Below are 60948 nucleotides of genomic sequence, written 5' to 3' on the forward strand. Positions count from 1 at the left end.
CTCACTGCAAGCTCTGCCTCCCCAGTTTACGCCATTCTCCTGCCTCAGCCTCCCGAGTAGCTGAGACTACAGGCGCCCGCCACCTCGCCCAGCTAATTGTTTGAATTTTTAGTAGAGACAGGGTTTCACCGTGTTAGCCAGGATGGTCTCGATCTCCTGACCTCGTGATCCGCCCGCCTCAGCCTCCCAGAGTGCTGGGATTACAGGCTCGAGCCACCGCCCCGGCCCCATCTCTTTTCTCTAAGTGGGAGAGTCTGTGCCTTTTAGTTGTATTTTGGCAACAGAAGTGTGTGGTCTGAGCCACACCCTATTTCTTTTTCTATTTACTGTCTCCCATTTCTTCTCTTTCTTTCGGGACAGCCCTCGTAAGTCTCGGCCTGTGTGTGCTGTGCTGCTTGTCACCTTTAATCATTCCGGATGCTCCACTCTTGTTACATTCAGTTAAAAACTAACTTGTGTTCAAGACACTGCTGTGAGCCCTGCTGGCTTTGAGAGCGTTCTCTGCTCCAAACATTAAGGATGCGAAATTACATAAAGAAAGTGAGAATGGAAAATACATGTGTGCTGCAAACATCCCTGGCCAACAGGAAACACGCAGCCCTCCGTGGGCTGCAGCAGACAGATGCTCAGTGCTGAACGAGGGCCAAGGTGGGGCCCAGGGTCTGGACGTGGTCAGGAACCGCCCCGGAGGGGAGGGGCCATGTCCACTGCCGCAGGGGCCACGCTAGGTTACACCTAAAACTAGAGCCCTGTGGAGCAATTCCACTTTCTAAAAGAACCTGAAACCTGGTGAAACTGCCCCTGAGTGTGGGTTATTTGCTTTTTAAGGCTGTGCTGCTTGGGGCAGGAGAGAGGGGATACATTGCACAGCAGGGCATGGGCAGGTGCCTGCTGTTTGCACGGCTGCAGACAGAAGGCCCGGGTATTGTCCCAGGGTCCTTCGTCCCTGGAGCTTCAAGAACCTCAGGTCAAGGGACCACTGTGAGCCCCACCAGGCCAACACCCCTCACCTGCCCTTCTCGCTCTTGACTTCCATCACCCGGGACCAGGGTGGCTGCTTGCATTCCTGCCTCCGATCCTCCAACAGCTTCTTCTCCACCAGCTCCCCCGAGGCTTTCCCCTTAGGTGCTGCCTAGAAGGAAGAAACTTGCAGCCAAGACCCTGTGCTGAGGCTGGGCTCTGCGGGGGCTCGGCCCCTGCCCAGTGATCCCAGAGGAGAGGGTGGCTGGCTCCATGTCTGCAGGACACTTTCTCCCTGAAGGGGGAACCACACCGGGGGATTCAGCCGCATCGAGTGGAGATGTGTTTGTGGTTCAGTCAGGGAGTGATGGGTAATATCTTGCCAGCCACATGGAGCTTGGTGCATGTCAGTGTAGGCAACACGGGTGCATCACGTATTTTCATATTGAAGAGAGGAAGGCGCATGGCTTTTTCCAGTCTGAAAGAGATCTTTTCAGACTATGCCCTGGAAATAGGGTGCTCACCAGCTACTTTATCTCGGTGTTGCAGTAACTCTGCAAGGCCATGGCCTCGGTAAAGAACACTCCTCTTGATATATTTAGGTTTGAATTTCAACACTCAAGTCATTTTAAGTTCTCAGTTGCTTTCTTCCTGTAAAGGGAGGACTGCAAAGATGTTGTTTAAATGCATGCGGTCATTTCTGCTTTGGGAACTCCAGAAGCACTCTGAAAAGATAATGGTGATTTTTAAAACGAACTCTCTGTTGGCTGTAGAATGATGCTTCAGTTTGTGCTTCCTGTTGCCTTGGATACTGCCAGGAAAAGCTCCAACTACCCCAGGGCTATGTGTCTGTCTCCATCCACAAAATAGCTGCTGAAAACTCCCAGATGGGGGCTTGCTGCCAGGACACAGCTTTCCGGGGGCAGCAGCAACTTTCTCTGCCCTTCTGAACAAAGGAAACCCGGGGGTGTGTCTTCCCAGGGGGTTCAACCCAGGTGAGAATCTGGACAGTCACCCGACTTATACTGAATCTACCCAGGAATGAGGCCTAGAAGTCGGCTCCAGGAATAAGTACCTACCTTCTCCTACTGCCATGCTTTGTCTGCATGCAAATTCTGCACATGTCTGTTGGATGGATGACTGGGTGAATGGGTAGATGGATGGGTGAGTGGAGGATGGATGGATGGAGGGATGGGTTTATGGGTGTATGAAAGGATGGATAAATGAGTGGGTGGATGGATGGATTGACAGATGAATAATGGATTGATGGATAGATGGAGTGATGAATGAAGGAGGGATGGATGGGTAGATGGATGGATGGAGAGATTAAGGGATGGAGGGATGAGTGAGTGGATGAATGGATGGATAGATGGATGGGTGGATGAATGGGTGGATAGATGGATGGGTGGATGAATGGGTGGATGGATGGATGGACAGATGGATAGGTGGATGGATGAATGGGTGAATGGATGGATGGATGGATGGATGGGTAGATGGGTGCATAGATGAGTGGATGGAGGGATGGATGGATGGGATGGGCATGGTTGGATGGATAGGTGGATGGATGAATGGGTGGATGAATGGATGGATGGATGGATGGATAGGTGAGGGGATGGGTGTATAGATGAGTAGACGGATGGGTGGATGGATGGGTGGCTGGGCATGTTGGATGGATGGGTGGATGAATGGATGGATAAATGGATTTATGGGTTCATGCTTAGCTCAATGGATGGATGGATGAGTGGATGATTGGATGGATGGATGGATGGGTAGCTGGATAAATGGATGGATGGGTAAATTGGTCCATGGTTGGATGGGTAGGTGGATGGATGAATGGGTGAATGAATGGATGGATGGATGGATGGATGGGTAGAAGGGCATGGTTGGATGGGTGGATGAATGGATGGATAAATGGATTTATGGGTGAAAAGTTAGATCAATGGATGGATGGATGGATGAGTGGATGATTGGATGGATGGATGAGTGGTTGAATAAATGGATGGATGGATGGTTAGATGGGTGCATGGTTGGATGGATGGGTGGATGGATGGATGGATAGGTGAATGAATGGATGTATGGATGGCTAGATGGGTGCATGGTTGGATGGATAGGTGGATGGATGTATGGGTGAATGAATGGATGAATGGATGGGTGGGTGGGTGAATGGATGAGTGGATGGATGGATGAATAGTGAATTGATGGATGGGGGGATAAACTGGTGGATGACCCACATCGTCTTGGGCTGGAAAGCCAAAGCATGTATTGAGATCTCTCCCTTTGCCTGCAGTGAGTTTTCTCTCTTGGAATTCCATCTTGCCCCCCATGCCAACCCTAAGGATATTTCTGTGTTGCCCGTTGCTTGCTGTGCAGACACTATCCCCTAGTAAGGAAGAGGAAGGCAGAGCTAGCCTTCATCCCAGAAGTCAGCATTGACTTTCAAAAGTAAGATTTTTTAGTCAAAGCAGGTACAGCAGCCTGAAATCCATAGTGCTTTTGATTTGCCAAGGCCAATCATTGGAAGGAGATAATTTCTTTTTAAGTTATCCGAAAGTTTGCTTACAATGTAAGAACAGCTTCTCCATCCTCCTCATCCTTCCAGGCAAGCCTGTGGAATTTCGGAAAAGGGAGAGTCATCAGAAGAGAGAGGACTAGGTAGGTGCTGGTGAGCATCCTGGAAAGTGTCCAGTACTACTCATGCCTGGCTAAGAGCCTGCATATGTGTGTGGGGGTTGTGTGTATATCTGATGTGTGTGTGGTGTTTGAGTATATGGTGTGGTGTATGTGGGAGGGGTGTGTGTTGTGTGTATGGTGTGTGTGTGGTACGTGTTTTTTTGTGTGTGTGGTATATGGTGTATGTGTGATGTGTGTGTGGTCTGAGTATATGGTGTGGTGTGTGTGGGAGGGGGAGTGTGGGGTGTGTGTGTTTTGAGTGTGTTGTGTGTGTGTATGGTGTATATGTGGTGTTTGAGTATATGGTGTAGTATGTGTGGGAGGGGAGTGTGGTATGTGTGGTGTGTGTGGTATGAGTGTGTTGTGGTGTGTGTGTGGTGTATGTGTGAGGTGTGTGTGGTGTTTGAGTATATGGTGTGGTATGTGTGGGATGGGGAGTGTGTTGTGTGCATGGCGTGTGTGAGGTATGCGTGTGTTGTGTGTGTGGTGTTCGAGGATATGGTGGGGTGTGTGGTGTGTGTGTGGTATGAGTGTGTTGTGCATGTGTGTGGTGTGTATGGTGTGTGTGTGGTATGAGTGTGTTGTGTATGTGTGTGGTGTATGTGTGATGTATGTGTGGTGTTTGCATATATGGTGTGGTGTGTGTGGGAGGGGGAGTGTGGTGTGGTGTATGGTGTATGTGTGATGAGAGTGTGTCTGTGTGTGTTGTGTGTGTGGTGTTTGAGTATATGTTGTGGTGTATGTGAGAGGGGGTGTGTGGTGTGTGTGTATGCGATGTGTGTGTGGTGTTTGAGTATATGGTGTGGGGTGTGTGTGTGGGTGTGTGGTGTGGGTATGGTGTATGTGTGGTATGAATGTGTTGTGTGGTGTGTGTGTAATCTCCCAGTTAGGTTTGAATATCTAGGGAAAAACAAAGGCTGACATACTGTTGTAGTTAAGGAGGATTTAACAGGAATTCAAGGCTGGTTCAACATTGAATAATTGACCAGTGTAACTTACCATAACAAAAAGCATATGATCATCTCAATTCATAAAGAAAATGCATTTGAGAAAATTTGATATTCATTTATAAATTGAAAAAAAAAACCAAAACACTCAGAAAAATAGGAATAGAAGGAAACTTCCTTAAACTACTAATGGCCATTGTGTTAGTCTGCTCAGACTGACAGAAGCCACAGATTGGGTGGATTAAACAACAGAAATTTTCTCACAATTCTGGAGGCTGTAAGCCAAGATCAAGGCTCCGGTACAAGACTCGTTTCTGCTGAGGGCTCTCCTCCTGGCTTGTAGGTTGCTGTCTTCTTCTTCTCTTCTTCTTCCTTTTTTTTTTGGAGTCTCACTCTGTCACCAGACTGGAGTGCAGTGGTGCAATCTGGGCTCACTGTAACCTCTGCCTCCCAGGTTTAAGCGATTCTCCTGCCTCAACCTCCCAAGTAGCTGTGACTACAGGTACGCACCACTACACTTGGCTAATTTTTGTATTTTTTAGTAGAGATGGAGTTTCACTGTGTTGGCCAGGCTGGTCTCGAACTGCTGACCTCGTGATCCACCAGTCTCAGCCTCCCAAAGTGCTGGGATTACAGGCGTGCACCACTGCGCCTGGCCAGGTGGCTGTCTTCTTGAAGTGTCTTCATGTGGTATTTCCTGTGTGTGTGTGTGTGTGTGTAGAAAAAGAGAGAAATTCTTTTGTGCCTCTCCCTCTTCTTATAAGGGTCCCAGTGCTACTAGATCAGGGCTCCATGCTTACAACCTCCTGTAACCTTAATACAGTAATGTTCGGGGTTAGAGTTTCAATATGTGGGTTTTGGGGGGACATAATTCAGCCTGTAACAGGTATTTATAAAAAATCTCTGGTTATCATGGTCTACAATGGTGAGAGAATAAATGCTTATCTTAAAGATGGAAAACAAGGCAAGGATGTTCCCAGATACGGTTTGGCTCGGTGTCCCCACCCAAATCTCATGTTCAGTTGGAATCTCCAGTGCTGGGGGAGGGACTGGGTGAGAGGTGATTGGATCATGGGGGCAGATTTCCCCATTCTGTTCTCGTGACAGTGAGTGAGTTCTCATGAGATCTGATGGTTTAAATGTTGAAGCTCTCCCCACTTTGATCTCTCTCTCTTGCCACCATAATGAAGATGTGCTCACTTCTCTTTGCCTCTGCCATGATTTCTCAGGTAGTTCTTTACAGCAGTGTGAGAATGAACTAGTATATACCACAAGCATCCTACATCCTGCTGGAAATTTTAGCAGTGAAAAACGTAATGGAAAGAAATAAAAATATATGTATTTTGGAAAGGAAGGAACAAAATTATCTCTATTCTCAGAAATAACTGGTCTTAGACAAATAAGTGCATTAAGCAAGATTGCAAAATACAAAGTCCGTGTATAAAAATGACTCGTACATCTGTATACCAGCAACGCATAATTGCAAGTCAAAAATTTAAAAATACACGACTATTTACAATAACCTAAAAGAGGGGTATGTATGTCTAAATCTCACAAAATATATGCAGGATCTGGAAGATGAAAACTATCAAACACTGGTGAAAAAATTAAGAAGACATCAGCATGTGAAGAAGTGAGCCACGTTAATGAATCAGAAGATGGAGCCTGGGAAGATGTTGGCCTCCTGAAACTTCTCTAACACAACCCCAGTTAAAATTTCAGTTATTGTAGAAATCAATGAGTGGATTGTGACATAATGTTACAATTGTAAACAAAACAATGAGTGGATTGTAACAAATGTAATGTAACAATGTAACATAATGTTACAAATGTAAACATAAAGGTGTGAGAACTCCCACAGTCAAAACAATTTTGTGAAGGAGAGCTACTGGGAGAGTCAAACCGCTTGTTTCCAGACTTACTCTAAAACTACAATAAGAAATGTAATGGTATTGGTAAAAGAAGAGAGACGCAGATCGATTGATTAGAGCAGAGATTCCATATATAGACCCACACAGGGATGGTCAATTGTTTCATGCAAAGGTACAAGAGCAATTCAAGGAAAAAAGGACGGTGTTTTCTGCAGTGATGCTCATGGCACTGAATGTCCATAGACAAAAAAATGAACCTGGACCCATACCTTGCACCCCCCAAAAGTCGACTCGAGAGGTTCCTGTTGGCCGTATTTGTTCCCAAGCTGGTCTTGAGGCCCCTCTCTGGAGAGTGGCTATAAACTCTAGTCCTGCCCTGACGGGGCCCAGGGGAGGGGGCTGTGGGTATTTACAGTCTGTCTCTCGGGGGTTCGTCTTTATCCTCAGAAGCAGAAGGCCTGATGCTCAAGTGCCCAACCTGTGACCCTCTCCCAGGACACTCGTTTATCCTGCGGATGCCCTGGGGGCTCCTGTGGGACCTGTGTCCAGTTTATCCCCATAGGACAAGACAGCTGCTCCATGGGAGAGCACTGGCTGGGAGGAGGGTTCTGTGGTGTCAGTCAGGTGAGGCACGTGGGAGCCGGTGCAGCACGGCACAGCACGTGGAATCACAGAGGAGAGGGCAGCGTGGCTCACAGGGCAGGGGAGCTGGGAGTTGTCAGAGCCATCAGGACCCATTCAGTCAGGGCATGGGGACAGAGGGACTGTGCGCCAAGGCCTTTGCTGGGGCCTGGGGCGTTACCCAGGCTGTGGGGACAGAGGGACTGTGCACCAAGGCCTTTGCTGGGGCCTGGGGCATTACCCAGGCTGTGGGGACAGAGGGACTGTGGGCCAAGGCCTTTGCTGGGGCCTGGGGCATTACCCAGGCTGTGGGGACAGAGGGACTGTGGGCCAAGGCCTTTGCTGGGGCTTGGGGGGGATGTGTGAGCAGGCTCTCAGCTCCTGAGTTAACCAGGGCAGTGCAGGGCTAGCCTGTGAGGAGGCATCATCCCACTGAAGGCCCAGCGGACACTCAGCAAGGACAGCCCTGTGCTGCCCACGGGACAGGAGTGGCCACAGCCACAGAGGGAAACACATTGTCATCAGCTGGTGAAGTAAGAGGTCCGAAGATCCCCTGACTCCTGGAGGTGTGTGCACGGCGACTCGCAGGTCTGCGCGGGAAGGCGTGTACGGGGCTGGTCATGGCAGCACCATTCGTGATAGCAGATGCTGGACACAACCTCAGTGTCCAGCGACCAGAAAATAAGCGTGAGAACATTGTGTGACTGCACCATGCAATGGCTCTCAGTAAACTCGGCTGTGTAGATGGATGTGGCCAGCACTCAGGGACTTGTGGCTGGGTGGAGAGAGGGGTGTGCAGTGTGCACACGGCTTAGACGGCATTCCAAGAATCAGATACCTGAAGCCAATGGCTTGGGGTGCATGCATGTGTGCTGGGTGATTCCCTGCAGCTCCAGTTGTGGTTTGAGCGCTTCCTGGCTCTTCCCAGGACGACCGTCTGGGCCTCTGGGATGAGCTTGTCCCCAAAATCTGCTCCATTCAGCTTCATCCAGGCCTTTGCCTCTGAAGATGAGTCCGAATCCCCCTTCACACCACAGCCTGGCTGAGCAGAGTCTTGGTGTCCCTGGCAGTTGTTCATCCCCAGCGCTGGCCATTTCCCTTCCAGGGCACTCCCTTCTGCCCGGATCCTGTGACAGTCCTTGATGTGACTCCGAGGCACTGCCTGAGGCTCATTTCACAGCAGTCTTGGGCCCTGCCATGCAGACTGCAGCCGCAGTCAGCTTGGCGTCCCGGACCCTTGGCATGGGTCATTGCTGTCCTGGCTGCGGGGAGATGAGCCCGCAGAAGGAAGTTTGGGAGAGTTACATTTGCGCTGGTCACCCTGCGTGGGCGCACGGGGCAGGCTGGCGACTTCCATGGTCTAGGGAGACACACTCGCCCCACACACTCCCTGGCTGATGGCCTCGCAGAGCCCAACCCCGCAGCTGTGCGCAAGCTGTCCTCTTGGTCACGTCCGTCGATCACCTTGCCTGATTCCGCTGTTCCGGTGAAAGAGTCTTCTAAATCTGGATGCCCTGGTGCTAATTATAGCACAGATTGCGTGGGGAATTCGGCGGCCTGCACTGTGGCAATCCAGATTAAGCAATTAACCTTGATGTCACTGTAATTATTAAGATGCGTTAGCAAAATGAACTAATTTCCCCACAGGATGTTGAACCGAAATCAACTTCCACTCTCTTTAAGATGCCAAAATAGGAAATGTTAATGGAAAATTACTTGCGAATGTTTAATAAATCTCCCAGGCCCGTGGCTCCTTGTGAGTGTGGGTTGTGGCCCGGTTCTCAGGTGCTCACAGGTGAGGACTGAGTGGCCGGGGCAGGCACCTGTGTGGGGAGGGGATGCCACATCCACGGACTCCAGGGGCCAGGAGGAGGATCCTTCAGCGACCTGCCTGGGAGCCTGGAAGCTTCCATGGGGCAGGAGGGTGCATTCTGCAAACTGTATTGTGAGACCATGAGAGTGGCTTCTTCCCAGCCCCCTGCACGTCCCAAGGCTCCTGTGCTCCATCCGCACCTTCCTGGCTTCCCTCCCACAGGCTCAAGGGCAAGAGTGTGCACCATGCGGACACCATGTCCACCCGCTGGCCGTGGGTACTCCAGCCTCTGGAGAGCATCTCACGTGCCCCGGGAGCCATCACTCACCAGTTTTCTCTCCAAAGGTTCGTGATGATGCCGTGACTGAACTTAGAGACTTTCTGTTATCTGCACCAAATGCTTGGAGGTTTTCTGTCCCCTTCACTTCACTCCTGGAAAGGACAAGGCTCAGGCCAATCTGCGGGTGTCTCTCTTCTTCTGAAGCCAAGAGCCACTTTTGGGTTTGTTTGTTTGTTTGTTTCTTTGTTTGGATGCAGTTTCGCTTTGTTGCCCAGGCTGGAGTGCAGTGGTACGATCTCGGCTCACTGCAACTTTCGCCTCCCGGGTTCAAGCGATTCTCCTGCCTCAGCCTCCTGAGTAGCTGGGATTACAGACATGTGCCACCATGTCCAGCTAATTTTTGTATTTGTTTGTAGAGATGGGGTCTCCTTATGTTGCCCAGGCTGGTCTATAACTTCTGGGCTCAAGCAATCTGCCCGCCTCGGCCTCCCAAAGTGCTAGGATTACAGGTGTCAGCCACCGCGCCAGGTCAAGAACCATTTTCTAAAGTAAACTTTGGATATGCTGCCCCCCCTCTCCCAGGCCCTGGGTCCCCTCCCAGCTCCTGGGGCTCCTCCACCTTACAGGGCTCTCCCGAGGAGGCCTGGCCTGCCCACCCCACTCTCTGCATGGACGGGCAGAGGCTCTCTCCCTGCCCACTCTGGACCTGCTGACGCCCAGGACTCGCCTCCGTGTCCCAGGTGAACCTGGCCTCTCTGGCCTTCAGAATCACACGCTAGTAGGTCCCAAGCTAGCGGCACAGAGCTCTTCCTCCTGCCTCAACACCACTCACCTTTCTCAGCAGAAGACACAGCACATCCTGCCCCTGCTCCTCCCACAGGGCTCCAGAGAGAGCTGCCCCGTGATCCATGCACACACTGGTGCCCAGGGGTCCACACCGCCAGGCGACAGCATGCTGGGTGCAGTGTCTGCTCGCTCTGCCTCCTGCCTCGGGACCTGGGCCCCCCAGACACCTAGCTGCTCCCTCCTGGAGGCTCGGAAGCCAACAAAGGAAGGGATAACCTTCCCGAGGCTGTGGGGCACACAGGCTTTGGGCGTAGCCTCTGCCCCTCCTCCTGCCCGTGTCCACACAGCTTCCTGTGCTGCTGCAAAACGCTCCTCCCTCAATCTCACACCCCTCGCTGCTCCACTCCATGGTGCCAGCATTAGGTAGCGTAGTCAGCCCTCTGTATCCGTGGGTTCCATATCCGTGGATTCGACCAACTGTGGATAGAAAATATGACGAAAAACTGGCTGGGCACAGTGTGGCTGACTCCTGTAATCCCAGCACTTTGGGAGGCTGAGGTGAGCGGATCACAAGGTCAGGAGTTCGAGACCAGCCTGGCCACCACGGTGAAACCCCAACTGATTGAGTGAGGCCCACCTACATTTTGGAGAACCACCTGCTTCCCCAAAGTTCACTGACTGAAATGATAATCTCAGCCTCCCAGAAACATGAGAACCAGAATTAACACTTGACCAAATATCTGGGCACCGTGGCCCAGCCAAGTTCACACAATTGCCCATCACACTGCTAGCGCCAGGGAAGAGAAGGAAAAGCTTTTCCCTGTGAGCTGGTGACCTGGGGTCCTGGGCTGGGACAGCTCAGCAGGAAGTGAATCTTCCTCTCCAGAGACAGCCCCTCCTGTGTCTGTCTGCAGGTGTCCTGATGTAACATGTCTTTTTTTTTTTTTTTTTTTTTTTGAGGCGGAGTCTCGCTCTGCCGCCCAGGCTGGAGTGCTGTGGCCGGATCTCGGCTCACTGCAAGCTCCGCCTCCCGGGTTCACGCCATTCTCCTGCCTCAGCCTCCTGAGTAGCTGGGACTACAGGCGCCCGCAACCGCGCCCGGCTAATTTTTTTGTATTTTTAGTAGAGACGGGGTTTCACCATGGTCTCGATCTCCTGACCTTGTGATCCGCCCGCCTCGGCCTCCCAAAGTGCTGGGATTACAGGCGTGAGCCACCGCGCCCGGCAACATGTCTTTTAAAATGAGGATTTGTTCATGAAATTTTTTTTCTTAACCAATAAAATGAATTAAATAGAATGCATAGTTTAAATGTTCAGTTCTTTAGTTATGAGTAATATTGAGTATCTTTCTATCCCTTATCAGCCATTTGTATTTCTTTTTTACTTTGTTGCCTATTCATACTGCTTTCCCAGTTTTCATGGGCACAACATTATTTAATAAATACATTTTTTAAATTAATAATTAAAAATGACTTCCATTCCCCAAGTAAGGCTGTACACTAAAGAAAAAGTGAAAAATTGCAGAAAATCAGCACATGCTTTCGGCTGTAGCTGGTGGAGTCTGATTTTTGGTGGTTTGTACCATTAGGGTATTTATTATCTTCCTGGTGGGATTTTCGGGGATGGGTGGTCCCAGCATTGGTTGGGGGCTCAAAGATGCCACTGGGACACAGACGGTGCCCCTCCTGTGTGACTGCGCTCAGCTTGCGGCCTGAGTCCTGCCCCACTCACCTCTGGGCATTCATCCCTACACGACAGCAGTATCCAGGGCAGGAAGGGCCGGCCGTGGGGAACAGGCCTGAAATGTTTTTGATCCTCCTGGCCTGGGTTTCATCTGGGATGACCCAGGGAGGTTCCAGAATGCTCTCTTGGGTCTCCAAGAACAGCCACTGGGGCTAAACTCCGGATCGATCGTGAAACAGGCGTCCACCGGAAGGCCTGGCGCCTCTAATTCACACAGGCTCGCCTGTTCCCCTGACCTCAGCCACCTGCCTTGGGGTCGCCGGTGGAGCCCAGAGCTTGTCCTCAGGGTTAGGCTTATGTGGGAGGTGGACTGTGAACCTTTGCACCTGTGAAAACATCCGCCTGCTGCGTCGGGCGCACTCCAGGGCCCTGCAGTTTGCGTTTCTAAGTCCCTTCTCGTCAGGGTCCGCGCCATCCACCCTCCTGCTTTTAAAAGTCCTGCTTTCACATCAAGGAGGCTTTCCGGGAACTGGCGGCTCCGTGGCGGGTCTTGGGCCACAGCCTGGGGTGTGTGAAGTTCTGAGTCACTTTTCCTTTGCCACCAGCAGCTGAAGAAAGAGCAGTCCCGACCGTTCAGATTTGACAACCCACGTCCGTCTTCGCTGCTCAGCTCCTGGGGTCTGTTGGAAAGGGTTAACAAGCTCAAGTAGTGGGTTTGAAATCACCTTCATCACAGTAACTGGCAGTAAACTGCAGATGTTACTGCACTCGCTGTGGATGCCTGCAGGACGCGGAGGGAAGGGGTCTGCTCATTGCGGCTTCCACAGACGCTTGGGTGAGGCGGGCAGGTAGGAGGGTGGCCTGTGAGGTGTGAGGGGAGGAGGGCCTCTGCTGTGGGAAGTCCTCCTGGTCACAGGGCTCAAGTGCTTGCAGGAAGCCAGAGGCTGGTGGTGGGGGTGGTGGCCATGGGGGTGTGGGGGCAGTCAGGCCCAGCAGAACCTGGAATTCCTGCCTTTAATGACCTTATTCCCCATTTTCAAGATGTCATTCCAAGGCCTGCAACTCCACCATGCCAGGGCTTCCCAAAGGCGGCCAGGAGGGGAACCCGGGGCTCACATGTGCCTTTGGAGGACGCTCTTGGAGAAGCAGGAGACAGACCTCACGGCCCATGTACCCTTGCAGAGAGAGGTTCGGCCGCCCTGCCTCTGCTCGGGCCCTCACGGTTGCACTGAGCCAAGCCCAGTTTTCAGCAGCCACCAGGAGAGAGGATCACTCCGCGCTGCTCCCCAGAGTCAGGGGTGGCTCGGCCGGGCGGCGCGAGTGAGTGGTCCCTTGTTGGAGCTTAGGAAATGCAGGGGGTGTGGCCCCGGGTGTGCTCAGTGAGCACCTGGCGTCCCCGACTCCCCTTGGAGAATTGCACGATAGGGGTTGGGGCATAGCCACAGAGGAGGTTTTCCAACAGCATCTCCCGGAAACATGGTGGTGTGGGGAGCCCTGAGCGGCTGCATGGGGGACCTGGGGGTTAAGGGGCAGGGCTGGTGCCTCGTCCCCTGCAGAGCAGCCCTGGAGGGACGCCTCATTGGGGCTGTGACGCCGCTTCCTACACCGAACACGTTTCTGCCGCTCCCTGAGGACGGAGTCTGAGGCCCTCCTGCTGTCTCTCCAGGACCCTGGGGCACTCGGGCCTCTGAGGCTGACTCCTGGCCCCTGCCTGCTCTGCCTGCTCTGCCTGCTCTGAGCCGGGCCGCTGGGCCAGGTGCACAGCACGCGTTTGCGTTCAGGCTGTTCCTGCGCGTCGGATGCCTCCAGCCCGCAGTCCCGGCAGATCGTCCTGGGTGGGCCTCACCTAATCAGGTGAAAACACTTACAAGCAGGGAGGGCCCTGGAGATGCTCCCTTCCCTTGCCAGCCTGGAAGAGGCAGACAGCCATGCCATGGGGAGGGAGGGCTCGGAAGCCAGGGCCTTGGTCCTGCAGCCACAAGGAACCAAATTCTGCCAATGCCCCAAGGGAGTTTCAGCAGAGACCCCAAGTTTTAGATGCAGCCCCAGCCCCGACAGACACCTGGATTTCAGCCTGGTGAGACCTGCACGGCCCCCCGCGGCGATCTGTGCAGGTGAGCACCCACCGGCCTACGTCTACCACACCAGCTGAGTCAGGGCCTGAGCCCTACATGTCGGGGGTCACAGAAAACTGCAGGGAGGAAAACCCGGAAGCAAAGCTAACTTACATTCCAGGGGAGGATGGGAGCATTCAGGCCGGAGAGACTCAGGACCCATGGGGCGTTCAGAGGGCAGTGGGTGGAGAGGCCCGCAGGGCTGGCATGGGGAGCTGCCAGGAACCAGGTCCCGTAGGCTCTAAGAGCCAGCGTCTCCCAGGAGTTCAGGCTTTGGCTGACATGTGACTGGTTTTAGGCACAGAAAGCTGAACTCTGCTGGTCCACCACGGCCTGAGTTAGAGCTGAGGTGCAGGAGGAGCGAGGCCTCAGGATGCTGTTCTCTAGGGGAAGGCAGCCTGAAGGTGAGGGCTGGAAACTGTGGCTCCTGGACGTTGCTTTTCCGAAGCCCAGAAGAGTCTGAAGCACCCTCAGCATGAGACGAATGTCCTCTGCTCAGAGGAGAAATTCCTTGGCCGTGGCCCATGCAGCGACCTCTCTGCAAGGCCACACAGAGGGAGGTGACTGCAGGGGGTTGCTGCATCTTGCTGAAAGCGCTGATGTAGATGACTGGGCCCCCGACAGGCTGGCACAGAAGCAGATGGCGTCGACAGCTGGGCCCTGGGAAGGACTCCGAGGCCTGTGGCACAAAACCCTCGAGAAGGGCAGAGGCACAGGGTTGAGGAGACATGGTGCCCAGAACTCTCCTGTCTGCTGGGAGTCTGCCCTGGGCCTGAGACAGGGTTAAGGGGACATGGTGCCCAGAGCTCTTCTGTCCACTGGGAGTCTGCCCTGGGCCTGGCACAGGGTTAAGGGGACATGGTGCCCAGAACTCTCCTGTCTGCTGGGAGTCTGCCCTGGGTCCAGGACATGCTGCTGTGTGCTTTGTGGCTGAGGCTGTTGGAATCTTAACACAGATGAGAGCTGGGCAGCACCGTCTGGCCCCACTGCTGCAGAGAGTGCTGGGCCCACTGTGCTGGGGAAGGAGGGGCCTCCAGCCATTGAGGGGCACAGACAGGAGGGTGCAGACTCAGAGGTGGGTGTGTGCAGCCTGACTAGCATGAGGGCCATAGGCAGGCCAAGGAAGCTTCCCTTCACCATCCCGACGGGTCAGGGGGCTGCCGGCACCACCCAGGACGCAGTGGTGATGTCAACCAGGCTACTGCCTGGACAGGGAAAAAGTGGCCTGAGCGTTGGAGAGGGAGACGCATCAGGACCGGGTGGCTGGTGAGATGTGGCTGACAGAGCAAGGGGTGTGGGAAGATGGCTCGTGAGCTTCCAGTCCCATGGCGGAAACAGGCAGCTCTGTGTCAAGTCCTTCAGCTCTCCACAGCCACAGCCTTTGTCCATCCTCGGGCACCGGGCAAGGATCAGGCATGGAGTGACGCTGGCTGTTGGTGTCCATGATGTCGCTGTCACTGTGTCCGTGATCTGGCAGAGCTCTCCAGCACACGGCCTCCCCGTCCTGGGGACCGAAATACTGCAATGGGCTTGTCTAGTTTAGTAGAAATAGAAAAGAAAATCCCGTAAAATCCTACCTACAGTTCAAATTGCTGAGTGTCCAACTAGCTGCAGGCATCCTTGGGGAAAGGTAAAACCAGCTAAGGGTGCTGTGGGCTGCTACTCTTATGATATATTGAAATGCATTTTAAAATTTACTATTACAAATTGTCGACTGAGCGTGGTGGTTCCTGTCTGTAATCCTAGCATTTTAGGAGGCCGAGGCAGGTGGATCATTTGAGGTCAGGAGTTTGAGACCAGCCTGACCAACATGGTGAAACTCCATCTCTGTTAAAAATGTAAAAACATTAGCTGGGCCTGATGGCGGATGCCTGTAGTCCCAGCTACTTGGGAGGCTGAGGCAGGAGAATAGCTTGAACCCAGGAGGCGGAGGTTGCAGTGCGCTGAGATTGCACCACTGGACTCCAGCCTGGGCAATAGATCTTAAAAATACCAACAACAACAAAATAGTCATGAATCTTTTTTAGCCAACCCCAAATGGGTGGCCTGCAAAGGCTCTGCATGCCTGGAAATGGGCGTGAGTGCTGAATGGTTGACACCTGCTGCCTCCTACGGCATGGGGACTTGGGAGGTGAGGAGAGTCCAACAAAGCCCTGGGAACATGGTGCCAGGCATACGAGGCTCAGAGGTGATGTGGCCGTAAGGACCGAGGCCGAGTCTGCGAGTTCACTGGTGAGGGGCTCTGTGGCTGCACAGTTCCTTTTCTTTGGGAAGGACAGAGAACAATGGAATGAGATGAGCACGTCACACACATGTGTTTCCCGGCTCCTACTCCACCGTGAGCTGCTGGAGGGGCGCTGGTCCTAGGCCGTTTATTCCTGGTAATAGAGCCTGGGCACTGGCATGCATTCAACCCCTGATGGGCACTGGCTCAGGCTTTATATGCCTTGCATGGCTGCAGCCCCGGGAAGCAGGGCTTACCATCATTGCCTGCAGTTTACCGATAAGGAGATGGGGACCTGGAGCAACAGACTGGCTTGCCCAGGCTTGGCCACTGCAGAGGGCGGGGCTATGATCAGCCTGGGGTATCGGGACCAGCGACCCTGTGCTCAGGGCTTCTCTCCACATCTGTTATCCCTCATGACCGGCCCTAGGCCACACTGCTCGTGGGATGTGGGTGGTGCCTCCACAACTAGCTTGTCCGAGTTTGAAAACCCACAGATGCCGACGTGCATTTTCACTTCTGCAAAAACTGCTTTATTGCTCCATATATCCCCCAAACAACTGGCTGGAGTGCTCAGGGAGGGCTGGAGGCCATCTGTGTGGGGTGTGTCTGACAATACACACAGTGACTCAGGAGTCACCACCCAGCAGTGGGATGTGGGGTCCTGGGAGCTGCTTACAGGGCTGGGTTTGCACCAAAGGAAAAAAGACACAGGGAGACCTTTGCATGTAGCACACTCACATGCCCGCAGGCAGGTGCAGCTGTGCACCCAGGGCTCCTGGGAGTGACCTCTGCATGTGCTGCTGGTCAGGAGGCACTGGGGGCTCCTCTGAACTTGGTCCTCTGCCTTAGCTGGGTGACCTCACTCAACCTGCTGCCCACTACACAGCAGGTGCCTCAGTAGGGCTGGGGGCCATAAGGGTGAAATGCTAGCCAGCAGCACACTCCTGGTTCCTCCACCGAGGGTTTCATTCATAATGAGTTCTGGCCACACCACCTGCTCGCCATGTCTCTCTGCGGCACCGAGAATCCAGGGCGGTTTTTTTTTTTTTTTGAGACGGAGTCTCGCTCTGTCACCTGGGCTGGAGTGCAGTGGCCGGATCTCAGCTCACTGCAAGCTCCGCCTCCCGGGTTCACGCCATTCTCCTGTCTCAGCCTCCGGAGTAGCTGGGACTACAGGCGCCGCCACCTCGCCCGGCTAGTTTTTTGTATTTTTAGTAGAGACGGGGTTTCACCGTGTTAGCCAGGATGGTCTTGATCTCCTGACCTCGTGATCTGCCCGTCTCAGCCTCCCAAAGTGCTGGGATTACAGGCTTGAGCCACCGCGCCCGGCTCCAGGGCGGTTTTACAATCCCAATTTATTAGCTTGCCATGCATCGCTTTTGACCTCAGGAGCTTATTTTTTTTATTGAAACTTTAAATAATTTCTCAGAGCTTAAATCAAAGGAGAACGTAGTCCATAAAATTTAAGGAAGAAGCACATTTATCAGCTCATGTTGGTCACAGTGACCTCAACACTCTTTTCCGACGATCCTGGTGGCCTTGAGGTCTCATGAGGAGGCTGCCTTGGGGGTGGCTTGGCAGCTGGTACACCCACCGCGTTCAGTAATGATCTTCCTGCCCAGCATTTGTGCTTTTCTGTCCTGGAGCAGATCTGCAGTTATGGTCTTTGTGTGGTCCTGACCTGTCCTCCCCAGGACCCTTCTGTAGAGGATGAAGGGAGGGCCTTGGGCCTTACCCTGTTACCTCTAACCCGGGTGACCAGTGTCACCTGCCTGTCCCCATGTGAATACCGGGAATCCTGCCCGGGCAGCTCCAAGTCCTCAGTGCCTAGAGTAGCACTGGATACACAGTTGGTGCCTAATAAGTGTCTCATGGATCCCACTCAGAGAAGCAGTGAAGAGTGGACCTGTTCCCTACTGGACCGTCCTTATTCCCTCTGTAGCATGTGTATCAGCTCAGAGACGCTTCTCAGCCCAGAGACTCTCCACTGCAGACCACCGACGGCTCACAGGGCCACTCTTGGGCGCGGTGACGTCCGGGCCTCTGTGCCAGGCACCTTGTCTGTTGTGGCCCCTGCTTTCCCTCTGGAGGGGACGTGCCACAGGCGTAGGACCTGGATCCTGGGCTCTCCCGGGGGATTCCAGCATTGATGGTGGCTGGGACACAGGCACATGGGGGACCTGGGAGATATGGAGCCTTGCTGCAGAGGTGGCCGTGCCCTCCTGACCTCACCACAGGCTTCCACGGTTGGGCTGTGCATCAGACAGGGGCCTGGATGCTGCTGGGCTGTGGTGCTGTCCTCTCACACACACAGGCCACTGGGGGGTGAGGACTTCCTGGGGCCACTGTCCCTGCCCCTGCACCAGTGTGTCCTCACCACACTTGCTCCTTGTTCACATGGGGTCTTCCCCACTCTGGGCAGGCGGCAGGAGAAACGGGGGCGGTGGTTCCACGGAGGATGCTGAGGGACAAGGCCTGGGAGGATCACACCTGCCCAGCCCCTCCGAGTAGCACCGCCTTCTCTGGCTTCCTCGCTGTGTGCACGTCCATGGTGAAGACAGAGCCTGGCGTTAAGAATCTCCAGTCCCCGAGTGAAACAAGAAAGGAGAGCAGTGTGTGGCCCGCACGTGGGGCGGTGACAGGGCGAGGGGGCTTGCTCAGAAGTGAGTGGGTGGGCTCCTGAATCGGGGCCAGGATAAATGACAGCTTACCCAGGGTGACTGTCACATGGTGGCCGTGGATGCTGCCACCACCCAGCACAAATTCACAGCCTCTGCCCTGGGCTTCTCCTGCGGTTCTCTTGTGGTGGTTAAATTTTCATGCAGGGATGTCTTATTTCACCAACCAAATTATAAAAGTCCTCAGGGCAGGACTGTGCCTTGCATCTCTTGCCCTCTACCTCTGATGGAACTTGACATGCATGTTGCTCTCAGGGGTGCCTGATAAATCTGTGGGATTGAACTGAAGAGAAGCCAGATGGTGACTGAGACCCCAAGGGACCTCCATGGAGGTGGGACTTTGGAGCCGGGGGAGACCACACATAGCTGGGGTTGGTGAGCAGTCTTGGGTACTGAACTGTCTCTGCCGGAGATGGCTCATGTCCCCACGTCCCCACTTTTTTCAGCTTTGGCAAAACTCAGTTGGGAGAGCTGAACTTTCAGATGCCCTCCAGCTTGAAGCTTCTTGCTGGGGGAGATTCTGACGGGGGTGGGCAGGAGTGTCCGGCAGAACTGTGTCTAGTGCTTAGTGACTGTTAGCCCATGACTAGTGAATAAATTAGTGGACAGTCAAGGGAATGGTGTGTGCTTTAAATGAGGGAGAAACTGGTAGAAGGCATGCTTGATTTCCTTCATAATTTTAGCTTCCAAGTCTCCCCAGGCCTAGGGACTTATAACAAAAGCTTTTATAGCTGAGGCTACTGTGTCCCAGGTACCTCATACATGCTATCCGACTGATGGAGTTTGCATATCTACTCCTGCCCAAATCTCATGTTGAACTGTAATCCCCAGTGTTGGAGGTGGGGGCCTGGTGGGAGACGCTTGGATCCTGGGGTCGGATCCCTCATGAATGGCTCAGCACCATCCCCTTGGTGATGAGTGAGTCCTTGCTCTGTGTTCATATGAGTTGTGGTCGTTTCAAAGTGTGTGGCCCCTCTCGCCTCCCCCTCTCTTCCTTGTTTCTGCTTTCGCCATGTGAGGCACCTGCTCCCACTTCACCGTCTTCCACGAGTCAAAGCTCCCTGAGGCCTCCCCAGAAGCAGATACTGCTGTGCTTCCTGTACAGCCTGCAGAAACTGTGAGCCAATTAAACCTCTTTTCTTATAAATTACCCAGTCTCAGATATTTATAGCAATGCAACAATGAACTAACACACCTACTAATCCTCATTCTCCAGCATCCCAACTGTGCCCTGTGTGCAGGTTAAATGATATTACGTGGGAAAGCTCCAGGCAAGATCTCTAGTAAGAGGAGCCATTATTACTATTATTATCATCGTACAATGGTGAGAAAGAGGAAGGGGATGAGGGCATCGACAGTGATGATAATGGAGATGGCGATGATGATGGTGGAAATGAGGGTGATGGTGATGGTGATGGTAATCTTGATGGAGGTGATGATGGTGGTAATTTTTTAAGACTTTATAATGCAGTAGTAAAATTTCTGCTCTGGGCTAAAATATCATGGATCAAGATGTCAGCCCAGGAGCTAACAATGTTATAATGATGATAGGCATGATAGAGATGGCGATAATGGTAATAATGATAGAGATGGTGGTAATGATAATAATGATAGTGATGATGGTGATGACACTGATGGGGGGATGATGATGACAGACATGATGGAGATGATGATGGTGGTGATGATGGAAACTGTGTTGACAATCAAAGTGATGATGGAGATGATGGAATAATGGTGGAGATGATGGTGATGGTGGAGATAATGGTGATTGTGGTGGTGATGGTAGTAACTATGATGATGACGATTATGGTAGACATGGTGAGGATGAGGATGGTGATGGTGGTGACTATGATGATTATGGTAGACACGGTGATGATGAGGATGGTGATGGTGAAAACTATGGTGATAATCATAGTGATGATGGAGATGAAACAATAGTGGAAATGATGGTGATGGTGGAGATAATGGTGATGGTGGTGGTGGTGATGATGATGGTGGCAACTGTGGTGATAATCATAGTGATGATGGAGATGATGGAATAACAGTGGAGATGACGGTGATGGTGGAGATAATGGTGACAGTGGTGATGGTGATGGTGGTGACTATGATGATGATTATGATAGAAATGATGACGATGGTGATAGTGGCAACTGTGGTGATAATCAAAGTGATGGAGATGATGGTGATGATGCCGGAAATCATATTATGGACAGCAGGAAAAAGATTTCCTTGAGGAAACTGGAGATCTGTAGGGGCCACAGAGGAGAGACATAAATACTTCCCCAAACTTCAAAATAATGGGCTCCCGATTCCACATGAATGAGACCCAGTAAATTTCAATTCCATTTAAGATCAGATTAAAGACATTTCCAACTCTCATAGGATGTTGAGGGAGCATTTCAGTTCCCCTCATTGGTCTAGAAACACATTTGAGCAATTCACTTCCTCATTATGGACATTATGGACATGCCACCCCAGATATCTGGCATTCCTGAGCACAGAAGCACTACCAAGACCACAACTGATGCTAACAGCGAACAGGGTAAGAGTTCAAGAGTGGACTGGATCACCCTTTGACCTAGTGGAGACCTGGCACCCACTGCCGGGATCCTTGTCACTGGTGGTATATCTTCTGCAGCTAAAAGCATGAACATTTGCATGGAAGCTGGTTTTATGAGACATGTAAACATTTATTTAAAGAGAATTGAAAATAGCAACATAGAAAATAACTGCTTCCTGACTTTAAAATGCCCTCACCACGAGTCTTGGCAGTATAATTATGCTTGTACAAATTTGCAGCTACTGTCAAGTACATCTACGAGAAACACGATTTTTAAAGACTTTATAATGCAGCAGTAAAATTTCTGCTCTGGGCTAAAATATCATGGATCAAGATGTCAGCCCAGGAGCTAATAATGTTATAGCCTTTCAACTCACATCTCTAGATTTAAGTTGTAAATGGAGAATTAATATCAAGGTAGGCATTTTCAACAACTGCAAATGTTTCTGTCCCCAAATTTGGTGTCTAAATTAAGAAATTCTTAAGTGTGTCAAATGCCAATTTCATCCTTTCAGAAGTGTTTCCTTTGCAGGCCTCACCCCCTGTTCCTGTCTCTCCCACTTCATGATCTGGGTATGCTCTGTCTCTTGCCGTGACCTCTGATGTCACTGGGTGCCGTCTTCCCTCTGGCTTGCTGTGCTCCAATCACACTGGCTTCTTTCAGCCCCTCCTGCCCTCTCCTGCACTATCTCCTGGACTTTTCATGCGGTTGCCTTGTTGGGTCTCAGTGTGCACGTCATCACCTCCAAGAAGCCTTCCCTAGGCACCAGACACACAGCAGCTCTCCCATCTATATTGTCTGTCTCACTCAGCTATTGCCTTAGGAAGATCTAACTGGTTACCTTTATTTTGTTTACTTGACTTAGAAATCTGTCTTTCAAGTAAGAATATCAAGCTGTCTCAGTCTTTTTGTTCTGCTATAACGAAATACCTGAGACTGGGTAGTTTACAATGAACAGGATTTTATTTCTCACAGTTCTGGAGGCTGGGAAGTCCAAGATCAAGGAGCCAGCAGGTGCACTTGTCTGATGAGGGCTGTTCTCTCGGCCTCCAAGGAGATAGCTTGTTGCTGCATCCTCCAGAGAGGACAAATGCTATGTCCTTACTTGGCAGTGGGTGGAAGAACAAAAGGGATGAATGTTGCATAAAGCATTTTTTTTTTGAGACGGAGTTTCACTCTTATTGCCCAGGCTGGAGTGCAATGGTGTGATCTCGGCTCACTGAAACCTCCACCTCCCGGCTATAAGTGATTCTCCTGCCTTAGCCCCCCGAGTGCCTGGGATTACAGGAATGCACCACCATGCCTGGCTAATTTTTGTATTTTTAGTAGGGAGGTGTTTCTCCATGTTGATCAGTCTGGTCTTGAACTCCCGACCTCAGGTGATCTGCCCACCTCGTCCTCCCAAAGTGCTGGGATGACAGGCGAAGCCTCTTGAATAAAGGTCTTAATATCACTCACGAGGGAAAAGTCCTCATGGTTCAATCAACTCTTGAAGGTCTCACTTCCTAATACCAGCACACCGGCTATTACACTTCCACCCCTGAACTGTGGGAAGAAAACATTCAAATAAACCACAGCAGAGCCCGAGCATCCCAGGACTAGCAATGTCCCTGACACATGGTTAATTCATACATGTTTGTTCACTGAATGGATCTTTGCAATGACTTTCCTGATCCACGTTTTCTGTGGCTCTCTCTACGCCCTGGACCCACAAACCCTGAGACTCTTGTGACCTCCATGACACCTAGTACTGTGCTGGGGATTGAGGGAATACTCTGTAACTTGGTGGGATACAAATGTGGGGATTCTCCCCGGGCACCGCTTCTTCCTGTTAACCACACTACCCTGTATTCACTGAACCGTGCACACGAGCTACTCAGTGGTTACTTTCGATACTGCATTAGAGAACTCAGACTACGCTCTGTCAATTCTGAACATTCTGGACTTATTTCAAGGTTATACTGGTTTACTATATACTTATGGTTTTAATGTTATCTTTTATGATTAGAGTATTTGACGTTTGCATAGTTATAACTTTGAATAATCTGTAAGCCAATTCCGCTTTTAACATCAGTGTTTGCAAATATATTTGTTTTATTCCATACCTTGCCCTATCTTGAGGTATCAAATCAATAGAAATGTCTTTAAGTATATTTTTCTAAGAGGGTATGTGAGTAGAATGGCGTCTGCATGCTCACACACCTGTATTTCATTCATGGGTGATTCACCTTTGTGAGGTTAAGAACTCAGAGGCCACAGATATCAACCTCAAAACTTGGTAGCTGTAGCTGCCTTGTCAATTGCCATAGAGAAATTAATTCATACCCTTCAGATTTTTCTTTCTCTGGAAATAACATGTTTGTTTGTGTGTGAGATTAAAATATTCCTTATATTCTTGGAATAAGATAAATCAACCATTTATGCATAAATATTGGTCTTATTTATTAACTTTGCCTGAAGGGGAGTAAATATTTTCAATTTATAGTGTCAGGAAATCATAAAAACATCTTTTTGATCATAGCTAATGCTCCTTTTCTTAATGTGATGTCTTTGTAATTCCAAAAGTCACACATTTTCTGCCTGGGTCTCTTTGTAATTTCCACTGATCTGGACACTTTTTAAGCTGAAGGAAAATGATCCCACGTGGAAGCTTTTGAATGTTCGTGGATGACTGAAGAGCCAAATAAAGAATAAGTTATGAGTCAATGCAAAGGCTCCTTTACTCTCTCTCCATCCTGCCACACTTTTCAACAATATTTGACTGTTTATAGAAAAGGTAATAATGCATTGAAGGATTTATAACATTTGTAGAATTAAAACATATAATTACGTGGCATAAAAGCTTGGGAGGGATAAAATGGAATTTTACTGTTGTAAGGATTTTACATTATGAAGTAGTATAAAATCATTTGAAGGTAGATTTTTATCAGATAAAAGTACTGTAATCTCTGAAACTTTGTAGGGTAGTGACTAGCCAATAGCTAAGTTAAAATTAAACTAAAATTAAATATTAAGTTAAAATTAAATCTTCAAAGCTCAATTCTTCAGTTGCACAAGTCACATTTCACTATTAAGTGGCTGTATTGAATAACATAATTATCAGAGAAAGTTTATTGGGAATAGCTACTCTAAATGAAGAACTAAAGTAATAGCACAAAGAGGCATGGCTATAAAGTCATCAGAGGAAAGAAAATGGGATATTAAATGTATTTAATCCCAAGAAGGCAAGAAAAGAAAAGCAAAGAGCAAAAGAACCAAATACGACAAATAGAAAACAAATGCCGAGATGACAGTTTTAAAACCAACCCCAAAGATCACAGTAAATATAAATGGACTAAATATTACACACAAAGGCAAAGATTATCAGACTGTAAAACAAAACAAGACCCAACTGTCTGATTTTCTCAGGATTTGCATTTTAACTCTGAAGATACCAACAGGTGGAAGTAAAGGGATAGCCAAAGACACAGCATGCCAATATTAAGGACGAGAAAGCTGGAACCACTCTATTGATACCAAAGTAGCCTTTAAGACAAGGAACATTACCGTAGATAAAGAGTAATATTTCGTAATGATAAATGACCAATGCATCAGCAAGATAAAATAGTCCTACATGTGTATGTACTTAATAACAGAACTTTAAAATACATGAAGCAAAAACTGGCAGAACTAAGGGTAGAAATAGACAAATCTACAATTACAGTTGATTTCGGCACCTTGTCTTACTAATGAACAGAACATACTGATATAAAACTTAGTAAGTATATCCAAAATTTGAACAACAGTATAATTGATGTGAGTAGAACATTACAGCCAGGAACTACGGGGGACACATTTGTTTTTCAAGTGCATGCAGAACATTTACTAAAAGCATGTCATGGGCCATTAAATAAATCTGAATCTGAATAACTTTCAAAGGACAATAACATCAAATTAATTATTGCTAATAACAAACTATAAGAAGAAGATCACCAAATATTTGCAAATTAATGAACATATTTCTAAATAACCTGTGGATCAAGGTAGAATCAGAAAATATTTTGAACTATCATAAAAACAGGACATATCAATATTTGTGGTGTGCAACTAAAATAGTGGCTAGAGGAAAATTTATAGCTCTAAAATGCCTGCTTTAGAAGAAAAGGGCGTAAAATAAGTGATCTACACTTTCATCTTAAAAAGCTAGATAAAGAAGAGGAATTAAACCAAAGTAGAAAAAAAATGATAGAGAAGAACAGAAATGAATAAAATAAAAATCAGACAAATAAAAAGGAAATTGACAATGTTGAGAGTTTTTTTTTTTTTTTTAAAGATTGATCTGCTAAATAAATTACTGGTAAGATGGACCAAGGAGATAAAAGAAGAAACAAAAATTCCAGTATAAGAGTAAATGGCATCCCTGCGTTAAAAGAAACATCACAAAGAAGTCTATCCTGATAAATCCTACAACTTAGATGCAAAGGGCAGACTCTTTGAAAAACACACATTATCAAAACTGTCACAAGAAAAAATATAAAACTGAAGTAGCCCTGTATCAACGAAAAATACTGGACTTATAAAAAACAAACACAAGACTACCCATAAGGAAACGTACAGTCTCAGATGACTTTGCCGTAAATTCTATCAAACATTTAAGGAAGAAATAATGTCCAGGGTATAAAACCTCTTTCAGAAAATGAAGGCACCACTTCCCGACTCTCTCTCTGAGGCCAGTACAACATCAACACCAAAACTGAGAAGCACATTATAAGAAACGCAAACTTCAGACCAATATCCCTTATGAATTCAGATGCAGAAATGCCTAATAAAGTATTAACCGATGAGATCCAATTTTAGTAATATCTACACAATATTACATTATGACCAAGTGGGGATTCTTCAGGAAAGTTAGCTCGGTTTAACCTTCAAAATCAATCAGTGTCACTCTCCACAGTAACAAAGTAAGGGAGAAAATAACCCCTTATGATTGCCTCAATAGAGGCAGAACAAGAATTTGACACACTTTGACAACCGTTCATGATTTTAAAAAACATCAGAAAGCTGGGAATAGTAGGAAACTCTCCACGAGGGGCATCTGTGAAAAACCTCCAGCCAGTATCTTTTTTTTTTTTTTTTGAGACAGAGTTTCACTCTGTCACCAGGCTGGAGTGCGTGCGATCTTGGCTGACTGCAACCTCCACCTCCCACGTTCCCGTGATTCTCCAGCCTCAGCCTCCTGAGTAGCTGGGACTACAGGCGCCCGCCACCACGTCCAGCTAATTTTTGTATTTTTAGTAGAGATGGGGTTTCACCATGTTGGCCAGGCTGGTCTTGATCCCTTGACCTTGTGATCTGCCCGCCTCGGCCTCCCAAAGTGCTGGGATTACAGGCGTGAGCCACCGCACCCGGCCGCCAGCCAATATCTTAACGTGAAACAGCAAACACATACCTGCTAAGACTGGGGATAAAGCTGGGCTTTCTGCTTTGACCACTACTTCTCAACATTTGACTGGACATTCTAGGCAGTGTGTGAGGCCAGAAAAAGACATAAATGTGTAGAACTGGCTGGTCAGGGTTTAGGCTCCAGGCAAGGATGAGCGAGCGAGGATGGCAGCTGTCTCGGGCGGCTTTGGCGAGAGCCTCCAGGGAGGAGCCACCTCTCTGGATGTGCTTGGGGCTGGCCTAGTCTCCTGGAGGAGCTATGGATCTCATGTGCTTTTTGAGGCTGTTTTTACAGCGTGGCACCTGGGCTGGGGAGTGGTGGGAAGGGGCAGAGGTGACGGGTGACCCTGGTCAGTGTCGGAGGCCCATGCCAACGGCTGTGAACGTGCCTGGTCGGAGGCCCATGCCAACGGCTGTGAACGTGCCTGGAGGAGTTTGCTTGGTTTCCACACGGAAGCACCACAGGCTGGGAGGCTCAGGCGGCAGCAACTCACTGCACAGGTTCTGGAGGCCACATGTCCGAGGTCAAGGTGTGGGCAGGGTGAGTGCCCTCCGAGGGCCGTGAGGGAAGGGTCGTTCCAGGCCGCCCTCCGTGGCTTAGAGAAGCTTCATCCCAATCTCTGCCTCTGTCCTCCTATGGCGTTCTCCCTGATGTGTCCAGGTTCCTTCTTTTTGTAAGGACACCGGTCCTATTAAGCTAGGGGGTCCCCCTACTCTAGTATAACCTTATCTTAATGTGGCCAGTGATGTCTTTGATGACTCCATTTCCAAATACGGTCACATTTGGCAGTGCTGGGGGTTAGGACTTCAACATACGAAGTTTTGTGGGGACACAATCAAACCTGTAGCCATCTGAGGTGCCTCCCCCGTGTGTTGAACAGCTGACATAGGGCCGCCCTGCAAACCCAGAACTGCTTGGTGCTGGCCCTCCACAGGCTGCCCCAGCCCTAGCAGGGCCCTGGCTCCACATCCCGTCCACCCTAATGTACCCCGTTTGCTGCTGTGGAGAGCTGTGTGGGTGCAGGGAGGCAGCGCTGGGTCCCTGATAACCGTGGGTGCACCAGGGGTTGGAGAGATGGCTGGATCTGCAGTGGTGGCCCTGTGGCTCTGCACCTGTCTGCCTCCACCTGGGTGGGGAACTGCCCCGGGTGTCCTGTGAGAATCAACGGTGGGAGGTGTTTTGCTCACAGATGTCTGTCTCCACTTGGGCGGGGAACTGCCCGGGGCGCCTTGTCAGAATCAACGGTGGGAGGTGTTTTGCTCACAGAGGTTCATGATTCCAAAGGGGACCAGTGATGTGCCTCCAAAATGAAACGTACTTTTGGAACTTAATAATTGTCTTGTGTTTCTTATTTCAGAGAGAGAAATACACTTTGGTTTGTTAAAGGTCAGAGAATGACCAGTTTTTGGGTTTTGGTGAACTGCCGTCTGTCAGTTTCTCCCTCAGCTCGCTATGCTGTCTCAGCTTTGCTTTCTGCCATAGGGGCACTCACCTTTCACCTTTCACCTTTCCTAGTTGGCCTGGTGGGTGACTCCCTTCCCTGGGGCCTGAGGCCCCCAGCCAGCACCTGATGCTCTGCACTGTGCACAAATGCCGTCCTGTCTCTCATGACAATCCCGAACTCTCCTTGGGTGGAGTTCCTCCTGGAGAACAGCAGCCCCAGTGTGGGAGCCCTGCCTTCTTCCCTAGAGATCTCACTGGGTCCCCACCCTGTCCCTGTGCTAGGCCTGGCTTCCTCCTTTACCCTCCTTCACAGCCAGACTCTCCTGGGGCAGGACGGGCCCAGGCAGCTTCAGAGGTCTGGCTCGCTTTCTGGCCACAGCCTCACAGAAGGTAGTGGGCGGTTCTGGATTTGGGCCGTTCTGGTCTCAAGCAGCTCATCAACTGAAGTGACACAGGACAGAGTGGACAGCAGAAGACCAGTGTCCATGGGCCACACTGGAACGTTCTGGAAGAAGTGAGTAGCCCCTCTCTTGACCCAGGCACCAGCCTCCCTGCTAGCCCTGTCTCAAGGCTTTTCAGGGACAGCAGCAGCTGGGCTGGCTTCTCCTTGCTGCAGGTTGCTCTGGCCAGGCAGGCCTGTGATGCGAGGGGGGCCTGTGTCCCTGCTCAGCTTCCTCCCGCCCCATGTCTATCTTTCCGCTCCGTGTTCCTGGACGCTGCACGTTCCTAGGATCACGGAGGCTTGGGCTCTGTGCCCCTGGTGTCCATGGTCCTGGCCTCTTGTGTTTGGGTGGCTGTGTGCTGCCCACTGGCTGAGGGGCTGAAAGAAAAGGGACAAGAGCGCCTCTGGGGCCTCGCGAGGACACAGCCACAGGATGGGAAGACGAGGGCCCTGAGTGGCGTCCCAAGTCAGGCTGGGAGCTGTGCAGGGAGCCGGGACCCCTCTGTTGATTTCCTGAGGGTCTGAGGCTGCCTAACATTATATGGGTGAAGGCAAGTAGTGATTTCATTTCACCAACGAGGAAACTTCTCCAAAGAGAATGAATGTGCTGCCGAAGGTCACTGTGGGGGAGAAGTGCAGGCCCTGGCGTCCCTCCTGCAGCTGAGTCCCACGCAGCCCCACCCTCACCCTGCTGGGCCGCTTCTGCAAGGGCGGCGGTTGGAGCTCTGGGGACATCCCAAGGCTGAGGCCTGTGACTCCTGGTGCCAGGCGGCCTATGTGGGGGCTGAGTCCTCCTCCCCTCCCTGCCCACAGGGCTGTGCCCGAGGAGCTTTCCCAGCCAGCATCCACAGCCCATGGCTCCCTCCTGCTGGATTTTGAAAAATGCATCAATGCTTTCCTGTTGTTTGTACCCCAAACGGGGCTCCCAGGATGTGTCGGGTGGGGTACATGTTCCAGGAGGCAGGTCTCCCCCAAAGCTGCTCCTTGGAGCCGTTGGAGGGCTTGGTGCCAAACGCATTTGTTGAAACTGAGGCCAGTGTATCCTCTCAGTCAGCTTATTTTACTCAGCTCAGTACAGGAGTAACTCTGTGTTTACTGGTTCTTGGGCAGAAAAATAAATGAAAGAAGGCATGTGTGCTGTGTTTACCTGGCATCCAGCAAGCCATACACAATTAAAATCTCCTTGTGGGGTGCCGCCTGTCTGCAGAGCCTCCTGCTGGGCTCCTGTGTTACCCTCTCCTGGAAGCAGACAGGCAGGAGGTCCCTGGGGCAGGGGCCTCCCCGTTAGCACATCTGGTTACCTGTCACTTTCTTTTGATCCGTAATGTCATAGGGAAATAGCTTCACAAGCTAATTACTTTGCGATATTCACGGGGGAGGCACGGGGGCCTGCATCGTGCAGGCAGCTGCACCAGCCAGCAAGTCTGGTCATGCTCCTCCATGAGCTCGGGCGGAAGGGGCGGGGCACAGCAGGGCCTCTGTCCTCACTCCAAGTGAGTGCAAGCAGAGATTTGTCCCTTAATACAGCACAAAAGGAGACTTTATATTTTGAATGTAAACTACATTATGTGAAACGGAATGAGTCCCTGGGAGTTGCAAATGTGCCCTCCAAGCTGGCATCCTCCGGGTGGCTATGAGAGCCCTGGCTGTCAGGGTGCAGGGCACGTGCTCTTCCCGGGTGGCGTGGGGCCTGGTGCCCGGCTGAGGCTGTCTTCCAGGAGACCCTCAGCCCCAAGTCTGCACAGGGTCCCACCCAGACAAGCAGGGCTTACGAGGGGGACTGTGGCCTGGGGAGACCCAGCGCTCCCCCACGCTGTGCATCCTGGACGTGGGTCTGTTCCGGTTTCAGAGTAGTGAGCACCATTACTAAGCATGGTGCATCCCCCCATGGTGTCCTGGGACCCTCTGAGACAGAGGGAAGGCTCAGCGCCCAGCCATTCCATCCTATCAGGGATTCAGTCGCAGGACAAGGGAAGCAGTGACCCTACTCGCAGGCGCTGGGTGACCATCCCTGGCCTCTGTTATTGTTGCGACCACTCAAGCCCGCCAGCTCTGCCTTCTCCTCCTGAAACCCTGCCACGAGCAGAGGAAGGCCACTGCAGCAGCTTCATGGCCGCACAGCAGGCACCCTGTGAGGCTCAGGAGTCATCCCCGAGGGCCTGTGCTGAAGCTGCCATCAGGGAGGCTCCCTGGGGCCTGGGCACTGGCAAGGAGGGAGGGTCCCTGCTCCTTGGCTCTGAGAGCTGGATCCACATGGGTGGTCCCTGCACCGTGGGAACCCCTTCTGCACACCAGCCCAGCCAGGGCAGCCTGGAAGAGCAGAACTGCAGCGCCCGTAAGGGGCTGCCCCGACTCTGCATCAGGCGGGGTCCCCCACAGGCCCGCCGCTGTGAAGCCACCTCTGCCTAGGTGGGGCTTGTCCGTCAACATCTCCAACATCAGCACCAATGCAATGATGTCCATCGGGTGCTTTGGGCGCCATGGACCACTCAGGAGGAACAGCGAGGGCCCCACTGGCCCCCAGAGCTCCTTCCTCAAGACCCCTCCTCTCCATCTTCAGAAACACGGCCCCTGTGCTGTCTGCACGGGGCCTGCAGAGTTGTAAGGGGGCAGCTGGAGTCCTGCGTCAACTCCGCCCCTTCCAGGTGTGAGATGAGAAGGCACATCCGGCAGGGAGGGGCAGAAGTGCTCAGGGCTCCTCCGTGCAAGGTCAACAGAGAGGACTGTGCACCAGCCACCAGCACCCGGACAGGTGCTCCAGAGAGTGAGTCCCCTCCCAACCTCTCCTCCTCTAGGATTTCCCAATCTCTTAACTACCCACAAAGCAAAGGGCTCAGGTAGAAGGCACTGCATCCAGAGGCAGAGACAGAGGCAGAGACAGAGGGAAGAGGTAGAGAGAGGACGTGCCCCACCTCCCTTTCAGAGCCACCTGGGCTGTGTGAAAGGTCCCACTGAGAGGCCCAAGGTGTGTAGACAGAGCAAGCAGCAGAGAGAACCGCTGCTCCTCCCTCCTCCACCCAGACCTCCAGGAGCTGACCCTGCAGTGGCTGGGAGAAATGGCCATCTTGGTTCCCTGAAGGGGGTGCTGTGCCTCTGTATCCCTGCAGTAGAGCCCAGGGGGCAGGTCTCTGCAGAAACTCACCTGCCAGTAGCCCCAGATTCAGAGAGGAGCTCCTGCATCTGGACAGGCCACGGTGAGGGCAGCCAGGATGAGGGTTCATTCCCGCGGCCACGGACGGGCCGGCAGCAGGGCTGGACCTCAGTTTGCATAGGTTGCAGGGATATCCTGGGTCAGGGTGCAGAGCAGCTGCAGGGCCATATGTAAACAGAAGCTGCTGCCTGCAAAGCACATGTTGAAGGCAGTGGTTGAAAGCTTGGTGTTTGGAATGAAATGAAACAGGATTCGACCCCACCCTGCGACGCTGCAGCTCTGAAACCGCGTCACTTTCTCTCTCACCCTCCATTTCCCACCTAAGAAATGGAGATTACAAGCCCACTCCAGAGAATGGCCATGAGGGTTTCAACCAAAGAAAAACATGAAGGGCTCTGGGAGCCCAGGAAGCACTCAGGAATGATAGCTACAAATCTAGCTCCTTTCCCCTGTGTTGAAAGATATGCATTCAAGACAGGTGCAGTTGAAATAAAAAATTAAAAGGGACACCTTCAGACGCACCACAGAGCACGACTGTGCCAAGAGAAGGGAGTGCCTGCTGCAGAGGCGCACTGACAGCGGCAGGACTTGCCTGGGAATGGGGGCCAGAGCAGGGTGGGAGCAGAGCAGGGTGGGAGTAGAGCCAGGTGTGCCTGTGCCGTCCAGGGGAGGTGATGTGGCAGGTGTGTGACCTGGAGAGAGGCGGCCGCATTGCTCTGAGCACAGGGCAGGGGCCCCGCCAGGATGGGGGACTGGATGTGAACACGGGAGAAACTGGGAACGTGGATGAGGCCTTCGACTCTGCCGCGACTCACCTTCATCTCAGGGACTGGATTTCCTCAGGCAAACGATGGCCTGGCAGGCGGACTCAGGTATCAATAACTGATGACTGAGCATCTGTGATGGATCAGCACTGCCAGGCACCTGCGGCACATGAGGGTCAAATGACATGAGGGTCAAATGAGAAGGTTCTCGCCCTTCTGGAGCTCACAGTCTAGCAGGGCGAGGAGGAAAGAACAGACCAACACACACAATCCCTCTTCACTGAGAAGGGGACGTGTGTTTGAATACGGTGAGGAGAGGGCAACCCAGGCTTGGTGGGTCAAGATCAGAAGGAGGGATCATGGCAGAGTCACACGGGGGATGAGATCAGGCTTCATTCACTAAAAAGGTGAGATCTGAACAAACTTGAACGAGAGTTTGATTAGTTAGCTATGGCTGCGTGACGACTTTCCCCAAAGTCAGCGGCTTCAAGCAACACACCCGGCCATCTCACATTCTCTGTGATCAGGAGTCCCGGTGCCTTCGCTGGGCTCCTGCTCAGGGTCTGACAAGGCTGCTGTTTCAAGATGTCAGCCTGAGCTGTGGCCTCATCAGAGATAGGGCTGGGGAGGAATCTGATTCTCTGCTAACTCAAGTCACTGGCAAATTTTGGTTCCTTGGGGTTGTAGGACTGTGGGCTGTAGTTTCTCGCGGGCTGCCAGCTCCAGGCTGCCCTCGGGTCTCATAAGCCACCCCGTTTCTTAGAGTACTGAGTTCTCCAATGTGATGACTTTCTATTCTTTCTTTTATTCTTTCTTTCTTTTTTTTTTTTTTGAGATGGAGTTTTCACTCTTGTTGCCCAGGCTGCAGCTCAGTGGTGCAATCCTGACTCACTGCAACCTCCATCTCCCGGGTTCAGGCGATTTTCCTGCCCCAGCCTCCTGAAAAGGTGGGATTACAGGTGTGTACCACCACACTGGGCTAATTTTTTGTATTTGGTAGAGATGGGGTTTCACCATGTTGGTCAGTCTGGTCTTGATCTCCTGACCTCATGTGATCTGCCACCTTAGCCTCCCAAAGTGCTGGGATTACAGGTGTGAGCCACCACGCCTGGCTGACTTGCTTTCTTAAAGCCAGAGAAAGAGGATGTGTGTGGAAGGTGGAGAGGAAGGGGAGAGAAAAAGATGGAAGCTCAATTCCATGTAACATAGTCACATAACCATACACAAGCAGTAGTGACCTTAGCTGTGGGCTCTCCTTAGAAGTCGGGCCCAGGTGCTGCCCACACTGAAGGGGAGGGGTACACATGGGTGTGGCCAGGGGGCAGGAGATGGGGGTGACCCTGGAGTCTGTCTACTACAGAGAAGCTGAGACGCTTCCTAATAAAACACTGTCAGTCTGGGCAGCCACGGGATGCTGTCGAATTAAAGTGAAGCAAACCTGGGGGCTGCTTCTGGCAACATTCCTCCCTAAGCCTCCTCTCTTTGGTCTTTGAATGTCTACAGAAGTAGAGGCTGCTTAAATGTAAGCAGGAAGGCCTCAGTGCTCATCCATCTCCAGGACGATTCCTTCCTGGCAAGAGTCTGGGCCTCAGGGAGACCGTGAAGAGGCGCCAGCAGAGGAGCCTGCGGGACACACACAGGAACAGCCATGCTGGCCCATGCAGCGGATACTATGGGGGGTGCAGAGACCCAGAGTCCCCGCCTGTGGAGATGCGCTGACTGGGGTGCCCAAGTGTGACCCTATCATCTCTCCCTGAGTTTCTCGGGACCAAAGGAACCCACAATTCCACAACTGAGATGGCAGTAACATGACATCTATCCAGTGGTAACTAGGAGTGAGATGTGACCTAGCCTTGCTATTTTTTTTGAGATGGAGTCTCACTCTGTCTCCCAGGCTGGAGTGCAGTGGCGCGATCTCAGCTCACTGCAAGCTCCACCTTCCGGGTTCACGCCATTTTCCTGCCTCAATCTCCTGATTAGCTGGGACTACAGGTGCCCGCCACCACGCCCGGCTAATTTTTTGTATTTTTAGTAGAGACGGGGTTTCACCGTGTTAGCCAGGATGGTCTCGATCTCCTGACCTCACGATCCACTCGCCTCAGCCTCCCAAAGTGCTGAGATTAGAGGCGTGAGCCACTGCACCTGGCCTATCCTTGCTATTTTATAAGCTTTATTGAGATGTAGTTCACACACCAAATGGTTGAAATATAATTCAACCATTTAAAGCATACAAACCAATCATTTTCAGTTTATTCATGGACACATGCAACTCTCACCACAGGTAAATTTTAGGGTATGTTCATCACTCTGGAAAGAAACTCCATGCACTTCAGCAATCACTCTCCCTACTCTACCTCACCCCAGGTTCCCAGTCTCAGCTCTTGGAAAACAGTAATCTTCTTTCTGGCTCCATAAATGCCCCTGTTCTGGACATTTCCTATGAATGGAATCACACAGCACGTGACCTTTGGTGACTGGCTTCTTTTATTTCGCATAACTTTTTGAAGGTTCGTCTGTGCTGCAGCATGCACCACCAGTTCACTCCCTTTTACTGCTAATAAGATGCTCTTGTATGAATATGTGGCATCTTGCTGTCCACCCATCCTTGGATGTGCACCTGAGTTTCCATCTTTCAGCTGTTGGTTGTGAAGGGTGCTGCTAGGAACACTCATGTGCCAATTATGTGTAGACATGTTTCCAGTTCTTTTGGGCACCGTATCTTTGTTGATCTGCATCCATGTGCTCAACCCTGAGGTTTACAAACCACAAAACTTGAAAATACCTCTTGTGGGTTCCATGACTGAAACCTGCTTTCTTGCTAACCTGAAGGTGACTGTGTGGTGACCGAGCTGCACGTTTACACTCATAGCTACAGCCATTTTGGTGACGGGTCTCCAACGTGCCACAATTTGAGCCAAAAGAACCTTGGCCTCCGCACTGCAAATCATTTCACTCTATTGCCGAGATGTGACTGGGGAGACAATTATCTCAGCATCAATCACAGATAATGTTGGAAGGCAGGCCAGTGCCCTGGGGCATCCTCAGAGCTGGAGATGGTAGGGGCTGTCAGATTAAATTAGGTTTTACAACTCTTGAAGCTAAATGGGGATCTGAGCAGGAAAATCAACTTTTCGCTCTCAGATACGTGAGCTGTTTATTGGGGAGATTACAACGTCCATCTGATTTGAACTATCCCTACAGATCTTATCTTCTGCCTGTAAGGCTGAGAGCCTGAGCCAATGGTGTGACTTTGCTCATGTGGGATTAAACATAAGCTCCCAATAAAGGTTCATACAGGTGGATGTTGCTGGTTACTTTCCCGCTGAGTTTCCATTCCCGCACCCTCCTTCCCAATGGATGCTGACTTTGTTTAGCTCTCCACACAGCCAACACCTTGGTGCAGCGATGGGGCGTAATGATCCAAGTGACTCTAGTTCCCCTTGCCGATGGGGAGAAACGGTCATGTGACCCAGCTCTGACCAGTGAGATATGGCGGGAGCTCCACTCCAGGGGTTCAAGGAAGTTTCCTCGCTCTGAGGAGACGCTTACAACAAGAGACAGTCCTTCCTGAATCTCTGAATGTTTTGCATCTGGATGTAATGCCTGGAACTGTTACGGCCATCTTTCTCCCAGCCTGAGGATGAAACCCACCTGGAAGATGCAGAGGAGAGGGGAGGACCTGGACCTTGGCTCACATCTTTGTGCTGCTTGATCAGCTGCCGGAAATCCACCCTACACCTTACCTCTGAACTTCCTGTCTTCTGAGATGCTTTCTGTGGCAGATTCAATATGGTCATATATTCTTTGCTGCTCCTCCTATCAAGAATTGGGGTCTTGTCCCCACCCTCAAATCTCAGCCGGTGACTTGCTTTGACTCCTAGAATGTGGTGGGAGTAACACTGCATGGTTCTGAGTCTTGGCCTTAAAAGGCCCCTACTCCTGCTGTCTTAGATGCTTCCATAAAGAAGTCTTATCTAGCTTCTGAGAGGATGAAAGACCCATGGAGGAGAAGGTTCTGCTGGCTGAGAACCTTCCTCTCCATGGGTCTTTCATCCTTAAAGAACAGCTCCCAGCTAACCTGCCAACTAAACACAGCCACATACCTGAGCCCGGGCAAGAAGATTCACCTAGGAAACCTGGATTCATGAGAAATGATAAATTGTGGTTATTTTAAGCCACTAAGTTTTGGGATGGTTTGTTACACAACAAAATCTAACGGACACACTTTCCTTATTGTTCAGGCCATTATGAGTCTGTGCTGTTTGTTCCTTATTGGTAGAAGCATCCTAATGGGGACAGTCGTCCAGCCCAGGCTCCATCTCAAGGCAAGTTTTCTCCTACAGAATCTGGTTGCTGCCACTCTGTGGATGGGGAGCTGATGTCTCTTCAGAGCAGGCTGTCATTGCTAAACTACATCTCTTTCTCTTTTGAAAATGCTGGTGTGTATTGAGCAGAGCCCTCCGTGTCACGCCCATGAGTTTGCCTGTTCACCTAAGCATCACAGAGTGAACCGCGTGTTTCCTTCTGCAGAGCAGCCAGGGCTTGCTTTCCCCTGGCCTTTTCATCTCCTCTGTGGCCTCCTTCCTGAGGGTGAGCTCACAGGGCCTACTCAAGGTCTTATGACCAGGAGGCTACCACAGGAAACCCCAAATCTTGCAGAGTGTGAGAGACATGTTTACTGAGGCCTGGGTTTATGTTCTTAAGATCTGATGAGCTCCTTAAAAAATTATTTTTAATAAAAGTATTTTATACTGTTAAGTAAAACAGAAATGAAGAGAATTCTGGAGAAAAATGTCAAAGCATATGTATAGAAAAAGTCCTTCATTTTTATAATTAGTGCTAACATAAACCCAACATTGACTGGGCACAGAGTGCTGGGCACCATACTCTGCAGAGGTCACAGAACAGTGCCCTCTGGTCTTTCAAGATGGTGCTTTCCAGAGCTGATTCTGTTGCATGAAACCTGAGACATGTTTGTCATCGACTACATGACATTTAAACCTAACATTTTATAACGCACATTTTCCACAACTATTAAAAAAACTTTCAATATAACTTTTTAAAGACTCCATCGTATTCTGTTTCACTCTTTGATGGTTAGACACTTAAGCTTTTCCCTACACCTCATTTTTATAAACAGTGCTGGATTCACTGGCTCATTCATTCCTCCAATCAAGAAATAAAACCATACCAGCTACACTGCCAGGGATTTCGTGATAAACCCAGCTTGGCCTGGGCCTCTTGGGGCCTAAAGCCAGAGAGAGGCTGGCAGGAAAGCAATCAGGTGCCCGGGGCCAGGCTTGGGGGACTGACCTGCTGGAGGGGCTGATGGCCCCATGACGGTGGCCTGCTAGTGGCAGTCACGGGGAGAGGGTGGTGGGGCAGGTGGGCCATGACAGAAGCTGATGAGGGCATGAGGACCATGAACCCAGCAGCCTGGAGGGCGGGGGTCAGGGTCAGCGTTAGGGCCCAGGTGGAGTCATGAAGGGGGCCGGGAGGGCACCACTACGTGAGCCCTGCAGCCCTCTCCCTGTGACTGCCTCCTGGAGGTCAGAGTCCAGGTCAAGGCCCAGGAGGGGTCAGCAGGGGGATGCAATGACACCATGGCCACGTGCCCACCTGGCAGCCTAGGGGTCAGGAAGGGTGGGGACACAGGGCAGCAGACAGTGGGCTGGGCACAGGGAGGATGGCAGGGTCAGAAACCCTCTGGGCTACAGACCTCAGCTCAGGCGGACACAGCCAGCGGCCCACACCGGTGGGAACAGCAGCGTCCCACACCCTGAGTAGACCTCCCGGCGCGAGCAGAAAGGATGCCGGGAAGGGGGCGGGGCCAGAGGAGTCACGTGCATCCGCGATGGACGACGGGAAGGAGATGGCGCCCAGGAGCCGCCCTCCCCTCGCGGGGCAGCCAGACCTCGGCGTGGTGGCCTTAGGGGCTGGGCCGGGAGCCCGCGTAGAGGAGGAGGAGGAAGAAGCGGCGGTGATCGCCCCCGAGGGCTCCGCGGGGGGCGCACTCACCGCCCAGGCCCTCAGGAGGCAGCCGCCCGCTCTCCACTCCGGCCCGCAGGACCGCCATGGACCCGGCTGCTCTGCACGGAAGCTGCAGGTGAGGCGGCCTGGGCTGTGGGCTGTGGGCTGTGGGCTGTGGGCTGTGGCTGTGGGCTGTGGTGGGGTCGCCCGTCCGCCGCTGGGCGGGACACGTGCCTCGCAGGCCAGACCTCTCGGTGCCCGCGCCCTGGGCACACCCTGTCTCTGTCTCCGCTGCCCCAGTCACCCCCTTCTCGCCCCTAAAAATCTCGCGTCGGCCTGTGACCTGGGTGGACTGGAGCAGCCCAGGGACGGCGCATTCGCTCCCCAAGTCCGCGGCGGAGGAGCGAGGCCGGGTCCGGGGCTAAGAAGCCGGGAGGAAGCGGCCGGGCTCCTGACCCTACACGGAGGTCATCTCGGAGTAGTGGGATGAAGGGCGGCGTGATGGACTGTTCTGACATTGCTAAATCTGCTGTGAAAAGGAATGCACGACTTCCATTAGGAGGGAAGACACTCTGAAGGAGTGGAGAGGCAGCTGGCCTGGAGGGGCCGGCCCAGGCCATTCGCGACCCAGGCAGAGCGTCTGCGCCCCTGCGAGGGGCCGAGGTGAGACCCGGTGCCACCCAAGAGTGCGCTCCAGGAACCTGCAGCTGCAGGCACCGTTGATCCTCCACTGGAGCCGGCTTCCAGCAGCAGTGGGGAGCACACGGGAAACTCTGACGCTCCTGTGATGGCCCCATTACTCCGTGCCTGACTCCTCACCCTACAGACCACCTATCCTGGCTCTTCGTGAATTTCCCTCGGACCCTGTTTCTAGCCTGGCTTTGTCTGTGAAGCTGAAGGCAGCCTGGGGAAAACGTGCAGTTTCTACAGGACATGAGCTGGTGACTTACATAATGGCTTATATAAGCCCCAAACTCAAATAAGCTAGAATTCCCTTGGCCCCTCAGAGGCCCATCATGAAGCTCCTTGTTCCATCAAATGAAGTGTGAGAAGGCCATAAACATTTAGCATCGAGCTCCTCTCTGATGCAGGAGGGAAAGCAGCAGGAAGGAAGGCACCCGGGAGACCCAGAGGAGCATCTTTGTTTATCCAGCGTGGCTCTGTGGTCCTCCTGCCCTTTCTCACCGCTGGGCTGGGGTATGTCTGGGGAAGCCCACCACCAACATCCTAAAATACAGACGGTAGTTCTGCTCTGCCTGAGGTGGCTGGAGGTCAGGACGCCAGGCTGAGGGCAGCCCGCAGGTGGGGGCCGGCTCTTTTCTTCCAGAGGAAAAATAGGGAAACATTCACTTCATTGCATAAACGAGTCCCAATTTGCATTTTACTGTATCGCAAAACCCAAAGGCCTTACTTTAGTATCTGATTTAGGCAATCACAGTTTCAGTAGCTTTTATTTTAGCAATATTAGAGTATTTTACCGACAGAATGGCATAAAACTGACAAGCAAATTAAAAATAGAAAATTAACTCCAACTGGTCATCTTCCAACTGCCATCAGTAAACAAGAGGATGAAGGTCAGAGAGATAATGTGTGTTCACGAGGGGAGTGTGTTGGAAAGGACCATAAGCGGTTGCAGTTGCCGTTGGAATCAAGATAATCTACTTTATCTCACCAGGCGTTTTACTGGTATTTGTTTTACATTAGATTGGGAGTGGGATCCATTCCAAATGATAGTTTTAATCTTAGGAAACATAGTTGAAAATTGCTAGCCAGAGTGCTATTAAGAGGTATACACACCACTGAATTTTATACAATCCAGTTCCGTTTGCTTTTCCATTTCTAAGTTTCTCCCTTGGCAGGTCTCCTCTTCATTTTGTGGGTGTGCCAGGATTGGAGGCTGGGGCTGCCTGGTGAGAGCATAGAGATTTCCTCTGCAGAGACTGGAAGGACAGTGGGTGTAGGAAGTTGCTAGGGGGTGAATTGTGTTCCTTCCCAGGTTACTATGTTGAAACCCTCAGCCTCATATGTGACTATATTTGAAGGTGGGGCCTTTAGGAGATCACTGAGGTTAAATAAGGTCACTGGGCTCTGATCTGATGGGACTGACGTCTTTACATGAAGAGGAAGAGACACCAGTGAGGCTCTTGTCTGGGGAAAAGGCAGAGTGAAGCCAAAGTGAGAAGCCGCGGAGAGAGGCCTCGGGAGAAACCAGCCCTACCAATACCTTCATCTTGGATTTCTGGCCTCCAAAATGGTAAGAAAATGAATGGCTGCTGTGAAGCCGCCCGGCCTGTGGTGCTTTGTCACTGGAGTCCCGGCAGGCACATACAGAAGCTAATGATGGAGACGGAGAGAAGATGAACTGGGACGTGTCTCCATCAACCCTCAATTGTCCAAAGACTTAAACACAGAACTGAGCAGGGTGGGGATAGTGTCCTCGTTTTGCTGCCCTGGGAGAAAGCTGGCTTAGGCAGTCGTGAGAGGGCGGCACCACAGCCAGGGTGGCCTGTAGGGGTCACATGGTGTTGGAGTTCTGAAGAGCCAGCAGTGCTGGGGCTGCATTTGGTGGGCCCGACTATCACATCGTGATGGAGGGTAGGGGGCAGGAGGAATGCCAAGTCCACTGCATTCTCTGTGCTGCTTGTCCAGACTCTGTGCTGCCTGACTGCAGGATCTCAGTACCACAGCCACCTGGAGAAAGGCCCCAACTCTTCTCCTCAGCCCCGTCGGGGTGCAACTCTCAGAACCCCCGGAGAAGGGCCTTCCCCACCTTTGTCTTCCAGACCTGGCTTTCTGGATCTCCTCCTGCTGGGATTAAGCCAGATCACTTGGAGCCAAATCACTAACTATCAAATCACCTAAAACTAATTGGCTTAATTATCAATTTGCCTAATGGTATATTTAACTAAAATCTATATTTATGAAATTTACATTGCCCACATGACAGAGCGATTCCAGCTCCATCTGAGGTTCCGCATCGATTCAGTTGTCTTCTTCTGTGTTTGCTCGTTCTTGACGATGTCACAAAGTTTTAGCTGGTCTAAGGATATTTCTGTCTCATTTTAATATTTCAGATAAGAATTGGTTAAATTTTATTCACCTCATAAGTGAATATAAGTAAGAATGGATCAACTTTGTATTCACCTGGTAAGTTTTTGAGACGCCTGTTTGTCTCCTTTGTGAGCTCTATTGTTTGTTTGCTTGTTTCTTGAGACAGGGTCTCAGCTGTGCCGGGCAGGTTGGAGTGCCATGGCGCAATCATGGGTCACTGTGGCCTCGACTTTTCAGGCTCAAGTGATTCCCCTTCCACAAGTAGCTGGGATCACAGGTGTGCGTCACCATGCCTGGCTAATTAAAACAAATTTTTTTTTTTTTTTCAGTAGAGACAGGTTCTCACTACATTGCCCAAGCTGGTTCTTTTTCTCTTTTTAAGATTGTACTGATTTCCTTTTATTTTCAGCAGTTTGATCATGATGGAAAAAAAAAAAAACATTAGTTTTCTCTGTGTTAATCGAGTTTGAGATTGACTGAATTTCTTAAATCTGTGGGCTGATATATACGTGCTTGGCCGTTCTCTTTTCAAACCAGCCTCTCTTCTGTTTCCTCTCCCTAGACCTTCTGACTGATGGGGCAGCAGGGGGAGGGGTCATCTGTCAGAATCTGATAATCAGGTCATTTTTGTTTTCTTTTATTTTTAATTTTTTGAGATGGAGTTTTGCTCTTGTTACCCATGCTGGAGTGCAGTGGCACATTCTCTGCTCACCACAACCTCCACCTCCTGGGTTCAAGCAATTCTCCTGCCTCAGCCTTCCGAGTAACTGGGATTACAGGCGTGCACCACCACGCCCAGCTAATTTTTGTATTTTTAGTAGAGACGGTGTTTCTCCATGTTGGTCAGGCTGGTCTCGAAGTCCTGACCTCAAGTGATCCACCTGCCTCGGCCTCCCAAAGTGCTGGTATTACAGACGTGAGCCACTGCGCCCGGCTAATTGGGTCATTTTAAATCCTATTGTGAAACGATATGATGGGGCAGCAAGGGGAAGGATCATCTGGTCAGAATCTGATAATCGGGCCATTTTTAATCCTACTTAATTGGGAAATGATACGAATTATGTCATGTAAACATTTTAGTCTGACTTAAAGTATATAACTGATTGCTTTTATTTAAAAGGTAATAAATGCTTATTAAAGGAAACGCCATAGAACTGAAACCAGAGACAGGTGGCCCTGTAGATCCAGGGAAAAGTATAGTTTAAAAGTTTAGATTAAAGGGATTTAAAAAATATCTTACGGTAGAACCAGACATTAAATTCACACTTCTCTCTCATCTGCCCCATTGTTTACCCTGTTAGAAATCTTCTTCAGGAATGTCTGTACTTAACATCCTGTCACCAAGGAGCTGCCTCTGCCTCCGCATGGAAGCCGGCACTGAGGTCCCCCTCGCCTCCCGCCCCTTTAACGTCCTTGCTAGGAGGAGCATACAGGCCATCATGGCGGGGACTCTGGTGAGGGGGCCCTGCTCATGGAGCCTGCACTAGAAACACTTGCTAACTGTGGGTCCAGGAATTTGATTCCTGACAGAGATTCTCTCCTTGACCAAACTCCACGCAGGCCCCCTGAACTTTTCGGTGAGACCTCAACTTTTGGACTTCTCTGGCTGTCTCTGCCTTGTCCGCTTTTGGCAAGAACCCCCACCCTAGATAACTGGTCAGGAGATCCCGCCGTCCCCAGGTGATGCTGCTCACTTCAGCAAGAATCCCGTCGGGTTGGTTTCGTGAGAGCCCCCTGAGCGCGGTGTTTTGTCTTGGTAATTTCCCATTCCCTGCCCCCGTGCTGCTCCTTGGCTGTGATCCCCTTACCCCTGCTGTCTTCACAGCTGAATCGGGTCTCTCTCCCCCTATTCAGGAAGGGCTGAGTAAAATCTGCTTTTACTGCTTTGACTACTGCCCAGCTCTGGTTTTCTTTGACGTCTCCCTGTAGCCTGGTCTTCCAGGCCATGTTTAAACCACTTTCTCATTCACGAAGGAATGGCCTGGGGTTTCCTCCTCATGTCTGCAGGGAGCACTGAGGGCTTCAACCAGGCGTTAAAAAGACGAAGTGACCATCTTTCTATAAAGAACCTTTTCCTTTACTAGATTCTCAGAAATAAGGAGTCTGTGGTAGATGTGTCTAGATTCTTAGATTAATACAGTATGATTTTTGTTCTTTTATTTTGTTTGCCCATTTGCAAGCAGATACAGTTTCCTGCAAACTCATCCACGAGTCTCATAGTGACCCAGTCCTGTTCTTCCTCTGACTTAATCTGTAAACCCAGGAATCTAAGATGACTTTTCTTGGATTCGTAGAAACCTAATAGGAAAACCCTTAGCTGCTTCATAGCCTTCTCCCATCTCCAGTCCTGTAATTAGGCTGAAACTCCCAACCACGCGGTTGTTTGCTGCCCTGGCCTGGCTTCCTGAGGCTGCGGTCTTGTTCCCAACCTGAAGGACACTCCTGCTCCCACAGTCCCTGTGCCCCTCCTGGGGCTTGCTTGACCCCTGTCCCCACTCCCGGGGCTCCCTCGGCCCCTGCCCACCCTCCTGGGGCCCCCATGGGCCCTGCTCAACTTCTGGGCATTCCCTCAGCCCCTTGCCCACCCTCCCGGGATCCCACGGACCCTGCCCACCCTCCCAGGGTGCCCTCGGCACCTGCCCACCCTCCCGGGCTCCCTCGGCCCCTGTCAACCTTTCTGGGGGCACCCTTCGCCCCTGCCCACCCTTCCGGGGCTCCAGTGGCACCTGCCCACACTCCTGGGGCTCCCTCGGCCCCTGCCAACCTTCCTGGGGGCGCCCTTTGCCCCTGCCTACCCTTCCGGGGCTCCAGTGGCACCTGCCCACCCTCCCGGGCCTCCCTCGGCATCTGCCCACCCTCCTGGGGCTCCTTGGCCACCTGTGTCTGAGTTGGTCTCTGCTCAAAATCCCCTTCAGGGTCTTTTTCTTAAAGAGCCAGACCTCGATTCCATTCTTTACAAACACTGGGAAAGCCTCACATGCAGGCCTGAGTGTCCTATCCCACTTCCCCTCACTTTGGCACAGGCATTCTTTGGTCATTTGGAAGGTGCATATCAAATCATGACAGCAAAACATGAAGACGAAAATTTAAACCAAAGGAAGATTGAGCCTGCAAAGCTCTTGCCCTGCAGTCCCTGTGGTCCCGGCCCTGTCTGGCAGCTCCTCAGGGCTGTGCAGCTCCATTAACGCTGTGAATGCCCAGTGCTGGGTTAATGTTGCTGTGCACTGGGGGCCATCGTAAACATTTTCTTTAGAAGTCCATTTGGTTCCTGTAATTTGGTAACAGCAATACACAGGGCTGGAAAACTGTCACGAAGGCAGACAATTACCCCGGCTTCTGTCCGGAAGATAAGTTGAGGATTATAAGGACTTGGTGTTTTGGGAGGTTTACCTTGAGGAAATCTATCAAACAGCAAATATCGTTAGCAAAATGAAATGTTCTTCACACCAGTGAAAGGCCGGCAGGTAAATCAGTGCTCCTGCTTGCGTGGGTATCTCATGGCTGCGGGGAGAGACCAAATTTAAAAAAGAGAAGGAAAGGAATTAAATTGGTTCTTCAGGTATACTCTGTGTCAGCTACAATTTAAAGAATAATGAAGCATATCTTATTGCAGAGGTTAAGAGATTAGCAGTCCCTTAATTATCACAGATATGTACTAACATCCCTTCCAGGCTCCTAAGTAAATCCTTTAACTGAATCATCTTGCTCCACTCTATGTGATTACGAAAATCTCTTAATACAATAGAAGACGTCTTTTAAGCGTATGTGTGCCTGTATTTGCTGCCTGCTGTTACACAAATTAATTTTCTCACATTTGACCTGCCTGACCCTACATACCTCGTTAAATGTCGCTGAGCAGGGTGCGACGGGGACTGGGCAGATGGGGTTGTGTGGTCACGTGGGGACTCCTGTGGGGACAGGCCAGCTGTGCTGGCCCTCAGTGCGGCCACGGGCAGGCTAATGAAGATGCTGCCAAGGACGGAGAATATCGTGAAGACAGAGAACGCTGCGTTCCAGCTCCTCTGTGTGTTCCCAGTACCTGGGAGGGTTTGGGTGTGGCGTCTTCTTACAAATGCTATTAAGCTTGTCAAGAAAATTAAGTTACCATGAATAAGGTAATAGCAGAGGTCAAAATGTGTTGGCTGCTGAGGCGAGTATAGAGAAATGCAAGATGTTGCTTCTTAAGACAAAATCATAAATAAGAGGACTTAACAAAAGAGGGAGGTGCAGGGAGTGATGGTGGCAAAACAGCTTCAGAGTCATCAACGTGAGGGCGGTGGGACCTGTGGGTGTGGCCACATGCATCTCAGTGTCAACCACAGAGCCAGATGGCTGCTCCATGGCCCTTGAGGCTCAGGGCCTTCCCTCCCTCGGGTACAGATGTGGTGACTGGGAGCGTGGTGTCCCCAACTTCTTACTGTTAGCCCCAGGCCATGGGGTCTGGGTGTGGGGGACACTCACCCCCTTCAGCCTCGCTCCCCCAACTCCCTCCGCCTGGTCCTGCACTCGGCTGGCCAGGGCAGAGGGTCCCACAGAGGACTCCAAGGCTCTGGAAGAGGCAGGACCCGAGGTGGGGTGAGGAGTTGCAGCGTGCTACGGGAATGAACTAGTGACGCGTGAGGTTATAATGCGTACGACGTTCTGGAAAACAGATCTCCAAGATGCTGCAGGTTTTGCATCTATGTAGGATGGACGCATTTTTAAGCTTCCAAGTAGTGAAGAAAAGATTCATTTAACTACATAAACATTTCAACCTTTGGGCCAAAGACAACTCTCACACCTAAAATAATGGCCCGGATGGGCTGGGGGAAGCTTTTTTAAGGCGTGTTAAAGGGCCTGCGTCTGTGTCAGTCGAAGGACCTGAGAAGTGGGTAATGGGAGGGGATGGGGCAGCCTGTCCTCTGTGAGTCCTCCTGGTCCTTCGGTTGCTCCAACACCCTCCACAGCTCCAGACTCTGGAGACAGCACCCGCAGGAGCCCTCCTGGGTGTTCCAGGGTGTCTCGGGCTCACTGTGATCAACACCAGACCTCATGCCTTAGACAGTCCACCCCCTTCTCTCCCCACTCGCTTGACTTCGAATCCCATGGGCTCTGCCTCCTGCTCCTTCCAGGACGCTTCCATGGCCAGCGTTCCTACGATGCCGTCCTCTTCTCCTACCTGTGACTGGCCCTTGTCCACTCTCAAGGGTCCGCTTTCCAGGGAAGCCTTCCCTGGCCACCCGCAGGGAGATGCAGTCCTCTTGGGGCCCTGCCAGGGAGGCCTCCGCCTGGGTTAGAGTCAGCGACAGATGGCCTGGAGGATGCCGGCCACCGTTAATGGCTGTGTGGAGAAGGGGCTGGGGCGGGACCCGCTACACAGCCCACAGCACGGCGAGGGACCCTGGGCAGTTGGCCTGGAGCCCGGCTTCATCTGCTGCACTTTGCTTCAGAGCCCACACCTGTCTCTTCAGGGCTGAAGCTGGTGTCAGCTGGACTGTCACTGGCAACTATTGCTTAATGACAGATAAAACAGGACTCATGCAAAACAAACGCCAAACCAGAAAATATTTGCTCCTTTACTCCTTTGCTGTGACTGTGGCTGTAGAGTGTGAATTTTCACCTGAGCAGGAGTGGGGAGGTCCCAGGCGAATGTGAAATGTGGAAACTTCATCTGTTGCAGGAGCAGAGTTCCTGGTGGTGACTACATGTTTCCGTCTTCTGTTTTTGCTAATTACGTAGAATTTGTGCAATCCATCAATACCTTTAGGGAGAATTTTAAAGACGGGTCTCATCTGCACTTCGGGCAGCCAGGGTGCTCCATCCCACAAAGACTAAAGCCTCCTTGGTTCCCTGATCCGTGATCTCGTCCAGGCCCAGAGCCATGGGCCTGGGGGGCAGACCGCGAGTTCGCTCAAGAGTCCCACTTCGGGGAGGGACACAGCCTTGCTTATGGATTACATGATCCATAGAGAAACCACGAATGCCCAGGCTTTGAAATCAGACTGCACACTTGGGTCTGGTACTCGACGCAGAAGTGATCACTCACACAAGAATGTCACAGGTTTGCTGCCTGCAGCGAACTTAAGCCCGAGTGAGGAGAGAGGCGCAGAGATGGGGACACGCCTGGGTGGGGGAGAGAGGTGCAGGGATGGGGACATGTGAGCCTCGTTCATGCTGAACTCCAGCTGCATCGACTTCCCGGGGTGGCCACCACAAGAGGCCACAGACCGCATGGCTTAAACAACAGAGATTGATTTTCTCACTGTTCTGCAGGTGGCTTTCTGTTGGGGCCTCCCTCCTTGGCTTGTGGACAGCCAAGAGCTGTCACGTGGCCTCCCCTCTGTGTGTGTCCTGCCTGTGACCACATCTTCCCTCAGATGGGATTTCCAGTGATGGGTGGGGGCCCACCCTGATAACCACACCTTAACACTGTCATCTTCGAAGAGGAGACCCTACTTCCACGTCAGGCCACAGTCACAGTACTGGGGGTTGGGACTTGAACATCTTTTGGGGGCGTGATTCAGTCTGTACATCCACGGAGAGGCTCTCTGTGTCATCTTTGGCTGGCTTGATATATCTTTCAGAGCTTCAGAGGGAGAGCCGGGATGTGTGTCCACATCTGGGAAGCTCTGGAAAGATGTGGGGCTTCGGTTCCCCGTTGGAGGAAGAGCAGAGTGTGCCGGGGTTGGGTTGGGTGGGAGGTGGAGGCGAGGAGGGCTGATGGTTGCCTGCTCGGAGGCTGTGCGAACGGCAGGGCCTGAAAGTTGGCACGGATGAGAAACAGACAGCCAGGCCTGCCCCTGCCTGGAGCGCCCACACTCCTCTGTCCCCTGAAATCTGTTAGAGCCACGGTTGCTGGCTTGCTTTCACCTGGCATTTTCTCCTTCAGAGTTTGAGCTGGTGCAGAACATAAGCACAAAATGTCTTTATAGCAGGGAGTTGTGTTCCCCGTGCAGGGGACAAAGGCCCAGAGGAGAAGGTCTAATACCCGACACATGTGGCTGCTGCTCCCCTCTGGCTGCCTTCAGCAGGAACTTTGCCGGCTCCCAGTTCTTCACACGGGCCGTGCTGTGGTCGGCCTGGGCTTCCTTGGCCATGCTCTGCTTCCCACGGACTCACGCTCATCTGATGCGTGATGCTCTCCTAACGAGTTTCTAGCAGGTCCTCCAGAGACAGGATGGGAAGCAGGGTGTTCTCTTCTATCCGCTGCTCGTGGAGAGTAACAGGTGCACTTGGCCTCCTCCTGCTCTGGGTGCAGTTCAGCCATGGGGAGTCGACTACACGGGCCTATCCAGATGCCCTCCATCCACAGGCAGGGGTGTGGGTGCAGGGCTCTCGGCCTCAGCCAGGGTTGGGCCAATGCAGTGAGCCTGCGAGGGGCAAGTGGGACCCGGGACAGACCGACTTTCTGCGTTTGCCCATTGTGCCATCTCCTGCTCATATGCCACTGGCCTTCGGCCTCCTTCCTCGTTAGTTTGGGATTGAGATAACTGTGGATCAGGACTGATGGCCTCTGTGTCCAGATGCAGAGTGGGCCTGCTCCATGCGCCAGCTAGAGACGGTCGTGCTGGGCTGACACAGACCCGGTGTCGCCAGGCATGGGCTCCTCCAGGAACTGCCAGGGGCATCTGGTGGATGTATCCGCAGGTATATGGGCACAGCCCCCTTCCTTGTGGCCCTTTATTTCATTAAAGCACTGGGCATGAAAAATTAGGATAAAATATATTCACATTGAGAACTAAAAATAAAATCCTAAGCCCCCCAGTAGAGTGAACAGACCCCTGACTTGACCATGGGGATCCCAGAGGAACCTCAAAAACTGAGTTCCCAGCCATAATGAGACAAGAGGTCAGACATGCCTCATGGTATAGACAGCAACTGATCAGCATCCGTGTTAAAGTGGAGATCAGACGGCCAGTAGAACGGACCCTTGTGGCCTTAGGATACCAAGTGAAGAACAGTGTCTAAGGCCAGGTCAGGCAAGGGTTAGGTCATGCACCCCTAAGCTGAAAAAGCAAGCTGTGTTTCACCTGCCACAGGGTTTTAGTTTTTCTTTTCTCTCTAACAGCTCAACGATCACTGGACTTACACAGTGTGAAACAATTCCAGCTCATGAGCCATCAGACGGTGATGGACTCCCTTGCTCCACCAGCCATGGCTACAGCTTTGACTGGTCAAGAGGCTGATTGCAGTAACTTTCTTCTGGTAGGAGACGCAGACATGACTGGATCTGGCCGGTTTATGGAGGCTGCACCCTGAGGGCCGTCGTGGTCCGCTTGCCTTTTGACCTACAGGGCCTAATATAATGCATTTAAATGTTGCGTCTCCACCTGCAAGTGACAAGGGATGCATGGAATATGCATGTTTGCTTACCACGCATGTGTGACCCCCCCCATCGTGAATATTCCTAACTCTGTAACCTGTTACATACGTATCCTTGACTAACCGTTCAACATAAAGCTCTGTTCCGCCCTCCCCTCGCTCAAAGCACCAACTCTGACTTTGGCCAGAGACTACGCTTCCCAGCCTGTCAAAAAAGCCACCTCACAGACGATACCCTTATGAAAAGCAAAGTCTGCCTTCTAAATTTATAATTTTTAAAAGTACTTATTTGGTAATGAGGATGGGATTCAAACCCAAGCGTGCATGAACACTAGGATAGGATACTTAATGTGAGAATGGCCTTGACTTTAACTTTCTCTGAGTTGCTTAGTGAGGAAGGAGGCCAGCCTCTGTCCTGCAGAGGCCCTGCCTGTGGGTTATAAGGATCCCGTGGCGTTCTGGTGAAATCTGCAGGGTTCAGCTGTCGGTACCGATGAGGGGGGCATGCCAGTCCTGTGCCCACCCCAAACAAGGGCCACGAGAGATCACAGTGGCACCTCCCTTCCTAACAAAGAAGGATCAGGGTGAGCTGTGGCCCAAGGCCCAGGGCCTCCCCAACCTGCTCTGCACTCACCTGCCCAGGTGTCTCAGGGCCTCCTACACTGCCCCCCACCCCGGACTCACCTGCCCAGGTGTCTCAGGGTCTCCTACACTGCCCCCCACCCCGGACTCACCTGCCCAGGTGTCACAGGGTCTCCTACACTGCCCTCCACCCCGGACTCACCTGTCCAGGTGTCACAGGGCTTCCTACACTGCCCCCCACCCCAGACTCACCTGTCCAGGTGTCTCAGGGTCTCCTACACTGCCCTCCACCCCAGACTCACCTGTCCAGGTGTCACAGGGTCTCCTACACTGCCCCCCACCCCAGACTCACCTGTCCAGGTGTCACAGGGCCTCCTACACTGCCCCCCACCCCAGACTCACCTGTCCAGGTGTCACAGGGCCTCTTACACTGCCCCCCACCCCAGACTCACCTGTCCAGGTGTCACAGGGCCTCCTACACTGCCCCCCACCCCAGACTCACCTGTCCAGGTGTCACAGGGCCTCCTACACTGCCCTCCACCCCAGACTCACCTGTCCAGGTGTCACAGGGTCTCCTACACTGCCCCCCACCCCAGACTCACCTGTCCAGGTGTCACAGGCCTCTTACACTGCCCCCCACCCCGGACTCACCTGCCCAGGTATCACAGTGTCTCCTACAACCCACCCCACCAGACTCACTTGTTCAGGTATCACAGGGCCTCCTACTCCCCCCACCCCGGACTCACCTGCCCAGGTGTCACAGTGCCTCCTACACTACCACCCTCCAGACTCACCTGCTCAGGTATCACAGGGCCTCCTACTCCCCCTGCCCCAGACTCACCTGCAGGGGCAGGCAGAGCGGCAGGAGGTCTGTAGGCCACCATCCTGCTCCCTTGGAGAGAGATGGCTGGGAGAGGGGAGGGGAAGGGTGGTATTGATCCTAACCCAGCCATCAAAGGAGGGTATGACATTCCAGCCGCTGTCCTCTGGGGAGGGTGGCCAGCCCCTCTCACAGACTGGAGTCAGGCCGTAATTCCAGAAGTGCTGGTTTTCCTTTGTAGTCTGAGATTCTCCCTTTCATGGCAAGCAAAGCCATCGTCAAACTCACTGCTCCTTGCACGCCACCTGGGGGGAAGCCACAATCTCAGGTGAGAAAATCTCACTGTGGAGGGCAGGCTGGGCTGTGCAGCTTGTTCAGGGTCATCTTGCTCCAGCTTCAAGGATCACTACCTTCCCACAAAAGGAGGGCCAATCTCGTGGAGGTGGAATGGCTCTTCAGCGATTTCTCGAGTAAATGTGAACATGCAGACCACCAGGACCACAGACTGCCCCCAGTGAGGTTTGGGAGTGATGCTGTGTCGGGCAGTGGCCTTGCTGGTTTACAGATCTTCACATCTGTGCTCGTACGTGCACAAGTCAACATCCTTGCAGGTCCACGTGTGCCTCGCTCTGTTCTGTGTGTCTGTTCATGTGCACACAGATGCATGCACACAGCTGCATGTGTGCTTGTGTCTGTGCGTGTGTGTGTGTGCCTGCGTGCAGGCATATGTCTGTGTGCATGTTTGTGCGTCTGCATTTTTGTGCACCTGTGTGCATGTTTGTTCATCTGTGTCCATGTTTGTGTGTTTGTGCATGCACATAAGTGTCCTGGTCTCCTCAGGCCACATGGGCTCCTGAGTGAAGCTGCTGGCACTGAGATCCTAAGGACCACGTGCACCTTAATCTTTGCAAACACTTCTGTGTATATCAGAATGTAGGTCCAGATGCCCCTGGAGCCATCTCATTCCCTGACTCTTTGTCCTCTACATGTCTTGACGCTAAGAAATACTGAGGAGTCATCATTGAATTTTAATGCCAATTGCTGTTGTTTAATTTATACCAAAAAAATTCAGGAAAGGAAAAAACTACATATCCAAAGAAGTGTAAATCTGATACCTGATCAATCCTTTAAGAGGTGATAAATACAAACAGTCTTACTTTTGACATTTATAAATTATTTGGTTCATTATGACAAACAGCATTTGACATTTTGTGAGCTGCGCAGCGTGTCTCCAGTGTCAGCGTGGAAAGAGAACCATTAGGTGGGTTTTAGGTGTGCGAGCAGATATGGTTGCATTCATTACAGCAGGAAATGCCAATTAGAACCAGAAAAATGAGAAGAATTGGTTAAATTTTTCTCATCAATTGTTACTTATTTGTGTGTCTCCTGTGACAAGCCCAAATCTGGAATGCCATTTCTGCTTGATTGATTTAGAAACTGTTTCCCAAAAATAACGAATGCCAGCCTGCTGTAAAACCACAGCAGACAACAGCAGCCTACGTCATGCATCGTGAGCGGACACAGAGCTTGGTGTCTGCACACTCAGGTGCACACACACCTCCCACACAAACTCAGATGCATGCCCCCATGGCTACACACTGAACACCCAGACCTACACCCAGCCCAAGCTCACAGCACATGCCCACACCCCCACCCCCATACTCACACGATTTGTCCAAGCCTCATTCAAAAGCCTGCCTGCCCCTGCCAGATAACAGAATCTTAACTGCAAATTTCATATGGGATTGTACCTTCGGGCACTTTGGAGGCTTTGGAGTGAGACAGACCAAGAGACAAATTCTGGTCTTGCTCTCTGTGGGTTGTGTGACTGTCGGCAAGTCAGTAACGGCAGAACTGACCTCCCATTTGCAATCAGCCCTGAATGAGATGTGGTAGATAAGGGGTGAGCACAGGACTGCGGCCATGTGGTGTCCACCAGGAGAGGCTCTGGGTACACTGTGCACCTGGCTGTGACTCCAGCCACCACCCTTTGTCCAGCAGCCCCTGGACTGACCCTTCCAGTGGACTGTGAGCTCCCCAAGGCTGTGCTGTTCCAGCTCCCATTGCTTCCCCAAGGTCAGCCTTGTGCTAGGCACATTAGGCAGTCAACAAATATTTGTGGAGGGTGAAGAGGCGTGGTCAGTGCCCTCTGATGCTCCTCCCCTTAAATCCAGCTGCAGCCTGTCCTGTGGCAGCAGGTGGGGATCTCTGAAGTTGGGGTAAAATGCAAGCGAGGCCGTGGTGTGCTGTACCCCCGGCCGCCAATTCTGAGGACCATAGGGCATCCTGGTCATTGCCTGAACCTGAGTAGCGGGAGAAGCAGATATAGTTTCCTAAAAGGGAGGTGGGTCCCCTTCATCCCAGAGAGCTGGGAGCAGAATGGGAGCGAGGACAAGAGAATGGGTAGGTACATAGAGAGCTCCTTGGACAGGCCTATCCAGGGCAGCACTTGCAAAATGCAGAGCTCTGGTATGCAGCAGCTGCCTCCCTAGCACATGGTATGCAATCAGCAGCTGTATATTTTATTTATTTTTATTTTTTTGAGATGGAGTCTGTTGTCTAGGTTGGAATGCAGTGATGCGATCTCAGCTCACTGCAACCTCTGCCTCTGGGTTCAAGTGATTCTCCTGCTTCAGCTTCCCGAGTAGCTGGGATTACAGGGAAGTGCCACCATTTTTGTAGTTTTCTTTTTGGATTTTTAGCAGAGGTGGGGTTTCACCATGTTGGCCAGGCCAGTCTCGAACTCTTGATCTCAAGTGATTCGCCCGCCTCCCAGAGTATAATCTGAAAGTGTTGGGATTACAGGTGTGGGCCACTGTGCTCAGTCAGCAGCTGTATATTTTATTTTATTATTATTTTTTGAGACGGAGTCTCGCTCTGTCCCCCAGGTTGGAGTGCAGTGGCACAATCTTGGCTCACTGCAAGCTCCACCTCCTGGGTTCACGCCATTCTCCTGCCTCAGCCTCCCGAGTAGCTGGGACTATAGGCAACTGCCACCGCGCCCGGCTAATGTTTTGTTCTGTTTCTTATTAGAGACGGGATTTCACTGTGTTAGCCAGGATTGTCTCGATCTCCTGACCTCGTGATTCGCTCGCCTTGGCCTCCCAAAGTGCTGGGATTACAGGCGTGAGCCACCATGCCTGGCAGCTCTATATTTTAAAGCAGAGTGTGGTGTGTTCTGACAGATTGTGTGTTTGTCTGTGTGCACGTGTGGTGTGTGCATGTGCGTACCCGTGTGTGCATGTGGATGTGTGGGATATTTGTGTGTGTGTGTGCATAATCGTATGGTATATGCATGTGTGCACAGGTGTGTGAGCATGTGTGCATGTGGGTGTGTACGGGTGTGTGCCTGTGTATACATGTGGTATATGCATGTGTGCACTTTTGTGTGAGTATACATGCATGTGGTGTGTGCATGCTTCTGTGCACATAGGTGTGTATGGATGTGTGCCTGTGGATACATGTGTGTGCATGCACAGTCATGCATGTGTGCACCTGTGTGAGTGTGCATGCACAGGGGAACCAGGGAGAGGAAGATGGGGACAGGGTCGTGTGTGCACATGTATGAGGGATGTGCATGTGTGTGCACTTGTGTGAATGCATGTGTGTACATGTGTGCAGTGCATGTGTGTGCACTTGTGTGAATGTGTGTGTGTGTGCCTGTGTGTAATGCCCATGTGCACATGTGTGTTCCACTGTCAGGGCCTTGGCACTCAGCCCAGTCAATCCTGAAGCTCTTTTCTTTAGTAAGAAGTGATCTTAGAAAAAATAAATAAAAACGGAACTGAACTCCCTCCTCCCTTTTTCAGTCTTTGTGAAAATGTTAATCTACTGTGTATGAGGCTTAGCAGAACCTCATGCATTACCGGGCCTCCTGCCCCACTGGGCGCTGCTCCGTGGAGCTAAAACAAAACGATTTATTTATGTGAATGACCATAGCGTTCAGGCCTCCAGTGATGTCTGTCTTTAAACTCGGTCTGCAAGATGAATTGAGGTCTACGAGTGACATCGAAATGCTCTTATGCCGGGGCGCGGGTGGGGGCATGCTGTCACCTTATTAAGCTCAGCCTCTCTCAAAGCACATCACTTACGCTCACCGTTCTGGGGACGTCTCCATTCCAGCTGGATGATGCCTCCGTATAAAATATCAGTTTGTCAGCAAAGGTGGCCTCTTTCCTTGAACCAGAAGAAAAAAGAGAATAAGAATGAGAAGCTCCGACGTCTTGTGCTGCTGTGGAGCTTGTGCTACCTCCTAGTGTGTTGGCCCCTAAGTAAGCTCGTGCCCCCACCCCCACCCCAGGGACCTTCCTGAAGGAGCCTCCAGGAAACTCGGAGGCTGTGCTGCTGTTGCTGGGCCTGGAGCAGGAGACCAGGGCAGGGAGAGCCCACAGCGCCCCGTGGCACCTCCCAGACCTGCCTGGCTCCAGGATCCTGAGCCTCCAGGGCAGGGGCACCACCTGGGGCTCATGGATCCCTGAGCCCTGCTCAGCAGAGCACACACCCACCTCTTTCCCCTCTGGTCAGATCTCAGCTCAGAGCCTGATGAGGGATGAGCTGTGGAAGTTGCTTTCAAGTCCTCCTGCCCAGGCCCGTGCTGTGCGTCTTCTCTATCTTGGCTTGGGAGAAATGGGGGGAAAGTGCAGATCCAGAGGGAGTGCAGATCCAGAGGGGGCAGATCCAGTGCTCCCCACAAAGAACCAAGGCAAGCCCGGGAGGACAGTGCAGGAGGACCGTGCAGGAGCACCATGCAAGAGGACGGTGCAGGAGAACCGTGCAGGAGAACCCTGCAGGAGGACGGTGCAGGAGCACTGTGCAGGAGGATGGGCTGGCAGCCTGGGAGGAACCAGGAAGGGTTCTGGGGCTCATTCGATGGAAACACAGCTCAGCGCTGCTCTCAGAACCCCAGGGAGCTGAGCTTGTTAGCATCAGTTTCTGTTGTGGCAGGCAGGCCTGGAATGGGCTCTGAGGCTCACGTTTCTAAGAAGCTCTAGGGGATACAAAGTCTGGGTCCCTGAGCTGCACGTTGCACAGCCAGAGCCTGGGCCAAGGGGCCGTGGGCTTTCCTCCAGGCTAGAGCTGTGCAGTGGGCTCTGTCCTTTGGAATAGAACCTTCTGTCCTTCGCCACCTGCACCTGATCCCTCCCTCCACACCCTTGGCATGACTGTCACCTTGAGACCCTGCGTCTTACCCAGCAGGACCCTCATCATCCTGATATTCTGTTGGTATTACAGCCAGTGTGGCCTCCTGCTGACCCCTAACGCAAGCGCCTTCGCAGCCGTGAGCTCCTATGCCCCACCCCAGGACAGCCTTCGGCTGTGCTGGCCTGGGCCTCCTGGTCCCCAGTTCACTCACTGAGCAAAGCGCGGTGGATAATTGAAGCCTGGAACTGAGCTTCCCTGAGGTGGTGAAATCTCTGAGTCAGCTTGACTCGGCTACGATGCCCAGAGGTGTGGTCAAACACCAACCAGATGCTGCTGTGAAGGTATCTGTGGGTGTGATGCACATTAATAGCCAGTAGCCCTAGATGCACCATAATGCGGGTGGGCCTTGTCTGATCAGTCGAAGGGCTAGAGAGCAGAGACGAAGAAGGACTTGTCCTCCAGACACAACAGTAACCTGCCCTGGTCTTCAGCCTGCTGCCTGTCTGCAGGTGTCAGACATGCCAGCCCCCATGATTGCATGAGTGAAGTCTGTAAATCTCCCTCAGCCTGTTCTCTGCATGCTTGTGTGGGGGCGTCTGTGTGTGTGTATTTACATTTATATTGCACTGGTCGTCGTCCACACTTGTCCTGGAGGCCTTGTGGATTCCACTTTGCTGGACATCAGGAGGCTGAACTCTCCTGTGCCTGTAGATCTCCAGCAAGGATTCTTTCTAGGTAGGTGCAGCTGGTGAGGAAAGGGGATCTAGGGAGACACCCCTGCTCTCCCATTGGGGTCAGCTTGGGTTGCAGAGACTTCAATTACAGGGACAGTGTCAGCCACCTTATGTGGCTCCACACATTGGCCACAGCAGAGGAGTCATATTTGTAACACATCTACAGGCAGAGGTCCACACAGCCGTTCTGAAGAGCAGAACATCCTGAATGATGAAGTAAAGGCCTGAGAAAACTCTCCACAAAAGCAATGAGAACATTGGCAAAATATGCCCAAGCCAGCTTTTTCAGAACATTGGAGACTCACCAAAGGCTTGCAGCTGTTCAGGGGGTATTCAGGAAAAGCAGCTGAATCTTGGTAAGAACAGTGAGTTTCATGGCATTTTAATATCCTGTCCCCATCTTCCTCTCCCTGGTTCCCACACCTTGTTGAAAGCCTATCTCCTTCCAGTCATGGAGCTGGGAAAACCAGCTGCCTGGCCCCAGGGGAAGGGATAGACTGAGATTCAGAACCCAAAAGCCCCATCTCCAGAGAACTGTCACAGCGTGGCTTGTCCAGCAGCTCTGTGGGAGGGCCTCGCTGGCAGGGCCTGTCCTGACTCCATCTGCTCAGAGCTCATTGTCCCCAGGGCCTGTGCTGACAATAGTTGGTGGTGATTGCTGAACACGGCGGCTACCTGAGATGGGACTCCCAGTTGGACAGACAAGAAGTGAACAAGCGCTTTAGCAGGAAAAGCAGGGGAATGAGATGTCCACACGACACTTGGAAGCATTCTGGCGTTTTCCTGGGGATCTGGAGGGGCACTGAGGGCCATGCCCATGTCCAGAAGAGGCCTGAGAAAGCTCTCTCTCCCTGGCTGACTCGCAGCCCGGTGCATGCGGAAAGTGAGGGATGAGGCCACACTTGGAACTGCTGGGCGTTGGCGGCATGCCCATTCACAACCACACATTGATAGGGCCTCGTATCCAGAATATGTCAAGAGCCCTCATAGACCCTGTCATGTATGTGGAATCTATATCCAGGAAGCTGTTTTGCAAATATGACTCTTCTGCTGTGGCCAATGTGTGCAGCCACATGGGGTGGCCGACAGTGTCCCCATAATTGAAAAGCTCTTTTCACCTGATCTTTGGCAACCTTGGGTGACTGCATCCCCATGTGGGAAGCTGCCCTGTAAACCCTCCTGTGAGGAGGAGCAGTGCAGGCCTCTGGGTGGCCAGAACCCACAGAGGATGGAGGCCATGCTGCACGCACTAGGGTGGGCTCCCCAGTCCTCACGAGGCTGGGTCGGTGGGTGCCCCCTGCATGCTCTCTCTCCTTCAGGGCTTTCCCCACGTTGCGGTGGAGGGATGGCAATCCTGGTTATCATGGAGTCATTCATAGTAAAAACCACAAACGAGGCAGCCTACAATTACCCCCATAGGCACGATCATCTGCATACAGCCCTAATCCTGAATCATGGTGGCTTCACATTTGTTGGCAAAGTAAAATATCACAAACACACAAACCTCCCTGTGGCAGACAGACCTTAGCGTGTCCCTCAGGACTCACCCCATGGGGTCCCTCCCCTTGAGTGCAGGTGGGACCTGTACTTTGCCTGCAGCATGTGCTGAAGGTGAGGTGACGGCACTGCTTCACGTCACACGAACAAGACTGCCTTGCTGCCTGCCTTGTTACAGAGATGCCCCTTGCTAGCCTCCTGGGGCAGAGGGCTACATTGAGAAAGTGCACAGGATGGGGGATGTGGGTGGGCTCTGGGGGTGCTGGAATCCTTCAAGGGGTGAGGGAAGCTGGGGAGTGGAGAACAATCTCCAGCCAACAGTCAGCCATAAAGCACGGCCCTCAGTCCTACAAAGAATGTGAATTCTTCAGTAATCCATGTGGACTGGGAAAGGATGAGGCCACAGCCTGGCTGACATATGATTGCAGCTGTGTGAGACGCTGAGCTGAGGGCCCAGGTGAGCTGCCGCACTTGGACTCCTGACCCACAGAGGCTGTGAGGGGATAAACGTAGAGGAGTTGTTCCAGCTGCAAGGTGGCTGTAGGTTACACAACAATAGACAACAATATACCTGACAAGGCCATAGTTCTCCTCTTTTCTTGCCAGAGGAAGCCATTGTCTTTAAGGTAATAGCCATAATTCCTCTTTACTTTTTTTTTTTTTTTTTTTTTTTTGAGACAGAGTCTCGTTCTGTTGCCCAGGCTGGAGTGCAGTGGTGCGATCTTGGCTCACTGCAAGCTCTGCCTCCTGGGTTCAAGTAATTCTCCTGCTGCAGCCTCCTGAATAGCTGGGATTACAGCACCCCCCCACCACACCCAGCTATTTTTTGTATTTTTTAGTAGAGACGGGGTTTCATCGTGTTGGCCAGGCTGGTCTTGAACTCTTGACCTCAAGTGATCCACCTGCCTCAACCTCCCAAAGTACTGGGATTACAGATGTGAGCCACCACACCCAGCCCGTCTTTACGTTTTTCTTAGAAGAATCTCTAGAATTTTAAAAATTATTTTGCGTTTTGTAAACGTTTTTCTGACTGTTTATATACATTTAATATATTTCATAGTTTCTGTATGTTTTTCACTCAGGAGTGTGTTCTGAAGGTTTACCCATATGGACACGTGTATCTACGGCATTAGTTCTCACTCCTGTACTCTGGTTCATCTTCCACTACAAGTTAACTTGCTGGCTCATTCTCTGCTGTGGATACTGGCTTATTTTAAAGTTCTGTTATCACAAGGAACTAATGAAGATTCTTGTACGAACTTCTGTATACATTGGTGAGGATTTCCAGAGGACGTATCTAGAAATAAATTGCTGAGTTGTAGGGAAAACACATCTTCAACTCCAGAATTTAGTGCCGAGGTTTCTTTGGAAAGGGCTTCACTGATTTATGGGTCTGAAACTAGCGCGTGCACTTGGCGGCCGGCACTGGGAGTCGTTGGCCGCTTCCTGCTGTGTATCTTCTGGGCTGCCGGTCAGACTGTGAAGGAGTCCACGCATCTTTTCAGATGCTGCTCAGAACTCAGCTTTTCTCTTTGTGAATCATCTGTTCACTTTCTTTACCCATTTTTCTACAAAGCTACTTGTCTTTTTCTCAGCAATGTGCAAGAGTGTTTTGGTCCATTCTGGAGACTATTCCTTTTGTATTGATACAGATGGAAAATATCTTCTCTTATTCTGTGGCTTTTTACTTCATTTGTCTTTTGTCAAACAGGACATCTTGATTTTATGCGATTGCACTGATCGGTTATTAATATTTCCTTCGTGCCTTCTGTTTTGTGTGGCCCTGAGGTGGAGAGACCTCGCCTCACCCTGAGTCACATGTCTTGTTCCTGCGTTTCTTGCTAAATGCCTCTCAGTGTTGGTTTTGCCCCCCTGAATTCTCCGACACACCTGAAAATTGTGCTTTGCTAGAGATGCAGCCTCCTGCTTATTTGGTCAGTCACTCTTCCAATTTCTAGAAATTTCTAAAATTTCTGCATAAAAAATTTTAGTTAAAAAACTGAAACAGTCTCTTTGTTCCACTGGGCGGCAGGTGCATCAGCTGGTTAACTCCGTTTGCGAGGGGTGAGGGATTGACCATTGAAGAGAAGGCCCTCAGCACTGCCCTGCACGGAGACATCAGTGAGGAGAGAGGAAGGCAGGGCCCCTCATCAGGGAGACAGGCAGTGCCACGGATAAGCAAATCCCATGGGGGCCGGGAACCTGCGAGGGCTGAAATCCCAGTCGCATCGCTTCTTAGACGCGCTGCTGGGATGCTGGAGCAAGCTGCTCTGCACATGAGGAGTTCTCACCTTCAGGGTGTGTACGGTGAAGGCCGTTAGCTAAGAGGACTGTGAGGATGTAAGGTTTTCCCCGGGGAGCCTGGTGTGGGGGGCATGGGGGGCTGCCGTGTGGACTGTTTCTGTGGCTTGTGCCCTA

The 60948-nt window shown here is 51.6% G+C and overlaps 2 long non-coding RNA genes across 2 annotated transcripts; one reads left to right on the top strand and one right to left on the bottom strand.

Moving 5' to 3' along the window:
* Positions 1–23594: 23594 nt before the first annotated feature.
* Positions 23595–38248, bottom strand: LOC117096294. Its single transcript, XR_004442439.1, has 4 exons — positions 38153–38248; positions 32485–32593; positions 31661–31857; positions 23595–23882 (listed from the first exon to the last, which is right to left on the bottom strand). It is a non-coding gene; the product is annotated as an uncharacterized LOC117096294 (long non-coding RNA).
* Positions 38249–38275: 27 nt separating this feature from the next.
* Positions 38276–43334, top strand: LOC117096293. Its single transcript, XR_004442438.1, has 3 exons — positions 38276–38539; positions 41478–41550; positions 42756–43334. It is a non-coding gene; the product is annotated as an uncharacterized LOC117096293 (long non-coding RNA).
* The last annotated feature ends 17614 nt before the right edge of the window (positions 43335–60948 follow it).

Source organism: Trachypithecus francoisi, unplaced genomic scaffold, assembly GCF_009764315.1.
Source record: "Trachypithecus francoisi isolate TF-2019V2 unplaced genomic scaffold, Tfra_2.0 Lachesis_group14, whole genome shotgun sequence".
In the NCBI taxonomy this organism is placed as follows: Eukaryota; Metazoa; Chordata; class Mammalia; order Primates; family Cercopithecidae; genus Trachypithecus; species Trachypithecus francoisi.